General features: G+C 41.4%; 1 protein-coding gene, 1 long non-coding RNA gene and 1 pseudogene across 3 annotated transcripts; 1 reads left to right on the top strand and 2 right to left on the bottom strand.

Annotated features, from left to right (window-relative positions):
• Nucleotides 1-13,157: 13,157 nt before the first annotated feature.
• Nucleotides 13,158-27,587, bottom strand: LOC100895927 (transmembrane protein 254). Of its 2 annotated transcripts, none has more exons than XM_078343989.1 (4): nucleotides 27,112-27,587; nucleotides 23,166-23,269; nucleotides 22,905-22,964; nucleotides 13,158-14,892 (listed from the first exon to the last, which is right to left on the bottom strand). In XM_078343989.1, the coding sequence occupies exons 1-4, from the start codon at nucleotides 27,569-27,571 to the stop codon at nucleotides 14,707-14,709; spliced, it is 810 nt and encodes a 269-aa protein (XP_078200115.1). In that variant the 5' UTR covers nucleotides 27,572-27,587; the 3' UTR covers nucleotides 13,158-14,706. The 2 variants fall into 2 exon arrangements, with proteins under 2 accessions (XP_078200115.1, XP_035123680.3); XM_035267789.3 differs by having other exon boundaries at nucleotides 27,284-27,587.
• Nucleotides 27,588-33,241: 5,654 nt separating this feature from the next.
• On the top strand, nucleotides 33,242-43,101 carry LOC144578819 (uncharacterized). The gene is made up of 3 exons (XR_013525253.1): nucleotides 33,242-33,325; nucleotides 33,411-33,533; nucleotides 41,822-43,101. It is a non-coding gene; the product is annotated as an uncharacterized LOC144578819 (long non-coding RNA).
• A 14,712-nt stretch (nucleotides 43,102-57,813) lies between these two features.
• Nucleotides 57,814-58,637, bottom strand: LOC100405868 (KH domain-containing RNA-binding protein QKI pseudogene; annotated as a pseudogene).
• Nucleotides 58,638-63,260: the final 4,623 nt, after the last annotated feature.

Genomic DNA, 63,260 nt, shown 5'->3' with positions numbered 1-63,260 from the left:
GGCAGATGCCTGTAATCCCAGATACTCAGGAGGCTGAGGCAAAAGAATCGCTTGAACCCGGGAGGCAGAGGTTGCAGCGAGCCAAGATGGCAACACTACACTTTAGCCTGGGCATAGAATGAGATCCTATCTCAAAAAAAAAAAAAAAAAAAGCAGCTTATGTAGGGTGGAGAGTGGAGTTGCTCGTTTCTGACTGAGGTATACATCCATTTGTAATGCAGTGTTGAAATGACTGCTTCTCCTAAAAGCAGAGCTTGAGAAGAAAAAAAAGAAGAAAGAAGCAATTGTTGACTCCTCAGTGCTATTTGATCATGAGTTGCCACCAGGCCAGATAAGCAGAGAGGACTTCAGAGGGAATTCTGGCTAGGTGACAGCTGGGGCAAAGATTAATATGTAATTGGGGGTCAATGTTAGTGAGGAACCTTGCCTCAAAAAAGCTGAAGTGTGGATTCAGGGTCAACAAGATATAAATTTCTCTGCAGGTGTGAGGTTAGATTAGAATTTTTAGAATATAATAGGCAGAGTTTCGTTTTGAATAATTGTGGCTCTTGTGAATCTCCACTTTGCTGTAGTTGATGCATAGGCCTTGATTAGAAAATATGCATGTTCAGCACTTTAGGAGGCTGAGGCAGGTGGATCACGAGGTTAAGAGATAGAGAACATCTTGGTCAACATGGTGAAACCCCGTCTCTACTAAAAATACGAAAAAAATTAGCTGGGCATGGTGGTGCGTGCCTGTAGTCCCAGCTACTCAGGAGGCTGAGGCAGGAGAATTGCCTGAACCCAGGAGGCAGAGGTTGCGGTAAGCCGATATTGCGCCATTGCACTCCAGCCTGGGTAACAAGAGCAAAACTCCGTCTCAAAAAAAAAAAACAAAACAAAAAACAAAAAACAGAAAACCGAGGGACTGTCACATGCAAGCGACTGCAGCAATGTGATTTAGATAAAAACAAAACAGAACATCAGGCAGGCCTGGAAGGGAGGAGTCCGGGCAGGTGTTTCTCAACTGCGCCACTTGTTTGCTCTGTGACCTTGGGTAGGTTGCTTGCTGTTTCTGGGTGTTAGTTTCACCTTCTGTAAAATACGGCTGTGGTGAAAGGGGCTCAGAGCATTTGCGGCCCCAAGCAGCGGAAGGCAGCCCCTTTCTGCTGCAGGTCGTGGGAAAGTAGCCTTGTTGGCAAGCCTGCCGTCTGCATTCCAAGCTCAATTCCTGTTGTCACAGGGAGACAGGTAGGAGGCAGGCACATCACCTTGCACCCAGATCCACCCCAGAGCCCCTGGCTGCTGGCAGGATTGGGTGGTGATTAGGCCTTGGTGGGGGCCACAGCAATCTGATTTCCTATCTCCATCTCTCTCTAGCTGTGAAATCTCTGGTTAGTGCTGTCTCTGATCTGAGTGTCCTCTGTACAACGGAGATAGTACCCACTCCCTTTGCAGTTACTGAAAGGATCCAATGAGACATGTCTAAATGCTTAGAACAGTGCTGGGCACATGTTACATACTCAATCCTATATTTTGTTATTGGCTTCATTATTCAAATCAATACTAACCTACCTACTGTAGAAATTCTCTCTACAGTGTTTTGGACAACTGACTGTTCTCACTCTGCTTGAATGCTTCCAGTGACAGGGACTCACTACTTCTCCCAGTAAATTGTTTCACTAGTAGATAGTGCTTCCAGAATTTTATAAAATTTTAAAGCTGAAAGGAACCTTATAAATCAAGTGTAACTGCCTCACAAGAAAACCCAAGTTCAAGAGGTGAAATGAGGGTGGGTACGGTGGCTCACACCTGTAATCCTAGCACTTTGGGAGGCCAAAGTGGATGAGGTCAGGAGTTTGAGACCAGCCTGGGCAACATGGTGAAAACCCATCTCTACTGAAAATATAAAAGTTAGCCAGGCCTGGTGGTGCATGCCTGTAATCCCAGCCACTCGGAGGCTGAGGCATGAGAACCACTTGGACCTGGGAAGCAGAGGTTGCAGTGAGCTGAGATGGTGCCATTGCACTCCAGCCTGGGTGACAGAGCAAGACTCTGTCCTAAATTTAAAAAAAAAAAAAGTTTTACTGACTCACCTGTGGACCCCAGGAAAAGACCCTTTGTTTAGAACTTCTAAATGGGGAAGGCCAAGTCCACCCTGCTATGTTCTGCAATACAATCCTGCCCATACCCCTGCAGTATCATAGGGGTGATTCAGCTCTGCCCTGTACCTGGGTACACTTCTTGGGTTACCCAGCCCCCTCTAATCCCGCCTGCCTGAAGATGCCTGGTCTCTGGTTCATGGCCCCAGAAGGCCAGTGTCCATTTACCGATCTGCTCCACTTAGTCTGTACGTAACTTGATACTAGAAGTGGTCCCCTGTGGGCAGTTATAGTTGATCTTTCTGGGGCTATTTTCCCATAGTGACCATGGGAGAATGGCATGCGTACCTGCTCAGGGAAGGGGGCGGGCCACACCTTGCCCCAGAAGCCCTCAGGGTCACTGACATGAACTTGGATTAATGCCTGGTGGCCATGTCAGCCCTCCCCACCCAGCCCTGTACCCTTGAGCTGCCTCCTCCTCCTCCTCTTATTTTATTTTATTTTTTTGAGACAAAGTCTTGTTTTGTCTCCTAGGCTGGAGTGTAGTAGTGCAATCTTGGCTCACTGCAACCTCCGCCTCCTGGGTTCAACCCAGGCAGATATCACCATGCCTGGCTAACTTTTGTATTTTTAGTAGAGAAACGGTTTCATCATGTTTTCCAGGCTGGTCTTCAACTCCTGACCTCAGGTAATTCACTCACTTCGGCCTCCCAAAGTGCTGGGATTACAGGCGTGAGCCACCACACCCGGCCTCCTCCTCCTCTTGAAAAAGCAGGAGAATCATGAGGTAGAAATGTAATAATTTCCACATAAGGAATGAAATGGTAGAGTTCATTTTAAATATGTCTTATACCGGTGTCTGTTTTTTTGTTGCTGTGACTGAATACCCGAGACTGGTATTTTCTTTATATTTCATATAAAGAAAAGAAATGTATTTTTTACAGTTCTGGAGTCTGGGAAGTCCAAGGTCAAAGGGCTCCATCTCGAGAGGGCCTTCTTGCTGGTGGGACCTCTGTAGAGTCCCAGGGAAGTACAGGGCATCACCTGGCCAGGAGGCTCCGGAGAGATGGCCAAACTGGCTTTTCTTTTTTTTTTCCTCTGTGCTTTAATGGGGGCAAACAAATTGGTCTTTACGACAGACTCACTCTTGTGGTAACTAACACATTCCCTTATTCATCCATTAATCCATGAATGAATGAGTCCATTCATGAAGGACCCTATCACCTCCCAAAGGCCCATTTCTCAACAAAGTTCCCAACACATGAACTTTTGTGGACGCATTCAAACCATAGCAACAGGAAAACCTATTTCGCTGTGAATATATTAATACCGGGGTGCGATTTTATGCTACCGTCACCTCTGCAATTTACAATAGTTAGACTGTGAGCATATGGTGCAAACGCAGGCCTTGAAATCTAGGTTTGATTCCTGGTTCTTATCGCTCACTAGGTTTTTTTGTTTCTGTTTTTACACTCACTAGTTCTGACTGTAAACAAGGTACTTAATTCATTTGGCCCCAGTTTTCTTTTCTTTTTCTTTTCTTTTTTTTTTTTTTTTTGAGATGGAGTCTTACTCTGTCACACAAGCTGGAGTACAGCAGCACAATCTTGGCTCACTGCAACCTCCGACTCCCAGGTTCAAGCAATTTTCCTGCCTCAGCCACCTGAGTAGCTGGGGTTACGGGCATACACCACCACACTCGGCTAATTTTTGTTTTTTTTAGTGGAGACAGTCTTGATCTCCTGACCTCAGGTGATCCTCTTGCTAGGGCCTCCCAAAGTGTTGGGATTACAGGAATGAGCCACTGGGCCTGGCTGGCCCCAGTTTTCTAACTGGGAAAAATGAGTTAGCAGCATCTACTTCCTAGGGTTTAAAGTGAGAATTACATGAAAGAATGCAAGCAAGGCTCTTAGCATAACACCCAGCATATAGTGAGTTTTTAATTCATGTTTGATCTTCCTGTTATTAATATGGAAGCAATTCTGTGGGACTCCTGCAGATTCAAAGGCTATAAAGGAATTTCATAAGGCATCCCTCTCTGGTCAAAGTGTGTTTTGCAGCAGGCATTAGAGGACGGCAGAACAACTCTAGTGACACACTGAAAATTGAAATTTCATAATGCATTTATTTTCTGCTTCCTAGGAAATACTCTGACACCCACAAGCCCTCTGGCTGTGCAGATGTTAAAGCTTCATAAATGCTGTAACTACTGCTGTTCTGTGTCCATGTGCAACATATTAATGCTGCACCTTTAGCCAATGGCAAGGAAACCCCTGGGTCAGCAGTGTTTACAATATTTGCACATTGCTGTGGATATGGTATCAAAGGCGGGTGCCAGTAACATGAACAGGATGTGGGGGTTTTAGGGAGTTAACACTCACAGAAACTATTCTCACTCTCAATACATCATTCTAGGATAAGATCTGTAAAGTATTTGGAAAGTGAGGCATGCTGTTGAGAACGTTACTTTGGATGTTTCATCCAACACCGCTGACAGGCAGCTTGGTGAAATATCGAGGTGTCAGGGGCCTAGGTCCGCCACCAAATTAGCTAGCCATGTGACATTGGTGGTTGCCTTTCTTCACATACCATAGTTCCCTCCATGGCAGGAGTTGAGGAAGGGGATTCTGCCATCCCTTTCAGCGTTCTGATTAAAAGTGGAGTTCAAACATGATTCCATCTCTTTTCCTGTGTTGTTTAAGGCAATTCTAGCCAAGTCGGGCAACATTAGATTTTTGGAGCCATCCAAGATGAGCTTCACTAAGTGACCAGCTTGGCTCTCTTTTTCTACTGTTACTTATCTTGTTCACACACCATGCTGATTGCAGCTGGTTGTCATGCTGTCTTGAAGACAGATTTCTCCCCACTCCAAGAGAGCAACATGGAATGTGAGCAACTCAGCTCTTGATGGAAAATTGTCAAGAAGTAAAGGAAAAACAATTTTTTCTAAATAAAAACAATTATACACAGATTCTATTATTATTCTTATGATAGTTGCATTGAATTCCTCATTTCATGTTTATTTATTCCAATTGCTTTCTTTTTTTTTTTTGAGATGGAGTTTCACTGTTGTTACCCAGACTGGAGTGCAATGGCACGATCTCGGCTCACCGCACCCTCCACCTCCTGGGTTCAAGCAATTCTCCCGCCTCAGCCTCCCGAGTAGCTGGGACTACAGGCATGCACCACCATGCCCAGCTAATTTTTGTATTTTTAGTGCCCAGCTAATTTATTTCACCTTGTTGACCAGGATGGTCTCTATCTCTTGACCTCGTGATCCACCCGCCTCAGCCTCCCAAAGTGCTGGGATTATAGGCGTGTACCACTGCGCCCGGCTTCCAATTGCTTTCTTACATTTATTAGCATCTATATTTCCCTTAATAATGCAGCCAGTACAGGCCAGGTGTGATCATTCATACCTATAATCCCAGCACTTTGGGAGGCTGGGGTAAGTGGATCACTAGAGGTTGGGAGTTCGAGACCAGCCTGGACAACATGGTGAAATCCCATCTCTACTAAAAATACAAAAATTAGCTGGGCCTGGTGGTATGTGCCTGTAATCTCAGCTACCCAGGAGGCTGAAGCAGGAGAATCGCTGGAACCCGGGAGGCAGCGGCTGCAGTGAGCTGAGATGGCACCACGGCACTTCAGCCTGGGCGATAGAGTGAGACTCCATCTCAAAATAATAATAATAATAATAATAATTTTTTTTAAAAAAACACAACTAGTTCAGTGTTACTCTCATGCCCAATTAATTTATTCTATCCCCGCCACACGCATACACACATAAATGTGCCACCATGGAGGCTGTATAGAACAAGTATAGTTTTAAACCAGGGTTGTTTTTAAAATATTGTCTCTCTTTTTATTTTTCTTCTATAACTCTCTCCTCTCTTCTTCTCCTGTGCCTCCTGCAGCATGGCCTGGATTTTTACCTTTAATTTTTTGAGGTCATCTTCTGAAAATGTTTTAATGCGGGTCCGTGTGTGACAAGTGCCCTGACCCCTTGAATGCAGGTGATTTTCCCATCACTCTCTCCCATTCATATGATAATTGGGCTGAATATAAAATTCCACCTTTAAGACCAGGTACAATGGCTCACTCCTGTAATCCCAACACTTTGGGAGGCTGAAGTGGGTTGATCACTTGAGGTTGGGCGTTCAAGACCAGCCTGGTCAAAATGGTAAAACTCTGTCTCTGCTTAAAATACAAAAATTAGTTGGGCATGGCGGCAGGTGCCTGTAATTCCAGCTGCTCAGGAGTCTGAGGCAGGAGAATCACTTGAACCTGGGAGGTGGAGGTTGCAGTGAGCTGAGATTATGCCACTGCACTCCAGCCTGTGCGACTGAGTGGCAAAAATAAATAAATAAAATTCTACCTTCAAAATTACTATCTTCTAATACTTAATAACTACTCTGTAGTTAGTTAACCATTATACCACCCTGTCTCCTAGCATTTCATGTAGCTATTTGATGTCTCATTGTCATTCCTTTGGAGGTCATTTGCTTGCTCTCCGTCTGGAAGCTTTTAGAACTTGCTTCGTATCATTATTATTATTATTTTAAGAGAGGGCCTCACTCTGTGGCCCAGGCTGGAGTACAGTGGTGTGTGATCACAGCTCCCTGCAGCCTTGACCTTCTGAGCTAAAGTGATCCTTCTGTCTCAGCTTCCCAAGTAGCTAGGACTACAGGAAAGTGCCACCATGACTAGCTAATTTTTTATTTTTTAATTTTTTTGGTAGGAATAGATAGGGTCTCAAAATGTTGTTCAGGCTTGTCTTGAACTCCTGGCCTCAAGTGATCCTCCCACCTTGCCTCCCAAAATTGGGATTACAGGCATAACCCCCTGTGCCCAGTCTCATTATTATTTTTATTTATTACTTTATTTTTACTTGTTAGAGACAGAATGCTTGTTCTTAGGTACTGCAAGGAAAAATTAGCATTTGGACAAATGATTCTCTCAGCAAGAGCAATTTTACTTTCTGCAGAAAGGGTGCTCCTGTTAGCTATCTTGCTACGAGAGTACAATGAACAAAGGAAAGGCAGGCACATTTATTTTTTACAATTGGGTCTTTACTGCTGTGTCTGATCTTTGCTGGTTGGAACCAGACTTCACAATCTAAACTAAACCTTGATTGGCTAACAACTTAAAACTTTCAAAATAGGACAAGCGTGGTGGTTCATGCCTGTAAACCAAGCACTTTGGAGGCCAACGTGGGCTGATCACCTGAGGTCAGGAGTTCAAGACCAGCCTGACCAACATGGTAAAACCCTGTATTAAAAACAAAACAAAACTTGTCAAAATAGGTAAAGGCAATGGAGAACATAGGAAAAGAGAAAGTCTAAATAAGGATGGGACATAGGCTGTGAGCTGGGACATGGCTGTAAGCACGTCTAGCACAGATATCTTGGTTAAAGTACAAGGACATAGAGTGTACTATGTACTTGTGAGCATGTCTAACAGCTACATAAGATAGGGCTTAACAAATAGTTACTAGCAAAAAAAGCAAGAAGACTTTGAAGAAAGTTCGTCTTTAGAACAAACTGTTATTTCTAACACATTATTATTATTGTTTAATAAGAAGGGAAACTTTGAAGTGGAACTTTTTACTTTCTACACTTATTATTTTTAAATTTTATAGTTGTACCTAGGAATTGATTTTTCCTTATCTCTCGTTAGCTCTAAGTCCTTTCAAATAAGGTCATTTTTTTTTGGAAATGTATCACTGTTATTTGTTGAATGTTTCCTCCACTCTATTTTTACTCCTTACTCCAGCTGGAACTGTTGCTCAGGTGCTTGCCTTTTCATGCTTATCATCCACATTTCAGGCTTTTCTTTTCTATTTCATATGCTGTAGTCTTATTGTGAGACTGCCACAATCGTGTGCTCAATATTCTTTCTTCAACTATATCCATTCTATTTCATTTGTGCTATTTCCATTTATCAGATTGTTTTGACTATTTTATGTTTCCTACCTAATATTTTCACTTACATTTTTTAAATGATATCTTGTTCTTGCTGCGTGTTTTTAACATTTTCTCTTACCTCCCACTTAAGGAGCATGTTATATTTTGCGTCCTTCTGTTTCAACACATGTGATCAGATGATACAGGTTGCTTGTGTAGACTTGTCCTTCTCAGCCATCCATTATTTGGCTGTGGGCTCGTTTTCCCTTGGAGAAATGTCTGATCATATGTACTGGGAGGGGCCAAGGCCAGCCTCATCTATGTTGGTCGCAGTGATGTTAGGATTGAGAATCCAGGGACCACAGACCCCTTAGTGAATCCCTGTTTGAGGCCAATCCACTAGTCTCTCCTTTGGCTGGAGTTTTCACTTTTAAACACTTAGGGGAAATAAGATAATCCACAATCCTGCTGATTTGATTGGCAGCACGATGGAGGGCTGTCTGTGTCTATTTTTGTGAACTCTTTCCCATGCCCCTGAAGAGTTTGTGTTGCTGATATGGGTGGGCACTGCTCCAGGCACTGTTAACTCTCATACTGAAGGAGTCAGGCTGATGACTGCCTCTGTCAAGGCAACTTGAGAGAACAAGAGCAGAATGTAAATGCTGTTCAACCAATCCTTCATGATGCCCAGGCTACAGCTGTTAGCCCTCCCACCCTCACACCAATTTCAGTAGTCTTCAGTCTTGGAGGTGGGTAGTGAGGAGTTCCCTAATTTCCCTGCTGTGTTAGAAATCCATGTGTCTCTCTCTCTTTTTATTTTTTCTTTCTTTTAAGACCTACTCCTGGGAACATGTGTCTCTCTCTTGTCCTTCCACTGATTGATTAGGGTTGATTTTGAGGATCTTGGCAGGAATTTTCTGCCATATAGTTTCTTTTTTTTTTTTTTTTTTATAGTTTCTTATTTATGTCTTTATTTAGAATAAATGAATGAGGTGGGGTGTTACTTTTTCTTTTCTGTTCTGTTCTGTTCTTTTTTTTTTCTTTTCTTTTCTTTTTGAGACAGGATTTCACTCTGTGGCCCAGTATGGAAAGCAGTGGTGTGATCACAGCTCACTGCAGCCTCAACCTCCTTGGGCTCAGGTGATCCTCCCACTTCAGCCTCCCCAGTAGCAGGGACCACAAACAAGTACCACACCTGGCTAATTTTTTTGTAGAGACTGGGTCTGGCCGTGTTGCCCCAGGCTGTTCCTGAACTCCTGAGCTCAAGCAATTGTCCTGTCTCAGCTTCCCGAAGTGCTGTGATTACAGGCATGAGCCACTGCGCCCAGCCAGCATCTTCATCTTCATAGTATTTTTTAGTATCTTCAACTATAAAATGGGGATAATGGTTACCTCGAAGAGCAGTTGTGGATTTTGGATATTTTATATCAGTGTCTAGAACAAAATAAGTATTTAAAGAGTATTGAGTTCTTTTTACTTTCAAAAGACCTAATGCCAGCCGGGCATAGTGGCTCCTGCCTCTAATCCCAGCACTTTGGGAAGCTGAGGCGGGTGGATCACAAAGTCAGGAGTTTGAGACCAGCCCGGCCAATATGGTGAAACCCTGTCTCTACTAAATATACAAACTCCTCCAACTTTTGACCTCAAGTGATCTTGGCCTCCAAAATGCTATCCAAATTTTAGGATCCTTTTTTTAATTTCTGAGAAACAATATCATTGGAATCATGATGAGGATGGCATTGAATCTGTAGATTGCATTGGGTGGTATGGATATTTAAACAATATTAAATCTTTCAATACATGAACAAGACATGTCTTTCCATTTATTTGTATCTTCAGTTCCTTTCATCAATGTTTTATAGTTTTCAGAGAAGAGATCTTTCACTTCCTTGGTTAAATGTATTCCTAGGTATTTAACTTCTTTTTAACTACCATAAATTGGGATTGCTTTCTTTCTTTTTATTTTTTTTTGTGGGTAGGTTGTTGTTAGTGTATGAAAACGCTACTGATTTTTATATTTTGACTTTGTATCTTGCAACTTTACTGAATTTATTAGTTCTAACAGGTTTTTGGTGGTATTTCAATTCTTTTAATAATGAAACTGAAGTCCAGAAAGGTGACAAACTTGTCTAAAATCCAGCATCTAGAGCCAGGTTAGATCCCATACTTCAATCTCAACAAATAGGGTAATACTTTCTGCTTTTTAAGTGTGTCAAATGTATCATTAGTATGCATAGTGATTTTAGGTAATAATTATCCTTTCTTCTCATATGTATTAGAAAAATATAATAAACAAACCAAGCCTGGCATTTCATAGTTATTCTTGTTTAGAAATTTTTTTTTAGGTGAAATGCTGGCTGGGTGCAGTGGCTCATGCCTGTAATTCCAGCACTTTGGGAGGCCGAGGCCGGTGGATCATTTGAGGTCAGGAGTTTGAGACCAGCCTGGCCAACGTGGTGAAAACCCATCTCTGCTAAAAATACAAAAATTAGTCAGGTGTGGTGACATGCACCTGTAATCCCAGTTACTTGGGAGGCTGAGGCAGGAGAATTATTTGAACCCAGGAGGTGGAGATTGCAGTGAGCTGAGATTGCACCATTGCACTCCAGCCTAGCCTAGCCAATAGAGCAAAACTGAATCTCAAAAAAAAAAAAAAAAGTGAATTGCTTCAGTAAATAATAAATTCAGATGCAGTGTAGACATGATTAAAATTGTTGTGGAGGCGGCCCCTATGTGCTTGAGATTTAGGGAACTCTACCTTATATTATAAATGCCATTCCTCTCATTTATAACAATGTTAAGATTTCATAATTTTAGTAGCAATTCATCCTATGCAATGTATTAATACAAGGAAAAAGTAAGTAAAACTTCTTTCATGATTATTTCCCTGAGCAACATTTTTGCTTCTTTCTTACTTTTAAAAATTGCTTTTCCATTTCCCACAACACCAACATAAGTAAACAGTATTCGTTGTATACCAAAAGTACTTCCCTTACTCCAACATTATGACTTACTACAAGTAGAAATGAGGCAATTGGTGTACTTAATCCTTTATAACAGCTTGGAAGCCATCTCAAAATGCTTCACAGAAATTGCAAATACAGTATTTTGAGTAGGATTTTCAAATATTTACTGTGGAATCGGAGCACAAATCTCCTCTTCAAGAGAAATGTGAACATGAAAGACTTATTGTCCAGGGTGGATGAAATGGAAACATAATTCACAATTTGTTGTGGACAAGGAGCCTGTCAGAGAGAATGTTTCCAGGGTCTTACAAGGGTATTACTCAGCTGCCCTACTAGCGTTTCTTTCCACTGTGCTGACAAGAAAGGAAAGGAAAAATATTCACAACCTAGGTCGCTAAACTAAGAGCTTTAATTAATGAGACCCCAGAAAGGTTCCTAACAGATAAAAGTGTGATTGCTCTGTGTTCTCTGACCGCAACTGCAGGTTCTCAGACTTCTCTTTTGTGTTCTGAGACCCTCAGTGTGAAGATATAAGGGCTGTCTGAGATGGCAAATTGCTTTGCTAAAAAGCCTCTTTACACATCTGGAACATAACCTCTTAAACCCAGCCCAGCCTTATGTTAACACCGTGGCTTATAAACCATGCTTACACTGCATGGAATCATAAACATGTTGAATGTAGGAAACACTGTTAGTTTATAAATTGGGTCTGCTATTAAGTTTTGAGGACATTAGTTTGTTTTTATTTTTTTGTCCTTTCTTTTATATTTTTCCAAACTATTCATGCTTTGGAAATCTAAGGGGTGGGTAAGAAAACAGTTTAGTCTGCTTTTTTTTTCATGGTTGCTCCCAACAAGATGCCTCTGGCTTTTTCTCATCCAAACTCGACATAAAGCTGTTTCTCCCATATCACCACCATGACTGCCACACAAAGCCAAGATGTCTCCATTTTAAATTTGTTTTGCTTCACAGACTTACTACTAAACTCCTGGGTGATGGGGAGGTGGGTAACATGAGGCCCAGAGTCATGCCTCTTGGTGTGATGTTGGGAAAGTTACTTCACCTCGCTGAGATGTTTATGGGTCTGTGAAAGGAATAATCTGCTCCATGTGCTCACTACATCCCCCTTTGCATCTAAGCCATGATAATAACTCAAATAAGATCATAGGATTTTATACAGGGGTGCCTGGCTATTGACATTTTGATCAACGATAGACAGCACATATGACAGTGGTTCTATAGGATTAGAACACCACATTTTTACTGTACCATTTCTACATTTAGGTATTTTTGTTTTGTTTTTTGAGACAAAGTCTTGCTCTGTTGTCCAGGCTGGAGTGAAGTGGCATGATCTCTGCTCACTTACAACCACCGCCTCCCAGGTTCAAGCGATTCTTCTGCCTCAGCCTCCCGAGTAGCCAGGATTATAGGTGCATGCCACTATGCCCTGCTAACTTTTGTATTTTTAGTAGAGATGGGTTTTCACCATGTTGGCCAGGATGGTCTCAAACTCCTGAGCTCAGGTAATCCACCCTCTTTAGCCTCCCAGAGTGCTGGGATTACAGATGTGAGCCACTGCGCCTGGCCTGTTTAGCATTTTTTTAAAAATCCCAACCTAAAGAAAAGCTAGAAACACAAACACTTAGCATGTGTTACAGTTACCTTCAGCATTCAGTGCACTCTACATGCTGTAGAGGTTTGTAGTCTAGGGGCAACGGACTGTACCATATAGCCTAGTGTGTAGTTGGCTCTACCACCTAGGTTTCTGAGTACACCCTATGACATCTGCACAACGATGCACTCACCTAATAATGCATTTCTCAGAATGCGTCCCCGTTGTTAAGTGATGCATACTGGACATTGTGCATTAAAAAAAAAAGCCAGAACACTCCTTATGTACCACATAGACTTTACCAAACATTGAGTTAAAACAGAAACAAAAAGGAGACAATCCTACAATGAAAAGGAGACACTCATGTCTACCCTAGTGATTCACCCTGTCTAGAGGACATAAGGGGGCCACGGACAGTTCTGCAAATATAATACGGATATGCCCAATATCCACCATGTTTGGCTTCCTTTATCAGTGAGATACAAACTGATATCTGCAGTGTATAAAGAGTTTCCTAGTAGAGTCTATTTGAGAAAAAGAATCAAATGTGCATCAATATGTCAAAAGTGACAGATACAAGAAAACCATTCAGTTAGAGATAATTCACAGCATTTTATTCAAGTTAATCCATTTCATTCAATAATCGGCCACATTGTTCCCAGCACCACTATTACTGTCATTATTTCTCTTTGGAGAAGACCAGGTATTAAGAAATCTGGTTTGAATTTCCATGATGCCTAACTCTATGGTCAAAAATCCTCTTCTTTACCAAAAAGCAACTTCTTAATCACAAGAGAAATAGACAGATAGACTGAGATATATTTGCAGAAATTTATCTCCACTGGAGACAATTCATAGTTCATAATATTTCAGGGTTGTGCTTTACTCGGGGGCTCTGTTTTGGGGAGGGGGTTGTTTCTCCTAAATGTTTGCTTAATACAAATAACTTGCCCCACGGTATCACAGATGGGAAATGAGGACTAATCCCCAGAGAACAAGCAGGCAGTCCTCCAGGGAACAAGCCTTAATGGCTCCTAGTGGTGACAGAGTCATTCTGCTTCCCCAACCTGTGAGCAATAATAAAGTATAACCAAGTGAACAGGAGAGGTAGTAACTAGCCAGATAACCCACGGGCTAGAATTTCTCAACAGGAATGCTTGTGTGTTTTGAATAATTCAGAGCTGGAAAGAGACACTTTTGGAGAATAGAAAAGTGTGAAAAAGATAGAGGACTCTCACCAAGGAACCCACAAAAAAGGTGGTACCAGTCAAAGGTAGTCTTGTGCTTTTCTTTTGAGATGAGGGTACCCCAAATGGGTTGTGCCACTTTCACATAAAAATTGGAATGATAATGAACAGGTGAAAGTGAAATCAGTTTCTGTCCTTTGTTCAATTAACATGGATAGAGCACCTGTGTGCAAGGTAGTGGGAGGTGCTGAGGGGAAAGGTAAAGCTGTTTAAGCTGTGGCCCTGAGCTGAAGGAGCAATCTAGCAGTGCTATCAGACCCCACACACTACAGTGTCCCAGGGGTCAGGTGGAGGGAAGGATCACTTCCGGCTGCAGCATCAGGCAAGGCACTCTGCAGCCTCCCCTCGGGGTTCTCAGTGTGCCTCTATGTGGCCGCTTAGCCTGCCCCATCCCAGGCACTTGCGTATCTTCCTTATCTTTCTCTGTAGGGTGAGAAATGGAAGTTTGAGAGGATAAGATCCTGCCTCACAGGTACTTAATAAATGTGTGTGGAATTGATGTATGGTGAAAGTGTCACTTTATCTTAGTGCAGCAAGGTGGAAAGAGCTTTAGGAAAGGAGAGGAAAGATGGTGGTAGTGAGGGTAAGGTGTTTTCATCAGAAGACGGGAGCAAGGGTACACAAACCAAAAAGTCAATTTAGTACATGGCTTAGCCTAGAGCACACAAGGGCCCCAACACAACCAAAGGCCATAAAAAGGTAGCTGACGTCCTCTGCCAAATAGAAATGAAAAGCTAAAAATCTTTCTGTTTCTCTTTGAAGTAACAACTGGTGTATTCAAGCTCAACCAGAGCATATAAGAGAAAAATGAGTAATGAGAGGGTCCGAAATAGCTTTGAAGGACAGTCAGATTCTAGAAAGTAGAAAGATCACTGAGTAAACACTGTACCTCCCTTATCCCCCACACACAAAAAAGGTGAACATGAATGTGAAAGTGTAGAGCAGGCTTTCGGACATCTTCAAGTTTGTTTTTGGCGCTTCGGTTTGTAAGCAATCAAGATGCTGAGAGACGCTATCCCAAACAGGAAAGTCTGTAGGAACCAGAGTAGCCGAGCCCGACCACTTGTGATGCCTTTGTGCCTAAAAAAAAAAAGAAAACAAAGTTTTAACACCAGAATGTTAATCTTACAGCTTCATAGGAGTTATTGTCTTCTATATATTTTTAAAAATTATACCTTCCACTACTTTCCTTGGGTTTATTTTGCTGCTTTTCTCTGGCTTATCTTGAATGGTTCATTTATTTTTTATGTTTCTTGTTTTCTAATAAATGTATTTTGCATGATACAGCCTTCCCTGAGAACCAGTCTGGCTACTGTCTGGGGCACAGTATTCTAAAACTGTTCCTCATGCATTTCTGATGAGTGGATGGAGTAAAAAGCACTGGTATGGCTTCAGAGCAAATGTTCTGAAGACAGACCAGATATAGATCCTAGCATGATCACCTACCAGCTGTGACCTGGGAAAATCACTCCGTATCCCTCAGAATCAGTTTCCTCAACTGAAAAATGGGAATGGTAGTAGCTATCTCACTGAATGTTGAGATGATTGATGGGATAATACGCGCAAAGTGCTCAGAAGAAGCCTGGCACACAGTCATGATAAACACCTGCCTGTATCATCATTCAAATTAAACTGCCTAAAACAAGGTGCAAAAAAAAAAAAAAAAAAAAGACCCAGTGGAAGTGAATGGCTTGCTATGTACCATCTGTATATAAGCCTCATTTGGATAACTTTTATTTAAAGCAAATATCAAAAAACTTCTGTTTCTTTTTGAAGTAACAACTGACAGTATATGTAAAAACAATGTACTTTTATACAGTAACAGATTAAAGGAGAGAGTCTTAATAAATGATATCTTAATAAATGCAGAATGGCATTTAATAAATTCCAAAATCTGGTCTTTTCTACCCCTGCCTCCAGAGATGGGGTCTCGCTCTGTCACCTACAGTGGAGTGCCTGGTATAATCATAGCTCACTGCAGCCTCACACTCCTATGCTAAAGCTGTCCTCCCACCTCACTGGGATCATCACAGGCATGTGACACCATGCCTGGCTAGGTTTTTTTTCTTCTTCTTCTTCTTTGTAGAGACAGTGTCTTGCTTTGTTGCACAGGCTGCTCTTGAACTCCTGGCTTTAACCGATTCTCCTGCCTCAGCCTCCCAAATCCTGTGCTAGGATTACAGGTGTGAGTCACCTACATCCACACCCAACATCTTTTTTTTTCTTTCTTTTTTTAAAATGAAGTCTTGCTCCGTTGCCCAGGTTGGAGAGCAGTGGTGCAGTCTTGGCTCACTGCAACCCCTGCCTCCCAGGTTCAGGTGATTCTCCTGCCTCAGCCTCTGGAGTAGCTGGGATAATAGGCATGCACCAGCTATTTTTTCTTTTTTTTTTTTTGTAGTTTTAGTAGAGATGTGGTTTTGTCATGTTAACCAGGCTGGTCTTGAACTCCAGAACTCGTGATCCACCCACCTCAGCCTCCCAAAGCACTGGGATTACAGGTATGAGCTACTGTACTCAGCTCCAACACCCATTTTTAATAAAATTTCTCAGCAAAGTTAGAAATACAATGGAACTTCCCAATTTTGATAGAAGAGATCTACAAAACTCTGGAATAAACACAATGCAAAATGTTGAAAGCTCTCCTTTGAGGTAAGAGCAAGGCACACTTCTAGTCAGCATTTCTAGAAGTTCAAGCCAGTAGAATAAGGGAAGAAACATAAATAAAAGGTATACAGAATTGAAAGAAATAAATTAAACTATTTCTGGACAGTTTTATATCTGAAAAACTTAAAATAATCTACAAACTATTAGAATTAATAAATTTACTTAGCAAGGTTGCTGGGTATAAGGTCAACATAAAAAAATTCACCATATTCATACAAACTACCAACAAACAACTAGAAAATGAAACAAAGTGAGCTGAGATCATGCCACTGAACTCCAACCTAGGTGACAGAGCTAGACACCATCAAAAAAAAAAAGTCAGGTGTATCTGTAATCCCAGCATTTTGGGAGGCCAAGGCAGGTGGTTCACAAGGTCAGGAGTTTGAGACCAGCCTGACAAACATGGTGAAACCCTGTCTCTAATAAAAATTCAAAAAAAGTAGCTGGGCATGGTGGCACACACCTATAATCCTAGCTACTCAGAAGGCTGAGGCAGGAGAATCGCTTAAACCCAGGAGGTGGAGGTTACAGAGCGGAACTCTGTCTCAAAAAAAAAACCAGTGGGGCACTGTGGCTTATGCCTGTAATCCCAGTACTTTGGGAGGTTAAGGCAGGCAGATCACCTGAAGTGAGGAGTTTGAAACCAGCCTGACCAACATGGAAAAACCCCATCTCTACCAAAAGTATGAAATTAGCCAGGTGTGGTGGCACATGCCTGTAATCTGAGCTACTCAGGAGGCTGAGGCAGGAGATTCGCTTGGACCTGGGAGGTGGAGGTTGTGGTGAGCCGAGATTACCCCACTGCACTCCAGCCTGGGCAACAAGAGTGTAACTCTGTCTCAAAAATAAATAAATTAATTAACAAAAGTTGGCCAGATGCGATGGCTCGCGCCTATAATTCCAGCACTTGGGGAGACTGACGCAGCCAGATAGCTTGAGCCCAGGAGTTCAACACCAGCCTAGGGAACATAGTGAGACCTCATCTTTTTTAAAAAAGTCATTTATAATATCATCTCAAAGTAGAAGTAGCTGAAAATTAATCTAACAACAATGTGTAAAACCTCTTAAAATTACAGATATATTAAAGGAGATATATTTTAATTATAGATATATTAAAGACAGGCCATTTCATCATTAGAAGACTCAATAATAGAAATATTTCATGCTTTCCTGACCTTAAGGAAAAAAATAGGCATATGTTAGCCCACTGTAATGGCACACCTGTAGTCCTAGCTACTTGGGACGCTGAGGCAGGAGGATCACTTGAGCACAGTGCTCAAGGCTAGCCTGGGCAACACAGTGAGACCCATCTCTTAAAAAATAAAAGAAAATTTTAAATAGGCAAAATGACAATGGAAATCAATTACAGAAGATATTATATCTATATATATAAATACAACTGGATTACAGGCATGAGTCAACCATGCCCTGCAACTTTCAATTTTATAAGCTGAGTTTTTACCACATAATTAACTTTTAAAAACAAACATGTGGCCTGGCAGGGTGGCTCATGCCTATAATCCCAGAGCTTTGGGAGGCCGAGAAGAGTGGATCACGAGGTCAGGAGATTGAGAACATCCTGGCTAACACAGTGAAACCCCATCTCACTAAAAATACAAAAGATTAGCCAGGCGGGGTAGCAAGTGCCTGTAGCCCCAGCTACTTGGGAGGCTGAGGCAGGAGAATCACTTGAACCCAGGAGGCAGAGGTTGCAGTGAGCCGAGATTGCACTACTGCTCTCCAGTCTGGGCGACAGAACAAGTATCCATCTCAAAAAAATAAAAAATAAAAACAAATATGTTTGTTTTGAAATGGGCAAAACAACAAAAATATTTTGTTCCAGAAAATAATTTATATGATCTTGTAAATGTGTAAGATACTTAGGAAAGAAAGATGAAGATGAGTTGCCATCTTGGAAGAGCAGGCTCACTGAATAGCAGTGCCTGTTCCCTCCTTCTCCAGAGGGGTCACAATTGGTGGCTAGGTCACCCAGAGGAGTTTCCTGGGGTCACCATAACTTGTTCTCATTCAAACACCTTTATCTGTATCCTTAGCTCATTTTGCCTATTTAAAAGACAAAACCCTTTTAAGAAAACTTTCTTAATTGACATTCCCTTAATGATTCCACCAAGACCCAGGCAGATGTAAAAATATTTTTGTGAGTACATTTTTTCCTGCCTTAGGAAAAAATGTTACTTCTGTTACTTGAAAATTTTCACAATTTACCTGTTTTGGTCACTCGAGGCTGCCCTATCACAGAGTACTTCCACTTGTCAAGAACTTCTGTTCTGTTTCTATACTGTAATAAAATCTACAGACAAATTTTCACAAAACCTGAAAAACCTTTCTAAGGGCTGAAGAGCCAACTGGGGTAGGCAAGCAGCAAGAATCTAATTTCTGAACTAAGAGAATAAGCCGTATATTCTGAAAGGAAAACTCCAGATTGTAAAAAGGTAACAATGAACATGAGTGTTGGCCTCAAAGAGATATGATTTTATTTCTCCCTAAGGAAGAACCATTCCATTTTTCTTGTTAAAATATTATTATGTAACAAGAACTACAAGCACCTTTCAAAGAAGAGTTGAATCTCACTTTGTAATCAAATAAATACAAGTTAAAATGGCTAGATACCCTTTTTAATCTATCAAAATAGCAAAGCGTTTTTTGTACATGCCCTCCCACCCCCACCAAAAATGCCACTTTCCTTTCTTTTCTTTTTTAAGACAGAGTCTCACTTTATTGCCCAGGCTGGAGTGCAGTGGTGTGAGGCTCACTGCAACCTCCACGTGATTCTCTGACTCAGCTTCCCAAGTAGTTGGGATTATAGGCATGCACCACCACACCTGGCTAATTTTTGTATTTTTTAGTAGAGATGGGGTTTCACCATGTTGGCCAGGCTTGTCTCGAACTCTTGACCTTAGGTGATCCACCTGTCTCAGCCTCCCAAAGTGCTGGGATTATAGGTGTGAACCACTGCGTCTGGCCAAAAATGGCACTTTCATAGAATGGTAGTGAAAATGTAAAATGCAAAAAACCCTACTGAAAAGCAATTTTGCAGTTGTATCAAGAGCTTTATAACTGTTCTTTCACTCAGTAATTCTACATCCACAGATTTAGCCTAAGGAAGAAAATAAAAAATACCTAAAATGGTTAAAGAGTAAATGTGCATTGTTAGAAGGTTCATTAAATAATAATGGGATATACAATTACAGGAGTCTTTTGCAAACTTTAAAATTATTTACCTAGAGATTTTAAAAACCTGGGAAATGATTTAATATTATAATTACGGTGCTTATAAAGTTAAACGTGAAGTCTAATCTTATCTCTAGTGAAAAGAAATTCACCAAAAAAGTGCTTCCTGTATTTTTTAACATGGGATTTGAGAGACTGACTGTGCACTGAAATTCTTATTTAGGGCCTAACACAGAGGAGCTGTTTGCTAAATGCTAATTTCCTGCTACCTGATTTTTCCCTCCAAGGTTGTTTCTGTATTTTTTTTAAGAGTCCAGAATATTGCTTTGTGCATGATGCGTACTGAATTAAAAAATTAACATATGCATGAAAAATAAAAAATTTCACCTCCCAGGTAGCTGGGATCACAGGTATGAGCCACCATGCCCAGCTAACTTTTTTTTGTATTTTTAGTAGAGACAGGGTTTCACCATGTTGGCCAGGCTGGTCTCAAACTCCTGACCTCAGGTGATCACCTTCCTTGGCCTTCCAGAGTGCTGAGATTCATCATCTCATAATTCAAAAAGAGGATTTATTTTGATTTATAGTGACTAACGATACATTCTAACATGTTAGACCATAAAGAAATGATTTCAAGAACATAAAAATAGTGACCTAACCTCTATGCCTGTTCTCCCTCTGCCCTTCAAAATAACTGTATATAAATTTAAGTATTCTGGTTTTCATCAGATACTCAAAATGCCAACAACAAAATAGGTGTCAGGCGCTCCTACATTCCAAGTTGAGGGGCTGGACCAGACACCTTGAATCCGAGATTCCACTGCGATACTGCAGAGGCCACTGGGAAGAGGTCCTAGTGTTCTGTGGCATTTCCCACAAGCCCAGAGAATGGCTTCAACAAAACCATTTGTAGAGCTTGACATGAGTCCCCTGGAATCTGGGGAAGGGTTTAATATCTGATTCCAAAGAGTAAGCACTGCTTTGGCCGGTTTGCTGGGAGAGCAAGGAAGCATGGCTGCACTGCGGACTGATGAACTTGCAGATGATCCCACTGGAGGGATAAGGAAGTTGTTTACTGTGAGCCACACAGATCCTGTAGAAGGCACTGGACATGAGTAGGTTTAAAAGGACCCTGTACCACTGGCCCACCTGAAGGAAGGAAGTGATCTCAATAAAAGGGTAATTCTCTCCAGAACACAGACTCTGCGGGTGAAACTGTAAGTGGCATGCTGGCGGAGGTATCTGAATGAACCATCAAGGAAACTGCAGAAGGGAGATCCTTAGTGATTAGCAGTGTCTCAAAAATCTACCACATCCCCTCTAGAGAGAAAGAGCCAGTACTGGAAACACTACATACACAGCATCCAGCTGCCTGATCACAAAGCAGCAGCTGTTTATTGTTTTTTTAATTTTAATTTTTGAGACAGGGTCTTGCTCTGTCACCCAGGCTGGAGTGCAGTGGTGCAATCTTGGCTCACTATAGCCTCTGCCTCCCAGGTTCAAGCGATTCTCGTGCCTCACCCTCCTAAGCAGCTGGGACTGCAGGCATACACCACCACGCCTGGCTAATTTTTTGTATTCTTAGTAGAGACGGGGCTTTGTCCTGTTGACCAGGATGGTCTCAAACTCCTGGCCTCAAGTGATCTTACCACCTCAGCCTCCTAAAGTGCTGGGTTTACAGGTGTTAGCCACTGCACCAGGCGAGCAGAAGCTATTTAAAGCTCAACCTTATTCTCTGTAACTATTCCCACCATCCCAAGGGACCATAAGCAGCAACCGATAGTGAATAGATGAGAAGGTGGAGTGCAAGAGAAGGCATCAACTCCACCTTTTCCCCACTGCAGGCTCCTGAGCCCCAGCTGAATGAAAACAGACATTTTGAATTAGAAGAAAGTTTATAGTTTTAACAAATAGACTGGGCTAGAATGGATATCATCAGATGGTGATTGGAAATCCTATGATCTGCTTGAAATTCCATCCAGAGATACGGTGGAAGGTGGGGAACAATCCACAAAGCAAATTTACTTGGAGAGTGGTGAGAAAGAAATAATAATGTTACTTTCTGCTCCTCTTCAAAGAAAGTCTAGCTTGTGGCTGGGCACAGTGGCTCATGCCTATAATCCCAGCACTTTGGGAGACTGAGCCACGTCAATCACCTAAGAGCTCACGAGTTCAAGACTAGCATGGCCAACATGGTGAAAACACATCTCTACTAAAAATACAAAAATTAGCTGGGTGCGGTGGTGGGCTCCTGTAATCCCAGCTACTGGGGAGGCTGAGGCAGGAGAATTGCTTGAACCTGGGAGGCAGAGATTGCAGTGAGTCAAGATTGCACCACTGTACTTCATCTAGCCTGGGTGACAAAGCAAGATTCTGTCTCAAAAAAAAAAGTCTAGCTTGTTTAATAAACAAGAAAACAGAGTAATAGTGCCCAATTAACATTGATTATTTTTATTGAAAAACAGTAATAGAATATCTTATTTTCTACTTTTAGAATAGAAAAATAATAGAGATGATAGTATATCTTGACCTCTATTGAGAAATTAACTCAATTAATTAATATCTGGACCAGAAAGTAATTGAAAAGCAATTCAGCATTACTATAACCATGTTTTTCAGTGTACCATACTTTCTATATATGCTTATATAAAGTACAAATATAAAAATAATTTTTTCTAGTATTCCCATATAGCATTAACCTACGCTAGCAACTGCTAAGTGGGGTCTGGTTTGGGGGCTTTTAACTAGCACTGCATCCTAGAATTATCTGTGGAGCTTTTAAAAAAAACACATTCTTACATCTGAGGCAAGACTTAGAATCTCTGGGTCTGGAAACCAGACGTGTGTATTTTGAAAAAACTCCTCAGGTGGTTCAATTGTAAAATGGGGATTGCCAGTCACTGGCCTAGGTCAGTCACTTAGCTCTTTTGTAAACTAGAAGCCAGGCTCCTAGTCTTTTAGTCTAGTTGGGGCTACCCAGAAAATTTGTTAAAAAATAACAAAAGTCACCTGAATTAGATAACTAAGTAATTGATTAACCAATATAAACAAAATGAATCCATTCATCAAACTTTTACTGGGTACTCCCTCTGCACGAGGCTCAGTATCAGGTATGGGGATTCTTTACCCGGAAAATGTTCTCAGCCTACAAGCATGTGAATTATTTAAATGTGGCTACTCTCGGTTTATATTAGATACTAAGAGAAAGGCAACAAGGAGTTACTTCAAAGACTTACTTGCACAATACTATGGCATACAAGGACTCTCCCACATGAATCAGCCAGGCAAGCCAATACCTGAAACCAAAAACAAAGTTAGTCTTTTTTCAAGGTGATAGTTATCTGCTGATGAAATCTAACACAGCCATCTCAAAAAGAAAAGCACCTTAATGTGAACTAACAGTACTCTTAGATACCAAAAGGCAGCTGCGGGCCTTCCAGGTCTCCCGTGAGACCAGAGCTGCAGTGTCCACAGCCCATTTGTGCAGCTCTCCTTACCCATTGCTCAGGAGGGTGTGATGGTGGTCCACCAAATACTGAGTGAAAGAGCCCAGGGGCCCAAGGCTCTGATAAGGGATACTCTGAGGCCAGAAGACAACCCACTGAAAGAGAACCAGAGACACAGAATACCTATTAGGTCACTTAAAACCTGTTTTTTTTTTCTTTTTCTTTTTATGAAAAAGGCTGTGAACAATACAAAAACAACTACAGACCAAAGAAACTCTGAACAGTCATCTGGGCCTCCATTCTTGACTTCCATTTTCTTTCTTTCTTTGTTTCTTTTTTTGTTTTGAGACAGGGTCTCACTCCACTGCTGGGGCTAGAGTGCAGTGGCATGATCATGACTCACTGCAGCCTCTACCATCTGGGCTCAATCCATTCTCCCAACTCAGCCTCCCATGTAGTTGGGGCCACACATGTGTGTCACCATGCCTAGCTACTTTTAAAAATTGTATATAGAGGCTGGGCGCAGTGGCTCACGCCTGTAACCTCAGCACGTTGGGAGGCTGAGGTGGGTGGATCACCTGAGGTCAGGAGTTTGAGACCAGCCTGGCCAATATGGCAAAACCCCATCTCTACTAAAAAAAAAAAATTAGCCGGATGTGATGGCAGGTGCCTGTTGTCCCAGCTGCTTGGGAGGCTGAGGCTGGAGAATCGCTTGAACCTGGGAGGTGGAGGTTGCAGTGAGCCGAGATTGCACCACTGCACTCCAGCCTGGGCAACAGAGTGAGACTCCATCTCAAAAAAAAAAAAAATTGTATATAGAGATAGGGTCTCACTATGTTGCCCAGGATGGTCTCCAACTCCAGGGCTCAAGCAATTCTCCCACCCTTGCCTCCCAAAGTGCTAGGATTATAGGCATGAGCCACTGTACTGGGATGACTTCTATTTTCTAAAAGCAACTCTACTGGGAGATTTATGCTGAGGAAAGTATGTGGTTATCAGACTCAGTGCCCACGGTCTTTTTTCTTTTTTATGACTAGGAGTCTAATGACTCCTAGTCTTTTTTCTTTTTTAAAATTTGTAGAGAAGGGATCTTGCTTTGTCACCCAGGCTAGAGTGCAGTGGCATGATCACAGCTCACTGCAGCATTGACTGCAGTGGGTCCTCCCAACTCAGCACCCCCAAGTAGCTGGGATTACAGGTCTGGGCTACCACGATTGGCTAATTTTTATTTAAAAATTTTTTTTAAAATTTTTTTGAGACAGGGTTTTGCTGTCACTCAGGCTAGGGTACAGTGGCATGATCTTGGCTCACTACAACCTCCGCCTCCCAGGTTCAAGTGATTCTCCCACCTCAGCCTCTGAAATAGCTGGGACTACAGGTTCGTGCCACCATGCCCAGCTAATTTTTATGTTTTGTTTTTTTTGAGATGGAATTTCACTCTTGTTGCCCATGTTGGAGTGCAATGATGCCATCTCAGCTCACTGCAACCTCTGCCTCCAGGGTTCAAGTGATTCTCCTGCCTCAGCCTCCTGAGTAGTTGGGATTATAGGCATACACCACCATGCCCAGATAATTTTTGTATTTTTTTAGTAGAGATGGGGTTTCTCCATGTTGGTCAGGCTGGTCTCGAACTCCCGACCTTAGGTGATCTGCCTGCCTCACTCTCCCAAAGCGCTGGAATTACAGGCGTGAGCCACCGCGCCCGGCCTAATTTTTGTATCTTTAGTACAGACAGAGTTTCACCATGTTGACCAGGCTGGTCTCCAACTCCTGACCTCAGGTGATCTGCCCTCCTTGGCTTCCCAAAGTGCTGGGATTACAGGAGTGAGCCACTGTGTACGGCCCATGGCTAATTTTTTTTTTTTTTTGGTAATGATGGGGTTTTGCCATGTTGCCCAGGATGGTCTCGAACTCCTGGGCTCGAGTGATCTGCCCGCCTCAGCCTCCCAATATGCTGGAATTACAGGTATGAAACACCGTGCCTGGCTGGCTGACTCCTATTCTTTTTTTTGAAACAGAGTCTTGCTCTGTCACCGGCCGCCAGGTTGGAGTGCAGTGGCTTGATCTCGGCTCACTGCATGCAACCTCCATCCCCTGGCTTCAAGCAATTCTCCTGCCTCAGCCTCCCGAGTAGCTGGGACTACAGGCATGCCACCACACCCAGCTAATTTTTGTATTTTTAGTAGAGACCTGTTTTCACCATGTTGGCCAGGATGGTCTTGATCTCTTGACCTCGTGAGCTGCCCACATCAGCCTCCCAAAGTGCTGGGATTACAGGCCTGAGCCACCATGCCCGGCCATGACTCCCATTCTTAATACATTTGACCAAAATCAGTATTTTAAAAAAGATACTAACAAATTTTGAATTTATGTGCTTTGGTTAGTTTCTTTACTGCAGAAACTGGCTTGAGACAAAACCCTTGCTTAATTTAGAATTCCTTTCTCAGCTTTCGCTTTTTGTACCTCTAAAACTGAGAATGAGCCACTGCAAAGAGATAGAAAATAAATGAGATAAGGTTTGTAACATTTTAATAGCAACTGCTTAATCATGTTTTTGTAATCTTAACTTTTCTCAGCCTCTGTGTTGCAACCTCTAAGTTGTACCAGCTTAGAGTTTCCTGAGAATAACTGCCAACAGTTTCAAAATGTATTGTTCTATTCATGTCTTTGTCAAGGGCAGTACCACCTCTCTCACTATGTTGTCTCACATCTGAAATTAAAATAAAGCACAAATATCACTGCATCCTCCCAAACCAAGGGGCAGGGGGAGCATCTGCCAGCTCCACAAGATCCCAATTTGAAGTCCTCAAAGCTTTCCTCCAACTATATTCTAACTAGTCACAGACACAGAATTGTAGAACAAAATTCACCTTTGAAAAATTTCAGTTCAACACCTCTGCTGTAATACAGGGAAATCTGGACAGAGGTGGTCAGATTTTACACCAACAAAGTACACTGTGGACATGACAAATCCCCAATCTCCAGGATCTATTGGTATAACCCAATAGCTTCACCTTCCTTCAAAATTTTACCACCTTATCACTTGAGGTCAGGTGTTCGAGACCAGCCTGACCAATATGGTGAAACTCCGTCTCTACTAAAAGTACAAAAAATTAGCCAAGGTGGTGTAATCCCAGCTACAGGTTGAGGCACGAAAATCGCTTGAATCTGGGAGTCAGAGGTTACGAGCCGAGATCGCGCCACTGCACTCCAGCCTGGGTGACAGAGCAAGACTATGTCTCAAAAAAAAAAAGTTATCACCCTAGCCCACAACCTACTTCTCCACGCATCTTTCTCGTTATCCTTTAAACAGATCCTTTCTCAGCCAAACGTCGCTTTTTCTCAGTACAGTTTTTTTCTTGCTTCCACACTTATGTCGTAACAGTTATATCCTCTCTATCCCGTCTTACCACTTAAATCCCACCCATCCTTTATGTTTATCCCCGTTTTCCAAGCAATTCCTGCTGGCTCAAACATTCTGCTGCGGAAGCCCTATTCTGACTTGGCAGGCCTATGGCAGTCTGTCAACTTGACTTCCCACTTCGTGAGAGGCTTAGGCTCGGTGAACCCCTTAGTAAGGTAGCAGAGGTGAGGACGCAAAGCAGGTACACTGGGAAGCAGAAACCATCCCAAGAGCCCACCGAACTTCCGCTTACAGGAGTAACCTAGGCAATCATCAGCCGCGCGTGCGCACAGACCTCGTTCCCACAGGGCCCCTCGCCCTACGAGGACCCGGCGGGACAAAACAGACGCCCGCCCCACCCCACACCTCACCGCGAAGTAGCCCAGCCCCAGGACTGTGACCAGAGAGGGCAGGGGTCTGGGTGGACGGAAATAGGCGGTAGCTGCGCTGCTAGCCTTCGACTTCGCCATCCTCTTGAAAAACCTAGACACAGAGTTGTCTGGGAACTCCCCAGCCGTCTCCGCCCCTGGATAAGAAAAGCCTGGCTAGCCGGTTTCTGACGGGCCCGAGCGCCGGCCCAAGACCCTGGCTCACCAGTGCGCCTGCGTCTCATTCCGGCGCCTCGGCCCTTCCCTCTGCTCCAAGCGCGCGGGAGCCGGGATTGTGCTTGCACGACCTCCCCCGGCCTGCGGGCCAAGATCCTGCGGTAAACCGAGCGCGCGCTCGCTCCCTTGCCGAACCGTGGCCCTCCGGCGGGTGCCCTTACTGTGTGATAGCCAAAGCTGAGGGTGATGACTGTGAACCAGAACAGACTGCCTCTCTGGAAGTAGGCCGTAGCGCCGGCTGCTGTAGCCATGGTTGTAGCACCTCGCGGGGAGCGCCCGGCTGGGCCGGGGCGGGGCCGCGCTCCTCCCGCCATCCCCGCAGGGTGACGATGGTGCGGGTTGGGAGCTCCCTGTGAGCAAGTCTCCCTGTCTGGTCCCCGTGCCCTGTCTGGTTCCAGTACAAGGGGCCTTGGAATCACACTTGGGTTTAGATCTGGCGGGCTGGTCATCTTGTAGGCGTGACTCTCCTCTGTGACGTTTCTGGGTTTAAGATAAAGATAATTGGGGCTGGCGAGGTGGTGTTTCCCTGTAATCTCAGCACGTTTGGCGGAAGGATCGCTTGATCCCAGGAGTGTGAGACCATCCCGGGCAACATAGCGAGACCCTGTTTCGAATAAATGAATGAATGAATTAGATGTTGGAATAAATTCCAGCAGTTTGGGAGACTGAGGCGGGCAGATCACTTGAGGTCAGGAGTTTGAGACCAGCGTGGCCAACATGGTGAAACCGCGAGTCTACTGAAAATACAAAAAGTTACCTGGGTGCGATGGCGTGCGCCTGTAGTCCCAGCTACTCGGGAGGCTGAGACAGGAATCTCTTGAACCCGGGAAGTGGAGGTTGCCGTGAGCTGTGATCGCGCCCACTGCACTTCTGCTTGGGCTACAGAGTGACACTCCATATATAAAAAAAATGGGGGTTGCTGTACTGCAGCTGGTATTTATTGAACACCTCCTATGTTCAAGGGATTGTTCTAAGTACTATACAAGAATTAACTCATTTATAGCCGGGCATGGTGGTGTGCACCTGTAATCCCAGCTACTTGGGAGGCTGATGCAGGAGAATCACTTGAACCCTGGAGGCAGAGATTGCAGTGAGTCAAGATCACCCCATTGCACTCCGGCCTGGGTGACAGAGTAAGACTCTGTCTCAAAAAAAAAAAAAAAAAACCACTCTATTTAATTCGTAAAACAATCCTAGGCAGTAAACTATTGTCTTTATTTCAAAGAAGAAGAAAACAGCACAGGGTCCTGTAATGCCCAAGTGGGTGGAGATACTGGAAACCGAGGGGCAGCTGAGTGTTCCAGTTCCAGAGAGGGCACTCTGGAACCAGCCAAAGTTCTGTTTCCTCATTTTTTACATGAGTATCTTGGGCTATAAAGTCTTAAAGAATGGATTTCAGAATATGTGAGGAACTCCGTTTCCCAGGTAGACCACAGTGCCCTTGAGTATCGGGATTAACAGTAACAACTGGTGTATTCTTAGTCTTTTATGGCCCTTGCTCACACCACGCTCTTTGTTCTCCTCCCTCCAGATAACTCCTTGTTTTCTCAGCTTTCCGTTTATTTCTTCCCTCCTAGAATAAGTTTTGCTTATTATCTTCTTTGTGTTTTCAGTCCCTTTCAGATTCCATTTGTACCTTCATGCAGATGACTAAAACAGTCTCCAGCCCTCACCTGTTTTTAGTTGGGCAACTTTACCAAGGATTACTCACACCTCAAAGACAAGAAGTCCATTATTATCTACAGAGTCCATCCTCACCAAGGCTATCGTGTCTGTGTTTACAGCAGGTTCCCTCTACCTTGTACCTAGATTCCTTGCTTTGACTTTCCCCATATCACGTAGAGATTGCAGACTAATCAGCTGTCAAGAGTTCTACTGATTGGGTAATACTTCTAGATTAAATCATGGTTTAATCCCCACTGTCTCAATGAGTCACTCCTTCCTATTTCCTTCCACTTTGGCCCACATATAATCCATTTATTGAATTTGTGACAAATGACAGGATCATCTTTTCCAAGTATAGTTCTGATTAAACCTTTACCATACCAAAACTTTTTTTTTTTTTTTTTTTTTTTTGAGATAAAGTCTTACTGCATTTCTCAGGTTGTAGTGCAATGGCAGAATCTCAGCTCACTGTAACCCCGGCGCCTTCTGGGTTCAAGTGATTCTCCTGCCTCACCCTCCCTAGTAGCTAGGACTACAGTCGTGTGCCGCCATGCCGGGCTAATTTTTTGTATTTTTAGTAGAGATAGGGTTTTACCACTTTGGCCAAGCTGATCTTGAACTCCTGACCTCAGGTGATCCACCCACCTTGGCCTCCCAAAGTGCTGGAATTACATGTGAGCCACCATGCCCAGCCTACCTTACCAAAACTTTTCAAGAACTTCCCTAATTTTAGGCTATTGTTTTTCAGTATTTCTATTTAGGGGTTAAATCTGCAACAAGGGAGATATTGGAGAAATAATTCATGTTACAAAAAATGTTGGAGAGGCAAAATGGCTTGGGTCAACGGACTGCAGGGAGCTAGTTTCATGTCTTCTACAATCGAGCTTAGAGCTCAGCCTATTACTTAGTGTCCTGTGTCTTCCAACTTCACACTATTTTTTTTTTTTATATAGAGATGGCATTTCACTGTGTTGCCCAGGCAGATCTCCAACTCCTGGTCTCAAATAATCCTTCCACCTCAGCCTCCCAAAGTGCTGGGATTATAGTTGGAGGCTGTGCCTGTCCATCAACAGCCCAACACTAAGCATCTTACTGTTAGCCCCTCGTGCACAGATAAGGAATTCAGAAGACAGTACCAGAAGATCTTTAATCAGATGTGAGTAGTTTATGTCAATTCATGAAGAACCCACAGTTCAGAAGGGATTCGTTTCTTCAAGTCACCCTTCACACATGGCAGGGGTGACTGAATTCTCTAACGTCCAGGCACTCTACACTGCTGTCCCATCTGAACTGGTAGAGAAATCTCTCATCCTTGGACATTTTCCCTCTCCTCTCTAGATGGATTAATAACCTAAATATGAAAACAATGAAGAAAATCTGGGAGAGGCCAGGTGCTGTGGCTCACGCCTGTAATCCCAGCACTATGGGAGGCTGAGGCAGGCAGGTCATGAGGTCAGGAGATTGAGGTGAAACCCCATCTCTACTAAAAATACAAAAAATTAACTGGACGTGATAGCATGTACCTGTAGTCCCAGCTACTTGGGAGGCTGAGGCAGGAGAATCACTTGAACCTGGGAGGCAGAGGTTGCAGTAAGCCGAGATCATGCCACTACACTCCAGCCTGGGCCACAGAGTGAGATTCCATCTCAAAAAAAAAAAATCTGGGAGAATAGTTTTACAACTTTTGAGAGAGGGGAAGAATATTTAGTAACATTTAATAACAACTTTTAGCATGTTATTAAATGAAAAGCCATTCATATGAATGACACTGTAAATAAAGTTGAAAGACCTGAAAGAAGGAATTCTCCAATATATGTAATTGACAAATGATTAAAGGATATGAATTGGACCTCCTCAAAAGAGAAAACTTGAGGCCAAGACTAAAGTTCCGAAGTAATAGCTATAGGATTTTTTTTGAGTTTATGCGTGTAGGTGTGTATATACATTTAAAAGACTTTTATAATAGATTTCTGTAATTTTAATTGGCATTTAAATTTGTTTTAACTGCCCTCTAGCACACCTGACTTTTTCTCTTGAAATGTAAATTTTGCTGTCTGATTTTTCACCTAAGAGTTGTTCCTTTAATATGCAAATTTAGCACTATTTAGCTAAAACTGCATAGATAATATAATGGGTTATCAAGAATTTAAAAGTCTAAGGGAAAAAAAGAAATCTTATGAATCTGTAAGATGTACTTCTGTTGGCATGCCTAATATGTCTATGTATCTGTGTGCTGTGTATATAATATTTTACTACTAAAAAGATATTAAATAGCTTGAATTAATTGGTTTAAAGAAAAATAAAAGTGCTTAAATCAAATACAAAAAAAAAAGAAAAGACTAGTCAAATGCTTTTTCAAGTTCACATGAGATGGGATAATTCCCTTGACCCCCCTTCATGGGTGGGAACTAGAGTGGCTCATTTCACTCAGCCTGCTGCTGGCAACTCCTTGCAAGCGGGAGCATGCAAGCAAACCAGTGCAGGAACCAGAGCAAACAAACACTGGAACTGGCCAGTTGCTCTCCTCTCTGTTGGGAGCAGGTTCTGTGTGGGCCCTGCAGCAGCATCCAAGCATATTACAATCAATGCTCTTTCAGCTCTGCCATCTGGAGATGGCCAAGTGCCATCTAGCTCAGTGGAGGGTCAGGGTGGCAGCAGCTGCCCTCTCAGTACCTGCATTCTTGTCTGACATCCAGAAAGAATCAGGTCACACAATCCAGAAAGAATCAGGTCACACAAATTGATTGAAGGGTAGTGTATAAAGAGGATTTTTTTTATTTTTATTTTTATTTTTTAGACAGAGTTTTGCTCTTGTCTCCCAGGCTGGAGTGCAATGGCAGAATCTCGGCTTACTGGAAACTCCACCTCCCAGGTTGAAGTGACTTTCCTGCCTCAGCCTCCTGAATAGCTGGGATTACAAGCCTGCACCACCACGCCTGGCTAATGTTTGTGCTTATAGTAGAGACAGGGTTTCACCACATTGGTCAGGCTGGTCTCAAACTCCTGACCTCAGGTGATCTGCCTGCCTCAGCCTCCTAAAGTGCTGGGATTACAGGCGTGAATCACCACACCCCTTGTGTATAAGGAGGATTTTACTGGGCGATGGAAGTGGCTCTCAGCAGGATGGGGAGTTGGAAAGCGGATTGTGTGGGAAGAAGGTGATCTTTCCCTGAAGCCCAGCTGTCTCTGGCTGGGCCCCAATCTGAAGCCACATTGTCTGAAGTTAGTTGTGTCTATCCACAGTCACAAATGATCAGTTGCTTATGTGCTTGCCACTCAGCCACTTGTATTCTCACCAGTCAACTGCTTGTGTTGCTCTGCCAGTTAAGTCTTTTTTTTCTTGTTGTTGTTTCTGTTTTATTTGTTTTTTATTTTTTTATTTTTTACCAACTGAAGTCTTTTTATGAGCACAGGATAGGGGTGTGGCAGGCCCAAAAGGCAATATTTGGGTGGAAAGACAAGGTCAGTTGTTTTCACTTAGGGCTACTGTTACAGGCTTAACAGCAGGATTTAGCCCTGAGCCATGACTCTGTATCACACATGACTTAAGTAAAATTTTTCATAAATAAGCTGGCTTTAAAACTATTGGTAAAATAATACTAGAAATGTCTTAAGAATTGTTAGTATTTTTGTTTGCATTTATTGATCAAGTGGTTTCATACTTTATTCCTGCAGAATACTATAAGATTTACCATAAGGGTTATAAAACTATAAAACCAGCCCAAAACAAAATGATCCTTGCTTGTATTAATTTTTGACAAATAAGACATGGAACACTGTTGGTTTAATGAAAACAGCTAAATCCTGAGTTATTGGTGAAAACATCCTTTTATTAAACCTTAAACTTCTTACCTAAGTAAACACCTGAAATTTATAGCTATAAAAATAATTAATAGAGAATTAGTTTTAAGTGATGACTATCACAGTTTTCATAAATAACCTAGGTAAACTACCAGATAAATTAATCAAGTAAATGTAATAGAATAAATGCTTGTCAACAAACTTGTCATAAAATTTAGGATCTAAAGTCATATTAAATAATGGATATTAATTGAATATCTGGGTAATTTACAATTTTAAAATTATAGAAAAACATTTTTAATGTCCTCATTAAAAGGCAAATATGGCCAGGCACAATGGTTCACACCTCTCATCCCAGCACTTTGGGGGCCAAGGCAGGTAGATCATGAGGTCAGGATTTCAAGGCCAGCCTGGCCAAGATGGTGAAACTCCATCTTTACTAAAAATATAAAAATTAGCTGAGCATGGTGGCAAGCACCTGTAATCCCAGCTACTTGGGTAGCTGAGGCAGAGAGTTGCTTGAACCTGGGAGGTGGAGGTTGCAGTGAGCTGAGATTACACCACTGCACTCCAGCCTGGGCAACAGAGCAAGACTGTGTCTCAAATAAATAAATAAATAAATAAGGTAAATATCTTTTTTTTTTTTTTTTTTTGAGACAGAGTTTCGCTCTTGTTACCCAGGCTGGAGTGCAATGGCGCGATCTCGGCTTACTGCAACCTCCTCCTCCTGGGTTCAGGTAATTCTCTTGCCTCAGCCTCCCTAGTAGCTGGGATTACAGGCACGCGCCACCAAGCCCAGCTAATTTTTTTTTGCATTTTTAGTAGAGACGGGGTTTCACCATGTTGACCAGGATGTTCTCGATCTCTTGACCTTGTGATCCACCCGCCTCGGCCTCCCAAAGTGCTGGGGTTACAGGCATGAGCCACCACGCCCAGCCCTATAAGGTAAATATCTTTGTCTAATTCAAAGCTTATTTAAGGTTATGCATAGAACAGTGTAAACCAAAACAGGAAATATGAGATGTAAGGAAAGTTATAAAGAAAGTAATAATTAAAATAATTTTTACATGACGAAGAATATTGTATGTTTTTTTTCCCCCTAAAATAAGATTTCTGGTTGTTTGGCCAGGCATGGTGGCTCACACCTGGTAATCCCAGCACTTTGGGAGGCTGAGAATGGTGGATCATGAGGTCAGGAGTTCAAGAGCATCCTGGCCAATATGGTGAAACCTTGTCTCTACTAAAAATACAAAAATTAGCCTGTAGTCCCAGCTACTTGGAAGGCTCAGGGAGGAAAATCACTTGAAGCTGGGAAGTGGAGGTTGTAGTGAGCCAAGATTACACCACTGCACTCCAGCCTGGTGACACAGCAAGACTGCATCTCAAAAAAAAAGAAAAAGAAAAAGAAAAGATTACTGATTATTCAAGAAGGAGGGATATTTAGGACAAAACAAATAGCCCAAGCATGTTGTAAATGGTCTATGTAAGTTGCAACGAGGTTAGTAAAAAGGAATTTAATTTTTTTTTTTTTGAGAGAGTCTCACTCTGTCACATAGGCTGGAGTGCAGTGGTGCGCTCTTGGTTCACTGTAACCTCCACCTCATGGGTTCAAGTTAATATCCTGCCTCAGCCTCCCAAGTAGCTGGGATTACAGGTGCGTGCCACCACACCTAGCTAATTTTTGTATTCTTAAGTAGAGACAGGATTTCACCATGTTGTTCAGGCTGGTCTCAAACCCCTGACCTTGTGATCTGCCTACCTCAGCCTCCCAAAGTGCTAGGATTACAGGCATGAGCCACCACTCTCAGCTGGAATTTAATTTTTTTAAGGGGTTATATAAGTCCGTTGTCTGTGATTAAGAAGAAATTATAATACTCTTTCTAGAGATGGGTCTTTGATTGTAATGTCAATGAAGAGGGTCAAACTCTGTAAAATAGTTGAAGAGATTTATTCTGAGCCAAATATGAGTGACCATGGCCTGTGACACAGCCCTCAGGAGGTTCCGAGAACATGCGTCCAAGGTGGTTGGGGCGAAGCTTGGTTTTATTCATTTTAGAGAGGCATGAGACATCAATCAAATACATTTAAGAAATACATTGGTTTGGTCCAGAAAGGCAGAACAACTCAAAGCAGGGGCTTTCAGGCTATTGTTGAATTTAAACATTTTCTGATTGACAGTTGGTTGAGTTTGTATGAAGACCTAGGATAGATAAAAAGGGAATGTTCAGGTTAAGATAAATATTACGGAGACCAAAGTTCTTTTGAAGTCTTATAGTGGCTGCCTTTAGAGACAATAGGTGACAAATGTTTCCTATTCAGATCTTAATCTCTTTAGGATTGGGAGGGTCTGGAAGAAAAAGATCTAGCTATGTAAACATAGATTCTTTGCAGATGCAAATTTTTCCCCACAAAGAACAGCTTTGCAGGGCCATTTCAAAATATGGGAAAGAAACATGTTTTGGAGTAAAATATTTTGATTTTCTTCTTTGTATCATAATGTTATGTCAGAGTCAGGTTGAAAAGTAAATCATGATATATAGGGTTAAATACAAAACCTGTCTGAGGGCATGACTCCTCTAGATAGGAATTTGGACAAGATTTTTTTTAAAAATCAGAGTTTAGTCCTCATTAACAAAACTAAACTAATACAAAACTAAATAAATAGTTAAAACAAGATTTTATTTAAAATATTGACTTATTCTTAATGCAAGAAGTTTTTAATTCTTAAATTCTATATCTATCTCTTTGACATTCTCCAGATTGATATTACAGAAATTCAGCTCTTTCTCTTTTGAAAAGGCTTTGGATGATTATTCTCTCCTTTGCCTTTTATTGGCTCCTATAACTTTTTATTAATTATCTAAAGTAAGGGAGATAATTTTTTTTAAAACAAGCAAATAAATATTTTTGGACCTGCCTTTTTATTCTGCATGTGGGAACTAGTTAAGATTGCCTAAGTCAATGAAGCATAAAATAGAAGCTGGAGTGCTAGTCGGGACAAATCCTTCACTTTTCATAGCCCTTAGTGGAGCATTTATTGGAGCTGATGGCAAAAGACAGTACAGTAAGTACTTCCCAATGTCAATGACTGAACTAGAGAATTTCTACCTGGGAAAGCATTTATTGCATTATTATGGAATGCTAATTGAAGCTACCCCTATGCTAATGGGGTAGCTTTTGAGACAAAGTCTGGCTCTGTTGCCCAGGCTGGAGTGCAGTTGTGCCTACACTTGGTTCACTACAACCTCCACTTCCCAGGTTCAAGTGATTCTTCTGACTTAGCCTTCCAAGTAGCTGGGATTATAGGCATGTGCCACCATGCCCAGCTAATTTTTGTATTTTTAGTAGAGATGGGGTTTTGAATTCCTGGCCTCAAGTGATCCATACTCTATGTTAATAGAAATAATGGGGCCAGGTGCGGTGGCTCATGCCTGTAATCCCAGCACTTTGGGAGGCCGAGGCGGGTGGATCACGAGGTCAAGAAATCGAGACCATCCTGGTCAACATGGTGAAACCCCGTCTCTACTAAAAAAACACACAAAAAAATTAGCTGGGCACAGTGGCACGGGCCTGTAATCCCAGCTACTCAGGAGGCTGAAGCAGGAGAATTGCCTGAACCCAGGAGGCAAAGGTTGCGGTGAGCCGAGATCACACCATTGCACTCCAGCCTGGGTAACAAGAGCGAAACTTCGTCTCAAAAAAAAAAAAAAAAAGAAATAATGGTGCCCAGAAGAGTTTCCTGATAAAATAAAAATGATTTATGTAGGATCTTGCTAACTGGGGATATAAGGAGGAGATACTGACAAGCAGGGAGCCCTTTCTTTGGACTAATTTTCATTCTGTGAGGAGCTGCTAGATACAGTACCTGATAGACAGCTCTCATGAGCTGCTTGACTTGTGAATGACATTTCCAAGGTAAACAAACATCTTGTTTGAAAGCTGCTACTCTGGTTAAAGAAGGGTCAAGAAAATATTTTTCTTTTTGACTTATTTGGGTGAATATGTTTTTTCTTTGTTTTTGAGACAGAGTCCCACTCTTTCACTCAGGCTGGAGTGCAGTGGTGCCATCTCAGCTCACTGCAGCCTTCACATCTCAGGGGGTCAAGCAGTCTTTACACCTCAGCCTCATGGTAGCTAGGACTATAGACGTATGCCATCATGCCCAGCTAATTTTTTTTTTTTTTGACTCAGAGTTTCATTCTTGTTGCCCAGGCTGGAGTGCAATGGAATGATCTTGGCTCACTGTAATCTCTGCCTCCTGGGTTCAAGCGATTCTTCTGCATCAGCCTACTGAGTAGCTGGGATTACAGGTATATACCACCTTACCTGCCTAATTTTGTGTTTTTAGTAGAGATGGGGTTTCACCATGTTGGTCAGGCTGGTCTCAAACTGACCTCAGATGATTCACCCGCCTCAGCCTCCCAAAGTGCTGGGACTATAGGCATGAGCCACCACGCCTAGCATGATTTTTGTATTTTTTGTAGAAATGCTATGTTGCCTAGGCTGGACTCAAGAGATCCTCCCACCTCAGCTTCCCAAAGTGCTGGGATTACAAATGTGAGCCACCACACCCAGCTCATCCATGAAATATGTTTTTGTAAGCAAATTTACCTTTCTAAGTTCTCCAAAATTTGTTACAATATAGTTATTTGGATAAGTTCAGTAAGTCTTTTAAAATGAAACAATTGAAGACACTGGTTATTTTATCAAGACTTAACTATAAAATAGCATGTTTTTAAGTAAAGTTCCAGCAACTCCAACTCAAAAGGAGCCTATAGTGGCCAATTATTGCGGCATTTTATACAAATAACCTGGCCAAATATAATAAGCCTAAAACTTTACACACAAATTTGGTCATACTATAAATTCTCCTTAATAGAAAAAAGAGGTAGAGAAATTGTTTCAAAGGAAAAATGTAACAGCTAATAATAGATTTCGGGCCTAACTTTTGTTTTTTTGAGTGCAGATTGATTTATTGTTTCTTGGCTACAATAATTCTTCAGAGAGTACCAGATGGTAATTTTTCTTCATATTTTTAGTTGTGCCCTAATGGAATAAGTTTCTTTTTCTGTTCTGACACACAAATACTCTTTCGATTGTAAAACTACAAATGTTATTTATCTCTCCTTGTTTCACTTCCAAGGAAACCAAAATCATGATATTCCGAAGACTGGAGATGTGAATCTCCCTCATTTGGCCTCCCACTGGGCCCTGATGTATTTTTCATTGCAAATGGCCTGCTGCTAAAACGATACAAGCACCATCCCTCTAGGCCCAGGGTTGTGGAAAAGTTGGGTGCATGAGATTGTAAAAGCCAGTTTTGAGGGATAAAATTAGGTCAAGGTCAAACCCTCCAAATCAATGAGGGATACAAAGATGCCTAAACAGCTGGTAAAACAAGGAACTTTGCCTTCTAAACTATTTTATATCACTTTTGCATCCACCCAAACATAAAGGACTTTTTTTTTTTTTTTTTGAGACAGAGTCTGCACTGTCATCTGGGCTGGAATGCAATAGGGTGATCTCAACTTACTGAAACCTCCACCTCCCAGGTTCAAGCAATTCTCCTGCCTCGAGGTGTGCACCACCACGCCAGCTAATTTTTTGTATTTTTAGTGGAGATGGGGTTTAACCATGTTAGGATGGTCTCAAACTCCTGACCTGTGATCTGCCCACCTCAGTCTCCCAAAGTGCTGGGATTACAGGTGTAAGCCACTGTGCCCGGCCTTAAAATAATAATGTAAGAGGTAATGAATACCTGTCCACATCCATTCCTGTCTGTTTTAGAACAATTAATTGGCTATAAGTCTTTTGACTCTTAAGGCCCTTATCCACAGGAAGTCCCACCGAAGGACAGGATGGATGGGGTCAGGCAGCCATACCACTCTGGCAATGCTATGGGACAAAATAAAGATTTGATGGCTTTTGATGTTGCCTCTGGTAAATATTGGCCAGAAGGGAGAGAATGTAAAACAAAAATGAAATTCTAAGGCCCTCCAACCATCTGAATGTACCTCCTCCTCAGCCATGAGTTTTTTAAAATTTAACCTGAGAGACTGTTTCAGACTGTGATGAGAAGTGGCAGTGAGACATGCCTCATTATACGTCTGTGACACTAACGTCAATACAGACTTCAAGTCTCATAAAAATACAACCAATTCTCCCTGAAACCTATTACCCAAGGCTTCCTCTGCAAATAAGAATGTGGGTCTCCACAATCCTTTTTCTTAACCCAGACATTCCTTTCTGTTGATCCCAGATCTTTAGATTAAACTGAACCATTCTGGACGAAACCAATGTATTTCTTTCTGTTTTTTGTTTGTATGTTTGTTTGTTTTTTAGCAGAATCTTGCCAGATTGCCCAGGCTGGAGTGCAGTGGCACAATCTCAGCTCACTGCAACCTCCATCTCCCAGATTCAAGCGATTCTTGTGCCTCAGCCTTCCAAGTAGCTGAGATAATAGGTGTATACCACTGTGCCTGGCTAATTTTTATATTTTTGGTAGAGATGGAGTTTTGCCATGTTGGCCAGGGTGGTCTTGAACTCCTGGCTTCAAGTGAGCCACCCTCCTTGGCCTCCCAAAGTGCTGGGAGTACAGGTGTGAGCCACTGGGCCTAGCCAGTGGTTAGCTTAAAAATGCCACAAAGTAGAAATGTAATAAATGTTAGTTATTCTTACTGTTGTTACACTTTAGTAAAATAAGTTTTGTGATGTGAAAGAGGCAGACAAGTAGCTGAAATTCAGTGTGAGAAAATTTAAATTCATCCAATAAGCAATTGACATAAAATCATCAATAAAACTCAATGTGTTGAAAACCAATTGGCTGGCCAGGCACAGTGGCTCACGCCTCTAATCCCAGCACTTTGGGAGGCCAAGGCAGGCAGGTCATGAGGTCAGGAGTTTGAGATCAGCTTGACCAACATGAACCCCATCTCTACTAAAAATAGAAAAATTAGCCAGGTGTGGTGGTGCGCACCTGTAATCCCTGCTACTCAGGAGGCTGAGGCAGAAGAATCACTTGAAACTGGGAGGTGGAGGTTGCTGTGAGCTAAGATTGAGCCAATTTGCTGAATCACTGGTTTGCTAAATTCACTGGTTGTGGCATGCTTTAATAGTAATGTTAAATAATTATCAAATGTGTTCACTTTTGGTCATGAAGAAGGCAAAGGCTACATTTTTGAAGTAGGGAAACCAAAGACTAAAAAATGCTTTTGGACATTTAAGCTAAATGAACTTTTAACATCCCAAAAGCAATGGGGGAAATGAATAATAAATTCAATGAATCCAAAAAGTGGAGAAAATGTTTCCAAAATCTGGAAATTCCCTGCTCCAATCCTGAAAAAAAAAAAAAACCACACTTAAGGAAAACAAAATCATTTTACAGAACACTAGAATTTTAAACTCACTTGCTGCGTATGATGTCTTTTTCATCTTAACCAGATAACCATTTAAATCAAATTGCCATGTTGATAATTTCCTTTTGGTCAAAGTGTCTTCTTCCAGAGTCGCTTGGAACTCTTCCATGGCACCTGAAGCAGATGGTCAAAGCCAAAAGGGCTGAGAGTATCTAGCACCTGGAAATGTATAAGGCCAGTTAGAACATTTAGAGCAAAGATTTGGCAGGTGGTGCGAGTCTCAAAGGTGAAGCTAAATGGTAGTATAATTTTTTTAAAAACTTTAACTTTTAAAAAATATTTTATTGCAGGGACAGAGTCTTGCTCTGTCACCCAAGCTGGAGTGCAGTGGTGCTATCTCCGCTCACTACAACCCCCATCTCCCAGGTTCAAACGATTCTCATGCCTCAGCCTCCCCAGTTGCTGGAATTACAGGCACGCGCCACCATGCCTGGCTAATTTTTGTATTTTTAGTAGAGACAGGGTTTCACTATGTTGGCCAGGTTGGTCTTCAACTCCTGACCCGAAGTGATCCACCTGTCTCAGCCTCCCAAAGTTCTGGGATTAAAGGTGTGAGCCACCTCACCTGGCCTGCATGGTAGTATAATAGTAGTCAGGTCATGAAACTCCCTGCCAGGCATTCTAATAAGTTCTGACTTTTCTTTGCAGGTGATAATTGGGAGTTATGTACTTTTAAAAGTTCAGCAGAATGTTGATTTTCAGAGACTGCATTTGTGCTATTCACAGCTGCATTGTAGGTCTCAATACACAGGACTCAGTACAAGCTGGGCCCTTACTGTGATGAGGTATTTTGAAGAACGATCAAGGACTTAGTGAGCATCCACCAAAGCCGAGCTTAATAAAGAATCTGGGTTGGGCGCAGTGGCTCACTCCTGCAACCCCAGCACTTTAGGGGGGCGCTGAGGCTGGTGGGTCACCTGAGGCCAGGAGTTCAAGACCAGTTTGGCCAACATGGTGAAGCCATCTCTGCTAAAAATACAAAAATTAGCTGGCTGTGGTGGCAGGTGCCTGTAATCCCAGCTACTCAGGAGGCTGAGATAGGAAAATTGCTTGAACCCGGGAGGCGGAGGTTACAGTAAGCCGAGATAGTGCCACTGCACTCCAGCCTGGAACAGAGGAAAACTCTGTCTCAAAAGAAAAAAAATCTGAAGTAGGGGAGTTTTCAAGGAAAACAAAGATTGCCCAACAATGTTCGATGATTTAGGGAGGAAGATTAACTGTAGATAGAGCAGTTTAGGAGCTGGTTTGTTAACTTTCACCAGTGATGTCTAAACAATGGAGTGAGAACAAAGAGACTGGAGTTGAGAAAAGAATGAAAAGCGAGAAAGCCTGATAAAAATGTTTTTTGGAAGCAGCTTGATGGGGGAGGGACCGGGACAGTTGCCACCTAGTGTGATTTCAAGGTACTGAGAATAAAAATAAACCTCAGGCAGAGGTTGCAATGAGGTGGGCACAGTGGGTCACACCTGTAGTCCCAGTGCTTGGGAGGCCAAGGTGGGGTGGGTCACTTGAGCTCAAGAGTTCGAGACCAGCCTCGGCAATGTGACGAAACCAATCTCTACGAAAAGATACAAAAATTAGCCAGGTGTGATGGTGTGTGCCATGACAGCTACTTGGGAGGCTGAGACAGGAGAATTGATTGAACCTGGGAGGCAGAGGTTGCAATGAGGTAAGATGCCACTCTACTTGTCTGGTGACAAAGTGAGAATTCGTTAAATAAATAAATAAAGGAAGGAAGGAGTTATGTTAATCTTCATTGCACAAAAATGAAGAAAACCACGAGTTGTTCCTCCTGCTTTTTCTTTTTTCTTGTTACAGGGCCATGATCCACCTGGAATAAAATGAGAAACTGAATTCATTTGGGGCTCTTTCCTGCCTGCAAGTCTGCCACTACCTTGCCCAATTAAAACCTTATTTTCACCTGCTTTAATTCCTGCTAGTTATTTTCCTCTTCTTAGAGTTTGACCTCAGGTAAATTAGCTAATCTCTCAGTGCACCATCTGTACAATAATATATATCCCTGTAAGGCACTGCAAGATTTAGGTAAGATAATGTGTAAAAAATCTGTTCTTTGGCCTGGCCATATGATGAGTCCTCATAACTTGAAGCAATTGGTTTAAGTAGAACGAACACGTGGATCACCCTGAATTAAGATGGATTAATATAAAACAGTTGTCAAGCATGAGCTGCATTTTCCAAATCTGGAGGACAAAACCCCTCCGAGTGTTACTACTTTATCCCACATATTTGAGAAAGTACAATGTCTTAGGGTTGTGAAAACAAAACAACAAACAAACAAACCCAGAAAAGGCTGCAGTTCCCTTGTCTGTAATATGGAGGTTTTGCCTATCTCATAAGGTGGTTTTAGATCTTATAATGTCCTTATTCAGTGTTAATCTCTGGTTACTCCTGCCTCCAGTCTCAGCATTCTGTAAGCAATATCAAGTGATGTGGATCCATATCAAGTGAGGTGGATCTTATGTGAGCCTGACAGGCTTCCATCCTCACAGAGCAGTCTATAAACATGAAAGTGATCAAGGTCAGACTGCCTGGGTCAGAGGCTCACCCTGAGATCTAAACCTTTCTGCCCCCACTGTCCTCAAATCTAAGTAGGATTAAAATGGTATGCATGTTATAAGGGTGAGGTAGGAATTAAATAAGAAAATTATTGGGAGAGGACTCAAGATGGCGCTGTGAGAACAACCCAGGATTGGAGCTCTTCTCGTTGAATCTGCAAACGAGACCCAAACGAAAAGTCAGCAACTACGCAGACGACCAGCGGACAAATCCACAAAGATGGGAAGAAACCAGCGCAAAAAGGAGGAAAACACCCAAAACCAGAACACCTCGCCTCCTAGAAAGGACCAAAACTCCTCACCAGCAAGGGAGCAAAGCTGGACGGAGAATGACTGTGACGAAATGACGGAATTAGACTTCAGAAGATGGATAATGAGAAACTTTTGTGAGCTAAAAGATCGTGTATTAAATCAATGCAAAGAAACTAAGAACCTTGAAAAAAGATTTGAAAAAAGATTCGAGGAAATGATAACAAGAATGGATACCTTAGAGAGGAATATGAATGAATTAAAGGAGCTGAAAAACACAATACGAGAACTTCGTGAAGCAAACACAAGTTTCAATAGCCGAATTGACCAAGCAGAAGAAAGAATATCTGAAGTCGAAGACCAACTCAATGAAATAAAATGAGAAACCAAGATCAGAGAAAAAAGCGCAAAAAGGAATGAACAAAGTCTCCAAGAAATGTGGGACTATGTGAAAAGACCTAACCTACGTTTGATAGGTGTACCAGAAGGGTACGAAGAGAATGAATCCAAGCTGGAAAATACTCTTCAGGACATCATCCAGGAAAATTTCCCCCACCTAGCAAGACAAGCGAACACTCAATTGCAGGAAATACAGAGAACACCACAAAGATATTCCGCAAGAAGAGCAACCCCAAGGCACATAATCGTCAGATTCAACAGGGTTGAAATAAAGGAGAGAATACTAAGGGCAGCCAGAGAGAAAGGTCGGGTCACCCACAAAGGGAAGCCCATCAGACTCACAGAAGATCTCTCGGCAGAAACACTACAAGCCAGAAGAGAGTGGGGGCCAATATTCAACATTCTTAAAGAAAAGAACTTTCAACCCAGAATTTCATATCCAGCCAAACTGAGCTTCAGAAGTGAAGGAAGAATAAAATCCTTTGTGAACAAGCAAGTACTCAGAGATTTTGTCACCACCAGGCCTGCTTTACAAGAGCTCCTAAAAGAGGCACTACACATAGAAAGGATCAATCAGTACCAGCCATTCCAAAATCACACTGAATGCTAAAGAGCTTCAACATAATGAAGAATCTACAACAACTAACAGGCAAAACAGCCACTTAGCATCAAAATGGCAGTATCAAATTCACACATAACAATATTAACCCTAAATGTAAATGGACTAAATGCACCAATCAAAAGACACAGACTGGCAAATTGGATAAAAATCCAAAACCCATCAGTGTGCTGTATCCAGGAAACCCATCTCACATGCAAGGATACACAAAGGCTCAAAATAAAGGAATGGAGGAAGATTTACCAAGCTAATGGAAAGCAAAAAAAAGCAGGAGTTGCAATTCTCATCTCTGATAAAATAGACTTTAAAGCAACAAAGATCAAAAGAGACAAAGAAGGCCATTACATAATGGTAAAAGGATCGATACAACAAGAAGAGCTAACGATCCTAAACATATATGGACCCAACACAGGAGCACCCAGATACATAAGGCAAGTTCTTAATGACTTACAAAAGGACTTAGACTCCCACACAATAATAGTGGGAGACTTTAACACTCCACTGTCAATACTAGACAGATCAACCAGACAGAAAATCAACAAGGATATCCAGGGCTTGAACTCAGACCTGGAGCAAGCAAACCTGGTGGACATTTACAGAACTCTCCACCCCAAATCCACAGAATACACATTCTTCTCAGCACCACATCACACCTACTCTAAAATTGACCACATAATTGGAAGTAAAGCACTGCTCAACAAATGCAAAACAACTGAAATCATAACAAACAGCCTCTCAGACCATAGTGCAATCAAGTTAGAACTCAGAATTCAGAAACCGACCCAGAACCGCACAGCTTCATGGAAACTGAACAACTGGCTCTTGAATGTTGACTGGGTAAACAACGAAATGAAGGCAGAAATAAAGAAGTTCTTCGAAACCAATGAGAACGAAGACACAACGTGCCAGAACCTCTGGGACACATTTAAAGCAGTCTCTAGAGGAAAGTATATAGCAATAAGTGCCCATATGAGGAGAATGGAGAGATCCAAAATTGACACCCTATCGTCAAAATTGAAAGAGCTAGAGGAGCAAGATCAAAAAAACTCAAAACCCAGCAGAAGACAAGAAATTACTAAGATCAGAGCTGAGCTGAAGGAGATTGAGACACGAAAAACCCTTCAAAAAATCAATAAATCCAAGAGCTGGTTTTTTGAAAAGATCAACAAAATAGACAGACCACTAGCCAGATTGATTAAAAAAAAGAGAGAGAACAACCAAATAGATGCAATAAAAAATGATAAAGGGGAAATCACCACAGATTCCACAGAAATTCAAACCATCATCAGAGAATATTACAAACAACTATATGCGCATAAACTAGTAAACCTGGAAGAAATGGATAAATTCCTGGACTCCTGTGTCCTCCCAAGCCTAAACCAGGAGGAAGCTGAAACTATGAATAGACCAATAACAAGGTCTGAAGTCGAGGCAGCAATTAAGAGCCTACCTCACAAAAAAAGCCCAGGTCCAGATGGGTTCACAGCCGAATTCTACCAGACACACAAGGAGGAGCTGGTACCATTCCTTCTAAAACTATTTCAAACAATCCAAAAACAGGGAATCCTTCCCAAATCATTTTATGAGACCAATATCATCCTGATACCAAAACCTGGCAGAGACCCAACGAGAAAAGAAAACTTCAGGCCAATATCCATGATGAACATAGATGCAAAAATCTTCAATAAAATATTGGCAAGCCGATTGCAACAGCAAATCAAAAAACTTATTCATCATGATCAAGTAGGATTCATCCCGGGGATGCATGGCTGGTTCAACATACGCAAGTCTATCAACGTAATTCACCACATAAACAGAACCAAAAACAAAAACCACATGATTATCTCAATTGACGCAGAGAAGGCATTTGACAAAATTCAACAGCCCTTTATGCTAAAAGCCCTCAATAAACTCGGTATCGATGGAACGTATCTCAAAGTAATAAAAGCTATTTATGACAAACCAACAGCCAATATCATACTGAATGGGCAAAAACTGGAAGCATTCCCTTTGAAATCTGGCACTAGACAAGGATGCCCTCTCTCACCACTCCTATTCAATATAGTACTGGAAGTTCTAGCCAGAGCAATCAGGCAAGAAAAAGAAATAAAGGGTATTCAAATAGGAAAGGTGGAAGCCAAATTGTCTCTATTTGCAGACGACATGATAGTATACCTAGAAGACCCCATTGCCTCAGCCCAAAAACTCCTGAAACTGATAAACAACTTCAGCAAAGTCTCAGGATATAAAATCAATGTGCAAAAATCACAAGCATTCGTCTACACCAATAACAGACTTAAAGAAAGCCAAATCAAGAGCGAACTGCCATTCGCAGTTGCTACAAAAAAAATAAAATACCTTGGAATACAACTCACAAGGAACGTAAGGGACCTCTTCAAGGAGAACTACAAACCACTGCTCAACGAAATCAGAGAGGACACAAACAGATGGAGAAACATTCCATGTTCATGGTTAGGAAGAATTAATATCGTGAAAATGGCTATACTGCCCAAAGTAATTTACAGAATCAACGCTATCCCCATCAAGCTACCATTGACTTTCTTCACAGAACTGGAAAAAACCACCATGAACTTCATATGGAACCAAAAGAGAGCCCGCATAGCCAAGTCAATTCTAAGCAAAAAGAACACAGCAGGGGGCATCACACTACCGGATTTCAAACTATACTACAAGGCTACAGTAATCAAAACAGCATGGTACTGGTACCAAAACAGAGATATAGACCAATGGAACAAAACAGAGGCACCGGAGGCAACACAACATACATACAACTATACAATCTTTGATAAACCTGACAAAAACAAGCAATGGGGAAAGGATTCCATGTTTAACAAATGGTGTTGGGAAAACTGGCTAGCCATGTGCAGAAAGCAGAAACTGGACCCCTTCCTGACACCTTACACTAAAATTACCTCCAGATGGATTAAAGACTTAAACATAAGACCTGGCACCATAAAAACCCTAGAAGGAAATCTAGGCAAAACTATCCAGGACATAGGAGTAGGCAAGGACTTCATGAACAAAACACCAAAAGCATTGGCAACAAAAGCCAAAATAGACAAATGGGACCTAATGAAACTCCACAGCTTCTGCACGGCAAAAGAAACAGTCACTAGAGTGGATCGGCAACCAACAGAATGGGAAAAAATTTTTGCAGTCTACCCATCTGACAAAGGGCTGATATCCAGAATTTACAAAGAACTCAAGCAGATTTACAGGAAAAAAACAAACAAGCCCATTCAAAAGTGGGCAAAGGATATGAACAGATACTTTACGAAAGAAGACATATATGAGGCCAACAATCATATGAAAAAATGCTCATCGTCACTGGTCATCAGAGAGATGCAAATCAAAACCACATTGAGATACCATCTCACGCCAGTTAGAATGGCGATCATTAAAAAATCTGGAGACAACAGATGCTGGAGAGGATGTGGAGAAAAAGGAACACTTTTACACTGTTGGTGGGAGTGTAAATTAGTTCAACCATTGTGGAAGACAGTGTGGCGATTCCTCAAGGCCTTAGAAATAGAAATTCCATTTGACCCAGCAATCCCATTACTGGGTATATATCCAAAAGACTATAAATCGTTCTACTATAAGGACACATGTACACGAATGTTCATTGCAGCACTGTTTACAGTAGCAAAGACCTGGAATCAACCCAAATGCCCATTGATAATAGACTGGATTGGAAAAATGTGGCACATATACACCATGGAATATTATGCAGCAATCAGAAATGATGAGTTCGTGTCGTTTGTAGGGACATGGATGAATCTGGAGAACATCATCCTCAGCAAACTGACACAAGAACAGAAAATGAAACACCGCATATTCTCACTCATAGGTGGGTGATGAAAAATGAGAACACATGGACACAGAAAGGGGAGTACTAAACACTGGGGTCTATTGGGGGGAAAAGGGGAGGGCCAGTGGGAGGGGGAGGTGGGGAGGGATAGCCTGGGGAGAAATGCCAAATGTGGGTGAAGGGGAGAAGAAAAGCAAAGCACACTGCCATGTGTGTACCTACGCAACTGTCTCGCATGCTCTGCTCATGTACCCCAAAACCTATAATCAAATAAAAAATTAAAAAAAAAAAAAAAAAAAAAAAGAAAATTATTTTCACTTGGCACTCATCGAATGAATGGGATTTAAAAAGCTGCATTAGGTAAAGCAATCAAAAGGTGTGTCTAGGGTAGGGGTATATCTCGGGCGGGGCTGGGGCTGGGGCTGGGGCAGGCCTGTGTCTAGGGTATGTGTAGGGTGGGCATCTCAGGGTTATGTTTAATGACTGCTGCTCCAGAGTTCATCACTTCATCATTCAGAACCTGGACTAGAGATTTGTCTTAACTTCCAAAGGTGAGTTTCTTTGGTGGAGACCAAAGCATGTTTTTTTTTTTCCTTTTTTTTTTGAGACAAAGTCTTGCTCTGTCACCAGGCTGGAGTGCAGTGGCACCATCTCAGCTCACTGGAACCTCTGACTCCCTGGTTCAAGTGATTCTCCTGCCTTAGCCTCCCAAGTAGCTGGGATTACAGCATGCACAACCATGCCCAGCTAATTTTTGTATTTTTTTTAGTAGAGATGGGGTTTCACCATGCCAGGATGATCTAGATCTCCAGACCTCGTGAGCCACCCGCCTCAGCCTCCCAAAGTGCTGGGATTACAGGTGTGAGCCACCAAAGCCTGTTTCTTTTGCAGAAGGCTCCCTACTTGATGCACTTGTGCTTTGTATTAATAGGTATTTGGGCTTCCCTCCCTCCCTTCCTCCCTTCTTTTCGAGACAGGGTCTCACTCTGTCACTGAGGCTAGATGGAGTTGGCAATCTCAGCTCACTGCAACCTCTGCCTTCTGGATTCAAAGCTATTCTCCAACCTCAGCCTCCTGAGTAGCTGGCATATCACCACACCTGGCTAATTTTGTGTGTGTGTTTTTTTTTGGTAGAGACAAGGTTTTGCTATGTTTCCCAGGCTGATCTCAAACTCCTGAGCTCGAAGCAGTCTGCTCACCTCAGCCTTGCAAAGTGCTAGGATTACAGGCATGAGCCACTTTGCTCAGCCTGGCTTTCATCTTTTAAAAGTGCAAGTTTATAGGCTGGGGACAGCTCATGTCATCAGAGTAATTGTGTATGATTGCTGTATGGTAGAATTGGGGATAGGACTTTACTAGAGGCTCAGGTATTTAAATCTTAACCCATGACAGCATTTAAAAAGACTTTATATTTTAGAGATACACATGGACATATTTTTGGGTGAATGACGTGTGAGATTCACTTGAAAATAATGAGGGTGGGGTGTCAAGATGATAAAAATTGGCCACGTACTGCTATATATTAAATTTCAGTGAAAGGATCCTCAGCCTAATTATACTCTTCCCTTTGCTTTCCTATATGGTTAAATGTTAACAGGATAAATGCTGAAAACAAAACATTCTCAAAGTAAAAGAGCTATACCAGAAGAATTGTAGAAATGGCCTGGGCATTTTTTCCCTTTAGTTCACAGATTTGATATTCTGTGAAATTTAGAAATAATTTCTTCCATATCCCAGCTTTTCAAACCTGGGATATGGAAGAAACCAACACTCGTGTTCTCTGGGAAGGTGTACTTGCAAAGTATGTGGATCCTGGATTTCTTCTTCTAGATGAGCTCTAGCTGAGAGGAGATGGCTTCTTTAGTTCCAGTGGTGGCTCGTACCTTAATAAGTTGTGTTTAATGAGTAATAACCTAAGTCAAAGGTGCTCTATCTACAGTGGGCCCAGAAGTGATGCCATTAGAATGTGAAGTCCTCCAAGAAGATGCTGTAGGAATGGCCTTTATCCCAGGGCCTGGAGAGCAGCCAGACACAAGGAGAGTGGCCCAGGAGGGCAGTGGCAGTCAGCTCTATGCTGTGGCCTGTCAGCCTCGGAGCCAGAAGTTAAACACAGGTAGGCAGGCTCCAGAGGCCCCGCTCCTCACTGTGGGGCCATAGCCATACAAAGCATGTTAGTTTGGTTGCTGCTTTTACTATAGGTACTCAGTTTTTATTTTAAGAAACATATGGCAGGGCATGGTGGCTCATGCCTGTAATCCCAGCACTTTGCGAGGCTCAGGCGGGTGTATCACAAGGTCGAGAGATCAAGACCACTCCTGGTCAACATGGTGAAACCCCGTCTCTACTAAAAATACGAAAAATTAGCTGGGCATGGTGGCGCGTGCCTAAAATCCCAGCTACTCAGGAGGCTGAGGGAGGAGAATTGCCTGAACCCGGAGGAGGAGGTTGTGGTGAGCTGAGATGGCACCATTGCACTCTAGCCTGGGTAACAAGAGCGAAACTCTGTCTCAAAAAAAAAAAAAAAAAAGAAACTTATGTTTTTTACAAGTGTTACATGTGCACATTTGCTTTTTAGAAATGTTGGGACCTTTTTATGTTGAGTCACGGCTACTGTGAACTATACGCTGCTATTAACATAGGTGTACAAATTGTGGTTCAAGTGCATGCTTTCAGTTATTTTGGGTATTTGCCTAAAAGTGGAATTGCTGAATTATATAATAATATTTAATTTTTGAGAAACCACCATACTGTTTTGCTTTTCTTTCTTTCCTTTTTTTTTTTTTTTTTTTTTTAAGATGGGTTTTCACCATGTTGGTCAGGCTGGTCTTGAACTCCCAACCTCAGGTGATCCGCCAGCCTTGTCCTACAAAGTGCTTGGATTACAGGCATGAGCCACCACACTTGGCCTGGTTTTTTTTTTTTTAAGACAGTCTCACTCTGTTGCCCAGACTGGAGTGCAATGGTGCTATCTTGGCTCACTGCAATCTCTGCCTCTCAGGTTCAAGAGATTCTCCTGCCTCAGCTTTCCAAGTAGCTGGGATTACAGGCACCTGCAACTACATCCAGCTAATTTTTGTATTTTTAGTAGAGACAGGGTTTCACCATGTTGGCCAGGCTGGTCTCAAACACCTGACCTTCGATGATACACCTGCCTCGGCCTCCCAAAGTGCTGGGATTACACAGGCGTGAGCCACAGTGCCCGGCCTAATTTTGTTTTGTTTTGTTATAGTGATCCTTGGTGCTAAACTAATTTTGTATTTTTAATAGTGATGGGATTTTGCCATGTTGGCCAGGCTGTTCTTGAACTCTTGACCTCAGGTGATCTGCCCACCTCGGCCTCCCAAAGTGCTGGGATCACAAAAGTGAGCCATGGTGCCTGGCCCACCACATTGGTTTTCATAATGGCCACACCATAATACATTTCCAGTGTTTGGGGACTCTAATTTCTTCACATCCTTGACAGCACTTGTTTTTTTGTGTGTTTCATCCTATCCTAACAGAGTGAGATGATGTGTCACTGTGGATTTGATTTTTTTTTTCATTTCCCTAATGATTAGTGATGTTGGACATTTTTTATGAGCTTAATGGCTGTTCACATACCTTCTTTGGAGGAATATCTGTTCAAGTCCTTCGCCCATTTTAAAATCAGGTTTGTTTGTTGTTGGGTTGTAGTTTCTTTATATATCTTTATATTAACCCCTTGTCAGATATGATTTACAAATATTTAGCTCCATTCCACAGATTGCCTTTTCACTCTGTTCATTGTGTGTTTTGCACAGAAGTTTTCAATTTTGGTGCAGTCCTATTCTTTTGTTACCTTTGGTTTTGGTGTCATATCCGGGAATTCAGGCCAAATCCAATGGCATGTTGCTTTTTTCCCCTCTGCTTTCTTTTATTTTATTTGTTTACTTTTTGAGATGAAGTCTTGCTCTGTTGCCCAGACTGGAGTGCAGTGGTACAATCTCAGCTCACTGCAACCTCCGCCTTTTGGGTTCAAGTGATTCTCCCTCCTGAGCCTCCCAAGTAGCTGGGACTATGGGTGCATGCCACCACACCCAGCCTGGCCAGTTGGCCAGAATGGTCACGATCTCTTTACCTCATGATCTGCTCACCTCAGCCTCCCAAAGTGCTGGGATTACAGGCATGACTCACCATGCTCAGTTCTTTTAGCAATTTTATACTTTTAGCTCCTGCATTTAGGTTTTGAACCATTTCAAGTTAATTTTTGTGTATGGTGTAAGGTTAGGATCCAACTTGATTATTTTGCACTTGGATACCCAGTTTTCCCAGCACTGTTGTTGAAAAGGCTGTCCTGTCCCCCATGAATGGTCTTGACACTTTGTAAATCATGTGACCATGTTTGTGAGGATTTATTTCTGAGCTATCTAGTCTATCCCACTGGTCTATATGCCTGCCTTTGTGCTAGTACCACACTGTAATTGCAGTGGTAACCTCAAGAAAATAACCTACAGAATATATATACACACTTGTACATACACTAGTACCACACTGTTTCACTGTAGCTTTGTAGTAAGTTTTGGAATCAAAAGTTACTCTGTCCTCGTTTTAAAGATTGTTTTGACGATTTAGGATATCTTGAGATTCCATATACATTTTAGGATGAAATTTTCTATTCTGCAAAACATGCCTTTGGGGTTTCAAAAATAGGGATTTCACTAAAGCTGTAGATGACTTTGAGTAGTATAGACATCTTAACAATATCAGTTCTAATCCAGGATCACAGGTAGCTTTGTATCTTAATGAAAAACAAGTTTTTTTTTTTTTTTTTTTTTTTTTTGAGACAAGGTCTCACTCTGTCACCCAGGCCTGGAGTGCAGTGGCACGACCATGGCTCACTGCCGCCTTGACCTCCTGGGCTTTCTAAAATGATCCTCCCACCTCAGCCTCCCAAACAACTAGGTTAACAGGCATGTGCCCCCATGGCCTGGATAATTTTTTGAAATTTTTATTTTACCTATTTATACTTTTGAGACAGGGTCTTGCTCTGATGCCCAGGCTGGAGTGCAGTAGCACAATTATGGCCTATTGTAGCCTTGAACTTCTGGACTCAAACAATCCTTTCATCTCAGCCTACAACACTGTGCCTGGCTAAGTTTTATTTTATTAGAGCTGGAATCTTGCTATGTTGCCTAAGCTGATCTTGAACTCCTGGCCTCAAACAATCCTCCCATCTCAGCCTCCTAAGTCAATGGGATTACAGGCTTGAGCCACTACACTTGGCTAATCTCATTAGTAATTTTGTTATAATGAATAGGTATGAGATTGGGCTCCACTTTTTAAAAATTTTATGAAATAGCCAATGACTGACCTTTTCTCACCCCCCCCCCCACTCTGGATACCACTAATATTTGCCAATGCTTTTCTCTTTGTTTGTACATTTTTCAGGCTCTCCCATTGACAGTCATAATGAAATAAGAAAAAGAAGACGGGGAAGAGGAAGTAGAAAACCACGGCATAAATTTACCAAGAGTAAGCTGAGTGTACTTCAGCAGTCGTTTGCACAGAATCCTTATCCTGATTTAACAAACAGGGAAAACGGGACAAGTCTCTTGTGCTGTGTTTGTAATAGATATAAGTAAAATATTCAAAGCTTTGCATATCTTTTTATAGATAATATGAAAATATAAAGAAGTATGAAAAAGCTTAGCATTTTATCACATAGGACAAAGTGATTTTTTTTTTTTTATAGAGACAGCGTTCCACCATGTTGGTCAGGCTAGTCTCAAACTCTTGACCTCAGGTGATCCACCCATCTTGGCCTCCTAAAGTACTGGGATTACAAGCATGAGCCACCACACCTGGCCTATGATTTCTTTTAGGCCGGGTGTAGTGGCTCATGCCTGTAATCTCAGCACTTTGGGAGGTTGAGGTGGGAAGATCACTTGAGGCCAGGAGTTCAAGACCAGCCTGACCAACATGGCAAAACCCTGTCTCTAACAAAACTGCAAAAATTAGCCAGGCAGTTTTTTTGGCACATTCCTGTAATCCCAGTGACTCAAGAGGCTGAGGCAGGAGAATCGCTTGATCCTTGGAGGCGGAGATTGCAGTGTGCCAAGATGGCACCACTGCACTCCAGCCTGAGTGACAGTGTGAGAATCTCAAAAAAGGGGAATTTTTTTGGTGGTTGTTCATTTCAATGTAAGCATGAATATATTATGTATGCATTTTATGGAAAAATACACTATTCTGAGGCAAAATTGGGAGCAGCAGTCCAGTTAAGAAGGTACTGTAGGCTGGCTGAAGTGGCTCATGCCTACAATCCCAGCACCTTGGCAGGCCAAGGCCAGCAGATCACCTGAGGTCAAGAGTTCAAGACCAGCCTGGCCAACATGGTAAAACACTGTCTCTACCAAAAATACAAAAATTAGCCAGGTTTGGTGGCATGCCTCTGTAATCCCAGCTACTCAGGAGGCTGAGGTAGGAGAATTGCTTGTACTTGGGAGGTGGAGGTTACAGTGAGCCAGCATAGCACCACTGCACTCCAGCCTGGACAACAAAGCGATAGTCTATTTCAAAAAAAAGAAAGAAAAGAAGCTAATATTGTTATTCTCCAGGATAGAGACAGTGATGGTTTTGACCAGGGTGCTAGCTGTGGAACTGGGAAGACCTTTAATTTTTAAAGGTGGAGCTGCTTATAGTTTGCCAAGATATTGGGTACACAATGAGAAGGCCAGAGGTAAGGATACTTCCAAAGTTTTGGCTTGAGGAAATGGAAGATTGGGGATGTTTTTAACTAATAGGGGAGATTGGGAGAAGAGTAGTTTTGTGTTAGACATTTGGAGTTTTATTTACTTTGGACACATTAAGTTTGGTATGCTAATCAAACCTTTGTGGTGTTTACTTACTCCAAAGTGTAAGTAAAAAGTGAGGCATGCAAGTCTGAAGGGCAAAAGGAAGAACGTGGCTTGACAGTGTCACAGGGCTTGGCACAGAACCCCACAGTGTCAGTAGTTGCTTCCTAACCATTTATTGCATGAACCAATATTTTGTTTGGGGATTTTCTGATATGATTGTTGTAAACTGTTAAAGCACAACCTTTTACTGTATTTGAATTTATATTATTTATACACACATTTTTTTCTCTAATCCCCTGACAGATTATATACACACATTTAAGAAGACTTTCATGTTTCTCTTCTGTAATTATTCACTTACTATTACGTGTATTGGTTGCTTGACAGAAGGACAAAATTGTGTTAGTGAAAACCAAGAAAGAATATATACAGCTTTGGAAAAAGAAGTGTAGGCAAACATTATGTAATAAAATTCTTTTTTTTAAAAAGTAGGTTGGTATTATAACATTTATTAAAATAATGCTATGGGTTAATAGAAACAGCAAGGAACCAAAGAATTAAAATGTAAGCTTTGTAAAATCCCAACTAAAACCCAAAAGTGTCTAATGTATTCATTCATTAGCTAACTAAAAGCCCCAGAAAAACAAGACACCCAATATAATAAAGTACTGCAAAACAACTGGCAATTTTCAGTTATCAAAATTGTGGATTTTGCATTTTGTATCCTCTCAATCAAGAAAAAAGTTCTTCTTGAATGTTATGTAACGTACATATAAAACAAGATAGAAAAATACATTATGAACTTGTGACAATGGCTGTAAATATATTATCTTACATGCTTCTCATAGGCAATAGGTTGGTTATGGTATATACATAGCATGAAACTGCTAAGATAATAAAGAATAGACAAAAATACATGTCAGCTGTACGATAACATACAAGCGATACTCCCATCTACCCACGCTAAAAAATTACATAATACTGTCAGAAAAAAGTCTTAAAAACTACATATTTTAATAAAAAATAAATTCAATAAAGAATGATAATACTGAGAACTGAGGCCTTCAGAGATTTCAAAAGTCATGCTGTTTTTTCAGTTGATCCAAAATTTTGTTAACCAAGTTTTCAAAAGTTTGCTCAGAGCCAACATTATCTGTAAATGTCACACATTTATTATTTCATACATTTACTTTCTTTCCCATAAAAGACCTTTGATAAACATCTAAAATGTCCAGGTATAACATAGTTGAGGTGAAACTGGATTAAATACTGGTATTGTTTTTAATAACTATCACCTCAAGTGTTTGAGTGTCGCAAATTGATTCAACCAACTAAACAATATAAAAATCTACATGGCACAGCATATACTGTAAACAAATCAAAACTGTATGTGTAACAGAAAGACAAAGCAGTGGCATATTAAACCAAAGCTAGCTGGATACAAAACAATGAATGTCTATGGCATAGTAAATAAACTGACAAGGGTTTCCAAGTGAGAGAAGATGGTGGGGGAGGTCACCAGGAAGGTACTGACTAATCTTCCTGCTGACCTCTGACTGTGACGCTGGGAAGGTGTGCAAGAGGGAATGAGTTGGTAAGCTGGAGGAAAGTCCACCATCACTTGAGATTTGCCACATCTGGTACTGAGCAGTTAATGATTATTCACACTCAAGCATTTAGATGTAGGCTTTGCGCACAAATTGCTTGAACTACATAACTGCTTGAACTTCTGGAGAAATTAGAAGCTTAAGCTGAAATGTGGTTGAGTATTATATGCACTACGATGCTAGTTTTTCACGTTCTTTTAAACTTAAAGGGCAGGGGAGGCAGAGGTTACTAAAACCATAAAGAGATGCATTACACAAGTTATCTGGTATGATATAAAGACACGTGGTTACATTTGGGTTATTAAAAACATTGTTTTCCAGAATGAAAATCACAAAGAGTCGCTTTTGTGAAAACATTTGCTAGGGATCCTATTATCTCCAATTAAATTAAAAATGAAATAAAAAACAAAACAAAATGAATGCATCCTTCTTCTCCAAATAAAACAAAGCTCTAACTTGGTCTGAAGTTCAGGTCACACATAATTTTTATCTCAAGAGTCCTTTGGGTTATCATTGAAGATTGGAATAACCAAAGTATTCAATTATAATTTTTTTAAAGAATGATGTTTTAAAACTTGCTAGTCAGGAATTAGAAAAATTATCAAATCTTTTCACAGTATCAGATTTGGCAAATTTGCATCAAGGTAACATGGCAAAAATCATATGACTTGTGATCCATCAACTCATTTGTCTCCCTCATATCTTCTTTCACATACTGGGTGACTGAGTAACATCATTAACTTGTATTCTGAGGGAGGAGCTATGAGACACTTGACTAAATGACCATGAAGGAAAATAAGGCACTTTCTTTTCTTTAGACTTATTCCAATACTTAAAAAAATGAAAAAGAAAGACATAAAGGCTCTTTTGGTCTTTTGTTTCTTGACAACCACCAGAAAAAATCATTTAATAAAATAAAGGGTTTCTTTGTTCTTTTTCTTTTTTTTTTTTAAATAACACTTGAAAGTATAAAATGCTACATTTCCAAAAATACATACATTTTTTCTGCACCAGCACCCTTGTATAGTAAAAGTATCCACTTTTTGTTCATTTGTTTCAATGCACTACACTTTATCTACAATTCCATTACATGTATACATAGGCAAGCATGGCTTTTACATCTTTAATGATTTTTTTCTATACAGGGATGTTTTTAAAAAAATACTTGAATAGTTTGCCCAGTAATGTGACACATAATGCGTGTACCTTGTTCTTATATATTTTTTTAGAAGGTGTAAAATGAAGATTCAGTAATTGTAACTCAGATATTTATCTTTTGAAAAATAGTGTTGCCGTTTTGTTATTTGCATTACTTTTCAAAACTTGAGTTTCTCCTCTCATGGCACTCTTTCCTCTAATACTTCAAATTTTGGCAGGCAATATAAAAAAGACTGCAGCTTCTGCCCTTGGAGGACACTGTAGTGACTAAATAGCATATCAGATTTTGAATACTTTTTGAAATCACTTCACCAATGACATCCCTGACTGAAGGTTCATGCATCATCAGGCAGTACCTTCAGAGAGAGCTTTAACTTCACTATGAGAAGAAAAAGATTGCTAGAAATCTCTCACGGAAACTGCCTCTGTCATTGAGTAGTTAAGGGCCATCTGTCTCCCCTTCTTAAGAGAGGCCTTCTTACCATTTGCTTAGGGTGGGATATTAGAAAATGATCAGTGCTGTAGGATGAATTGGGCCTTATTGCTTTACTAGAACCACTTTCACACAAACAGGGAAAAAAAAAAAAAAGCTGAGTTTGAGGACAACAATTTCTTTGTCTTTTGTTTGGTTAGATGGTAAGATGAACTGACAAGTGCCTCAGCTTGCTGCACTGACGACAGGCAAGCAAAGGCGATTACCAGTTAACTGATCAGCAGGCAGGCATGGTCAGGTCATCATTGGGTGAAGAGTTCAGAGGTCAGAAGGTCATAGGTTAGTTGCCGGTGGCGGCTTGGTCAGCGGTCACAATCCTTTGGTAAGGATGGACACACATATCGTGCCTTCGAACTTTAGTAGCCACTGCACCTAATACACCACTAGGTTCAATAGGATACTCAAGGATTGATGTAGCTGGTGCCAATGTGTAAGGATACTCATAGGGTGTATAGATTAAGCCAGCTTCGGGTCCTGGAGGAACTATTGCAGCAGTTGGTTGAGGAGTTCCGTTTGGCATGACAGCGGTCTGTATCTGTCTGATCAAAGGCATTATGGTAGGGCCAGCTGGTGTAGGAGTACGCAGGGCAGCTGGTGGGAGAACCGGCGCAGGCCCAGTAATAATCCTTGGAGCAGCCTGGGCTGTTGGTGATTTAATGTTGGCATCTCTGTAGGTGCCATTCAGAATTACAAGCTCCATCAGCTACATCTTCTTCAGGCTGTCTTCTTCTGCTGCAGGTACCAATCACTTCTTTGCTTCTTCAACAGCTCTCTTCAATTTGATTTTTGCTCTGTTCTGACCATCTTCCACAGTGATTAGTACATGTAAATCTTCATTTAGATGCTCCCACTTGGGCTTGCCTCTATTTTGCTCCTCCTTTTTTTTTTTATTTTAATTTTATTTTTTATTATTTTTTTAATTGCATTTTAGGTTTTTGGGTACATGTGCAGAACATGCAAGATAGTTGCATAGGTACACATGTGGCAGTGTGTTTTGCTGCCTTCCTTCCCTTCACCCACATTTGGCATTTCTCCCCATGCTATCCCTCCCCAGCTCACCCCCCCGCTGTCCCTCCCCTATTCCCCCCAATAGATCCCAGTGTGTAGTGCTCCCTTCCCTGTGTCCATGTGTTCTCATTGTTCATCACCTGCCTATGAGTGAGAATGTGGGGTATTTCATTTTCTGTTCTTATATTAGTTTGCTGAGAATGATGTTCTCCAGATTCATCCATGTCCCTACAAAGGACACAAACTCATCATTTTTGATTGCTGCATAATATTCCATGGTGTATATGTGCCACATTTTCCCAGTCCAGTCTATCATCAATGGGCATTTGGGTTGGTTCCAGGTCTTTGCTATTGTAAACAGTGCTGCAATGAACATTTGTGTGCATGTGTCCTTATAGTAGTCATATTAGAATTAAAGGAGTTTTACATAATTTTGGAACATATGCCAATAATACATTTATACAAATAAAGCCCAAAGAAAGCTAAACATTATTTTCTATTTGCCAATGTTTCCCGTATGATTTTTATATGAAATAAGCCAGATGTTATTTTTGAGTTTTAGAGGACCTAATATTTAAAAGATTAGGCTAGAAAGAGTTATAATTTATAATTTGATTTTGGAAAGTTTGTCAATATCAAAGGTTTAAAACACTGGATATCATGAAATAGAATCTCAGGTCACCATAAGTCATTGGACCAAAATGATAATTTCAAAATCTTAAAAAGAAAAATCTTTACTCTGAGAGTGGAGACTTTGCTTTCCAAACAAGACCCAACAAAGATAACATGAAACTAACTGAATTTGTCTCTTTTTTCTTCTTCCTGTCCCCTCTGCCATTTATCCACAGGAGAAAATAAATCCCGTTCATTATTTTTTTAATATTACATAAAAATTGTCTTCCAAAGAGAAAACAAAATTTTATGCTTGCATTAGGTGTCTTCAGTGTTAAAGCTAGTTTTTTAAAATAAAATTTTATATCTTTATTCAGTTTTAATTAGTTTGCCTATAAGGTAAGATTTTCATAAACTTTTTAGAACCCTTTATGATTTTCCATCAAATAGCAGATCAGTTTTTTAAGAAAAACCTATTATTTGGATACACGGGCCCAGATTCTGGCCCATATCAGTATTATTTTAATGTTTTAACCTGTGGAAAGAGCTATTTTTTTTTTTTTTAAATCTTAGCCTACTTGTTTATACCCATAGAATTTTTTTCAAGATTAACCCTTTATAAACCCTTTTACTTTGCTTAAATCTTCAGTTTTGTTCTGTTACTTTGTTTAAGGCAGTCTTTAAAATCCTCCAAACTAGACAAAATTATATCCACCCTAACAAAAACCATATTCCTATTCCTTTTTATAATCTATTACTAAAAACACATTCCTATACACCTTGTATGTAAAACTGTTTCTTTAGTAACCTTAACTTCATGTTATAATGTTAACTCTTAACAACTTTTATTTTTAGTGAGAAACCTGATAAGTAAGCTATTTTAATTACATACTAGGGTGGAGCCTAGGACGTCAGACAGAAGTGAAGATAAGTCTCACTTCCTTTCAGCATAGCTAGGGGCATGGCTTTCCACATGTCCCCAGGTCCTATCTGTAGTCTAATGCTTTAAAGTAGGTAAACTGAACCATTTTCAAAATTTAAGAAAACTGTTTGACCTTAAAGCATTTATCAAATCTGATATCCGACCTTAATTTAGACCAGATGTCTATATTTTCAAGACCTTTTATAATAATCTTTAAAACTGTCTTTATTTCCAAAAGATTACTAAAGTCATGTGAACAAAAAGCAAAAACTCTATTTTTTTGGCAAAATGTTTAAGCGCTTTTTAAGCCAATTAATCAGAACTTTTTAATATATCAACATTATACACACACAACACATATAAACACAGACAGAGAAGATTTAGCACTTGCAAGATTTTTCATTTAGTTTCCTAGTTGGACGACTGGCCCAGGGTGGAGCCCTCGGAGGAATAGGAGCTGGAAAGCATGCGTTTCTAGGGCCTAATCAGACCTGAAGGCAAAGACAGAGCCCCAAAATTAAGTGTGCCATTTTACACTGGATGCTGGATCCCCAAAAGGAGGGAAATACTTCAGGAGAAGACAGGGCAGTGCTTTTACCAGCTGTGCATTTTACTGCAAGGCAACCTAAAGTCAGTCAGCCCATTTTGTAATTAGACCACCCCATTTGGGGTCTCATCTCTCAGTGGGGGGTGGGGATGTTTCCATATCTTCCAGGTGGCCAAGAGCATGCTTCTCTGATCCAAGTGTGCAGAGTCAAGATTCCTTCATAACTAATATTAATCATCTTCTAAAGTATATTTTACACTAGTTATTACATACCAAAGCTCTCTTAAGAAGTCATTTCTGATACCCCTAAAACTCAAAACTGTCAGATAACACAATGCGAAACAGAACTGAGACTTTGATTATGAAAGGGATGGACCTGCTTTTAATTCCTGGGGTTTTATGAGAAAAATAGAGGCTTTTCTTTGTTTGTTTGTTTGTTGTTTTTCCCAAAACAGAGTCTGTGGTGCCTCCTGTTTTTTCCAAGGAGTCCCAGGCACCAGAAAAGTTGTCTTAGGGCCTCTCATGTGTGCATTAAGATTGGCAAGACAGGAAAATGGAGAAAAATATTCAGTTGATTGAGAAGAAAAAAACCTTTTTCCAGAAAAAACAAGATCCAAGAATCGAAAAACATAAAAGCCTTTTTAAATATGTCTCTATCTTGTTTATTCACTTTTAATTTAGCTGACTTTTAACCATAGTTTTCTTTTAAAAAGTCCTTTCAAATTTTTTATTATCTGACTTTAGCCATGCCAAGCTGCCAATATATTTGGTTTTTGAATTTTACTACAGGTAACTTCCCACATGAAATTTATAAGTTTTAACTAAGGTTATAATTTAACCACGGTCACATAGGTGTCTCAAAGAGATGATAAGCAGTTTCTGTGTTTTGTTTTGTTTTTTTGTACAAGATTTAGAATCTCCTCCAGGGTAGTTTAGAGAAAGGAAAATTCAGCATGTAAAATCAGAAGCTAGCTATGCTGGGGGACAGGCGGAGGAATCTTAATAAATGGCAAAGTTACATAAAGAAATAACCAGAAAGGAATCATTGCAGAAGTCAAGAACAGAACCCAGGGTGCTATTGTTAAAAGGCAAAGCCTTAGCTAGTGAGATACAGCAGTGAGCAATTTTTATTGTTCTCCCCAGAAGGAGCCTAGAAAAGCCAATTTCAAGCTTGCAAAATTGCAACTTCTGTTCACTGCGGAACAACATTTTTAGGGCTATGACATGAATCCCCCAAATTCCTGTTTTTTAGATGGCAGAAACGAAGAGAAAGTATCCCCACATCGTCACGAGGTTAAGCTCTTAAGGACATAACAAAAGGCAGAGAAATTTCATCCAGTATTGGTTTCAGGGAACCATAGCAAAGTTTGTAACTGACCAGAGTGCCAGGCTGGCTTGAAAAGCAGGCTTATAGGGGTCCTAAACCCACATTCTATCCTGTGATACTCCTTTTTTAAATTACAGAGCAGAGAAAGACAAGTTCCTAGCACAAAGTACAACAGCTTTGCTACTCCTTAAGACTAGTCATATAATAGGTCGGGCGCCGTGGCTCAAGCCTGTAATCCCAGCACTTTGGGTGGCCGAGGCGGTTGGATACGAGGTCAAGAGATTGAGACCATCCTGGTCAACATGGTGAAACCCTATCTCTACTAAAAATACAAAAAATTAGCTGGGCATGGTGGCATGTACCTGTAATCCCAGCTACTCAGGAGGCTGAGGCAGGAGAATTGCCTGAACCCAGGAGGCAGAGGTTGCAGTGAGCCGAGATCGCGCCGTTGCACTCCAGCCCGGGTAACAAGAGGGAAACTCCATCTCAAAAAAAAAAAAAATATATATATATATATATATACTAGTCATATGAATCTTTTTTCTATTAATCAAACCCTTGCAGATAGACAAATGGTAACATTTACTGTTTACACAGACAGAGAAAGAAAGAGAGAGAGAGACCAGAAAGTTGGCTGGTAAGAATTTCTTCCCCGTTTTGCTGGCATGCCAGGTTTCTGGGCTCCCTCTCTCTGCAGCTTCCAGAAGAACAGAGTGGATTCCAATGACCCTGCTCATCATATCATAGCTGTGGGGTTCAAGCCACTTTACAAGGGAAAATCACCCTTTCCTGTTTTATGGAACCATAGGCAAAGTTCTTAATTTGCAAGATGCTGCCCAACAGTCTCCACGGGGAACCAGATGAACATTTTTTTATCCCAGCAAAATACATATAACAAAACAAACATGAGTCACCTCATTCAGGACCCAATATCAACCTGGTAAAGCTCAAATTTTTTCCTGTTGGTCCCTGTTATTGATCCACTCCAGGCGGGGAGGGATGACCTCTGAACAGTAATTCACAATGGAGTCTCTGGGCAAGGTGAATAGCCAAGAGTCACCCTGAGAGAGACAGGCCTGTTGAGCTTTCTTTA

Source organism: Callithrix jacchus, chromosome 12, assembly GCF_049354715.1.
Source record: "Callithrix jacchus isolate 240 chromosome 12, calJac240_pri, whole genome shotgun sequence".
Taxonomy (NCBI): Eukaryota; Metazoa; Chordata; class Mammalia; order Primates; family Cebidae; genus Callithrix; species Callithrix jacchus.
The sequence above is the reverse complement of the archived record's forward strand: the minus strand, read 5'-3'. Positions and strand labels throughout refer to the sequence as shown.

Excerpts from the sequence above, each read along its gene's own strand:
- LOC100895927 (XM_078343989.1), bottom strand. The coding sequence starts at position 27,571 with ATGACCAGCCCGCCAGATCTAAACCCAAGTGTGATTCCAAGGCCCCTT. Across the intron at positions 22,965-23,165 it reads CACACCCTCCTGAGCAATGG|GTATTGGCTTGCCTGGCTGA; the intron begins GTAAGGAGAGCT and ends TTTTGGTTTCAG. Across the intron at positions 14,893-22,904 it reads TATGCCATAGTATTGTGCAA|GCACAAAGGCATCACAAGTG; the intron begins GTAAGTCTTTGA and ends TTTTTTTTTTAG.